A 72,089-nucleotide genomic window follows, 5' to 3' on the forward strand; every position below is an offset into this window, starting at 1 on the left:
TTATGAAACACTGATTGCTAGATAGTCGAACTTTTAAGCGCTGTATTAAAACTTTCGAAATGAAGGCGCTCTCCTGCTTGCAATTTTTGGGCACACGGTTAAAAGACATGAAATGTAAAGATAATGCAATTTGATTTGTTAGTCCAACTCTGCGATTTGAGACTTGATGTCCCCAAAGACCTGGCGAGCTTTTCGCCTTTATTTATTTTTATTAAAACATCAATCTACGCTGGAGCTGGGTGAACTCGGTTTCACCTGGAGAACATAAAACTCTCCATACCAGAGAAATAAGCACCTTTCATAAATCAGCGGTATTCCTGACACATCGATCAATTTTTGGTTGTTAATCCGAAAGGAGGAGTTTTAATTGCTTCCTGCGTTCTCGTCCAGGCATCTCGGCGTTTCGACCCCTCCCTCCTGCCCTCCAGGGATCTCACTTTGTATTGGGGGGAGGGGCGGGTATTGAAAAATCCCGGGTCGTTCCAGTAAATCCCAGAACCCCCAATCTCCGCCCGCGCCGAGGGCGCTCTGCACGCGCTCACCTCCCAGCAGCCCAGCCAGGAAGGCCTCGAGGAGAGGCCACCCGGAGCCCGCGAGGCCGCCCAGGCGTGCTCGCCAGCCGCCAAGACGCTGCCAGGGTCCGGCGCAAAAGTTCACTGCGAGGCCAGGCCCGAAGTGCCGCCCACGGTCCCGGGCTCCCGCGTCCCCAAGCCCCGCCGCGCTCCTTCGCCGCAGCCCCGACCCGCGCTCCCGCAGGCGAGGAGAGCGCACCCAGGCTCGGGGACCCCTCAGTGCGCGCAGCCCGGCCCCACCTCCGCCCAGCGCCCGGCCCGCGACGCGCGAAGTTCAACTTTGAGGGCCCGTGGCCTCCGGTGGGCCGCGGGCTGGGGCGGGGACCCCCCCCCCCGACGGGATCGCGAGCAGCCACCAGGCGCTTACCTGCGCCTCTCATTCGACGGGAGTCGCGGGGCGCCCTGGCCGCGAGGTGACAGCGGCGCCGGCTTTGGGCCGGGAGGGTGTGCTGCCCGGCGCCTGCCCACCTTCCCACCTCCCCACCTCCCGCCCTCCCTGGAGAGCCCACGGGCCGGGCCGCGAGCGCACCAGTGCGCACGCGCCGCGCCGTCTTCCAACGCGGGAGGCGGCGGCGTGGTGGGCGCGGTGGGCGCGGTGGGCGGGCGGGGGCGCGAGAAGGTATTCGCCGGCTGCGCCCCGCGCTGGCCGCCGGGGCGGGGGGGCGGAGGACCTGCGGGGCGTCCCCTGGCCGCACACGGGCTTCTCCGTGGGGAGGCCATTTTGCCAGGACCGGAGCCACGCTCCTTCCTCTGAGGGCCTGAGGGCGTTCGCAGCCTGCTTTGGACAAGAGAGCGCGCCAGGCCCCGGACGGGGCGGCACGGCCGGTACACCTGTCCGGAAGGGGGTCCCAGGCCCGGGAGGCCTGAAGCCGTCGGTGTGCATGCGTGCACCCTCGCAAGCGGAGGATGCCCCGCGCCTTTTTGGTAATGTTGGGGAGAGGGCCGCTTCCTTGGAGACTAGATGCTACTAAGCTAGTGAGAAACACTCTTCCGCCCGGAGGTCTCAGTGAAACGGGGGAGGCAAGAGATCTCCCACAAACGGGGAGAGGGACCAGGATTCTCCCCATAAAGCCACCTGGCCCGCTCCAAGCGGAGCTCTGCGCTCGGGGCGTCGTCAGCTGACGCGCCTCCGCAGCTCTTGGAGAACGAGGCCAGGCAGCCCTGCCCACGCTACCCCTGCCTTTGGTGTCACCTGGCAAACGGCCGGATGTGGAACCTTTGCCATAAACATCTGGAGCTGCTCTGTAGGAGAGTAAGGGCGTCAGGAGCTCTCGCATCCCGCACCCTCTGACTGACGCGGGGGCTGGGAGGAGCTGACCGGGCCTGCGCTCCCTACCCCATGTCTGCTCATTTTTCTAATACGTCCCTTTGACGAAAACCTGGGGCTATCGCCTACCGATTCTTATCTACTTGCTTCCTCAAAACCTAAGTGCGATGCAGATACCTAAACAAATACAACTTTCATATCGCCAAGGTTTGTTTCAGAAAGCACCAGTGTGTTGAAATGTGACCCTCACCCTCCACCGTCTTGGTTTTTCTCCCCTGTTTCTGGCTCCTAGACTTGTTCTGTACTCTTTATTTCAGCCTTTTACAGTGAAAGTTGAATGTGCTGAATCATGAAATCTTACTGGAAGGAAAAAGTTATTTTTGGCCATTTATTTAGTAAAAAGCACTCTAGAGAATGCAACCCAGAAATGTACTTTATTATGCTAGCTTAATGTAAGAAAAGAACTAAATAACGAATATTTCCCCCTTGTCATCTTCACTTGGGAATCATTTTTAATGTGAGCCAGCATGAAACTATTTAAGCAGTATGCAATATTTTAGGACATAAAATTACCCATGTTTTTAAAAGCAGCTCACATGCATTGGATGTTATGTGCCAGCACCCCAAGATAGGCACATGCACAGAAACGTCGGAGGACATGTTCTGGTCACACTGCCAGGAGGCTGCAACTCCAGCCCCAGCGCTGGACTCCAGAGCTCTGGTCCTTACAAGGTGCAGCCACGTGTGCCTTCAGAGGCAAAGGGGAAAGGGGGGGGGGTCCAATGTCTTGAAGTCACTTTGCATGCATGGAGCCTTGAAACTGCCTCTGCTCAGTTTGGCCAGGTTGGCTGTGGAATGACTGACTGGGGGGGCTGACGGGGGGCCTGAAGGGAGGGGTTCCATCATCTAATGATGGCTTGGTGACCCTTTGTTGTCCAACCTTCCTTCTTGCTGTTTAACCCCAAGTTCCCACACCACCCTCTGCAGTCTTGTCTGCTCCCCTGTCCCCCAAAGGCTGCTGTCGCCAGGGCTCCTTCTCCAAATGTGCCCATGAGCCTGTGCCGCCCTGCAGGTGCCTGCCCACTGCTCTGTCGCACCTCTCTCTTCCTGATCCGCAGCTCGACTAAGGAGCCTGGGCCCACCCTTGGTAGGTCCTCAAGGGAGATGTATATGTGCGTATATATATATATATATATATATATATACATGTACGTATATAGGAATATATATATACACGAATGAGGAATGGATGGAGAACATTTAGCCACGTAGGTAGTGATTCAGGGGTCAGGGGCCTGGGAGAGGAATGGTGTAGGACTGGTGGGTGCGTGAGGGAAATGACATGATCTGATGGGGTGCTTGGAGCAAACCCATCATTTTTATGGGAAAGAAACTCAGAGAGCGCAGCCGTTGAGAGGAGGCCCCCATGGCCTCATTTTTACACACCAGCATCGGCACAGAGGTATCCTTAAGTAGAAGCCATTGACTTTCTCTGTGCCTCGCTTACTGGATACAGGGACTGCTGCCCCTCCGCTGCCCTCCCTTCCCCCCAGCCCCGAACATTCACGTAGGCTGGGCTCAGCTGTGTGTGAGGTGTAGTGAGGAGGCCCTGCCCGCATGCAGCGGGAGATGTAGTGTCACAGCCATACAGGCAAAAGTAACAGGAAGCAGCTTGGTGATGTTTGCATTGGGAAAGGCTTCCACAGATCTCACGGGTTAAAACCAGTTCTCTCAGCCACATAAAAATCAGTGTCCATTTCATCTGTCATGGTCCACATCTGTGTGCTGTCATTGGCCACTGTACCTGGAAACATAAATTCACAAACATCAGTATTCAAACCTGTTTCAATATTTACTTTAATCTTTTCACCCGTAACAAGCACTGTGCCTAGTGGCCACTACTAACCAGCTAACAGTGCGAGTGTGAGGATTGCAAGGTGGGGACTTATCTGCCCCCAAATAGCACAGGCTAGTCCAAGGTGCTGGAGGCGCAGGGGCCCCGTCACGGAAACTTGGCCGAGGTGAAACTCGGCCACTGAACCCAGAAGTCAGAAGTTGATCGTGGGCATTTTCAGAGCACAAATAGTTTCAGGGATTGTTTGTTTTATTTGCAGGTCTCTCATTCTGGTGTGAAACGTGTCTCTACATGGATTTCTCCTACAAGAAACTCCTGGAGTCAGGACTGTCCCCGTCATCTGGTTTATTAGTTCTTAGCACACAGCTGGCCCAACAAGGGGGCTCAGCAAATACTTCCTGAGTTAATACAGATGTGATTCTGTTTTAGAGACTCTGTATCATGGGGAGATTCAAACACACCCACACCTTGATAGAATGGAAGATGGAAACCGCTGTCCTGCTCAGAACATTGTTGTTCGTCCGTCTCTCTTCCCGTCCTGCAGGGGAAAAAAAATATGTTAATTAAAACAGCACTTGACTTGGTCAAATATGCCATGATGCTTGGGGACACCTTTGCTCTTGCCTCCCACTGGGCGAGAGTAACAAAGAAAACAACCCACTGTCCACGTCGGACAGCCAGGAAAAGGGCCCCTTGTGGGAGGCGGGGGCGGGGGAAGTGAGGACCCTCAGGGTCGGGTCCCGCCTGGGAAGCAGTGAACAACCACCCACAGGGCTATAAGCCAGGCCAGGGATGAAAGGAACCGGCTTCCCAATGCCCTTCCTGCCTGGGATGTTGGTTTCACATTGAGACCCACTCCTCCAAATTGTGGAGATGGACTTTGGGCTCTCGGGGCAGAAGACTTGCTCAAGGGACTTGTGAACGGAGGCAATCAGATGCCCCTTCCCAAGACATCTGTGCCCCTGCCTGGCCCTCCACTGTCGGAGTCTAAAGGAACACGATGGACGCTTCTGTCTTAAAATCATTCCTGGGGAAATCCCAGGGGGGGAAGCCCTCTGGCCAGGAGGTGAAGTTTTCAGTGAAAGGTGTGAGGACGGCAGAGGGTTCCCTCATCAGCTGTCCCAACCCCGCAAGCTCTGGGGCCACCAGAAATGCAGCCGCGGGGTGAGAGGTCACACTCAGGGACAGAAAGTTGGAGCAAGGAAGTGGCAGCTGCCCTCCCAGGGACTGAGCAAGTCTGAATCACAGAATCCCGTCAAGCCCACAGAAGAGTGCCCTTTTGCCTTGTGGTGGAACAAAGGAATAGTGTACAAGTGCGAGGGCACCTGCCAGGTAGCTTGGGGCTGGCAGGGTGTTTCGGCTGGCCTTGGCCATGGGAGGTGGTAATTATAGTTTACAAGATATTGAGTAGAGTTCCCTGTGCTGTACAGTAGGTCCTTGTTGCTTATCTATTTTATATATAGTAGTGTATATCTGTTAATCTCAAACTCCTAATTTATCCCTCCCCTGCTTTCCCCTTTGGTAACCATAAGTTCATTTTCTGTATCTGTGAATCTGTTTCTGTTTTGTAAATAAGTTCATTTGTGTCATTTTTTAGATTCCACACATAAGTGATATCATGTGATATTTGTCTTTGACCTACTTCACTTGGTATGACAATCTCTAGGTGCATTCATGTTGCTGCAAATTGCATTATTTCACTCTTTTTTTATGGCTGAGTAATATTCCATAGTGTGTATATGTATGTATATACTATACATACATATACATACTAGTATGTGTGTGTATATATATATATATATATATACACACACATACATACTACATCTTCTTTATCCACTCATCTGTTGATGGACATTTAGGTTGCTTCCATGTCTTGGCTATTGTAAATAGTGCTGCAGTGAACATTGGGGTGCATGTATCTTTTCGAATTAGAGTTTTCATCTTTTCCAGGAGTGGGATTGCTGGGTCATATGGTAATTCTATTTTTAGTTTTTTAAGGAATGTCCATACTGTTCTCCATAGTGGCTGCGCCAATTTACATTCCCACCAGCAGTGTAAGAAGGTTCCCTTTTCTCCACACCCTCTCCAGCATTTACTAGAGAAGGCCTCTTAATAAAATCCAGGGTCTCCACTGTGCATATTCTAGGACAGGGCGACTGCCAAGGAGCAACATACAGGCAAGGAGACTCCGGAATGTGATCACAGCAGACATAAACCTGATAAAGAATATTTTCTATGCACACACTGTTTTGCCTGTCTACTAAGAGTTATCTCCTCAACCTGAAACAATGTATTTTCATACCGGAAATTCTACTAAAGAGAAAACAAGCCGTTTTTAAAAATGTAAATCATAACAGTTCTTTGCATTTAACTTTCAGAAGAGATTCCTAATGAATTCTTTCCAACCCTGCGTTCTAATCTCTGATCCAGTGCTGACAGGTGTGAGATAATACAGAAGTCCGTTCCTCAGGCAGCTGGCCATGGCACAGCCCTGGTGCAGGGCCAGAATTCTAAAGACGTCCCTGAGATTTCTGTCCTCCAGTTGTTCAATCAAACCATAATCCAGGTACTGCCGGGAAGGAACTTTGCAGATGGAATTAAGGTTACCAATCAGCCAACTTTAAAATAGGGAGATTATCCTGGACTCTCTGGACATGAGCCCTTAAGAGCAGATGAGGAAGGGAGAAGAGTCAGTGAGATGTAGCAGGAAAGTGAGCCAGAGGAGAGGCCAGAGAGAGTCAAAGCATGAGAGGAACTGGGCCTGCCATTGTCAGAGGGGCCACATGGAAAGCACAAGGAGGACATAGGCAGCCGCTATGAACAAAGACTGGACCCAGCTATCAGCCAGCAAGGAAACAGGACTTCAGTCCTACAACCACAGGAACCGAATTTAGCCAAAGATCAGAATCATCTTGGATGAGGACCCCAAGCTCCAGATGAGAACACAGCCAGGCTGACAGCTTGATTTCAGCCTTGCAAGACCCCCAGCAGAGGACCCAGTTGAGACCATCCAGGCAGCTGACCTACAGAACTATAAGACAGTAAATGGGTGCTGTTTTAAGCCACCAAATTTGTGGCAATTTGTTACCCCAACAACAGACAATGAAAACACCCACCTTTGAAGCCTGGAGGCAGATGCTCCTTGCTTACACTGTGTATCAGTCAGTTGTTGCCATGGTAATACTGCTAACAAACCTTCCCCAATGCAGAGGCTTAAACAACAGCCATGCCCCTCACACATGCCCCTGCAGGTCAGCTGGCACAGCTGTGCTGATCTCGGCCTGGTGGGTTGTGTCCGGCCAACTGTGGCTTCACTACACGAGGCAAGAGCTGTGGACTCTCCCAGCAACTCTGCGGACAGGCTGGCTTTTTCCCTGGGGCCCCCTGGCTCCAGGGTGACCACAGGCTGGAGCAGACCTGTTCTGAGGGGTGGAAGCCAGGTGGGCATCTCCAGTGCCTCGGAAGAAGGCTAACCCAGCCTCTGAGCCATAGAGTGTGGAGAAGATGCACATCAGTCCCATTGGGAAGCTATAGGTGATGGGGAGGAGGGTCAGGAGAAAAGAGCACATGGCACTCACCTCCCATCTGTCCCTCTTGTTGGATGGAGACCAGCTCCAACAGGCCTGTGGGTCTACCTCCCACCCCCCAGCACCTAGAACAGTGCTGTCAGCCTCCAACCATACAGTTTCAATTTACCAGCCCCTGCTTAACATAAAAACCCCAAGCAGAGCCCAGATTGATCTGGGTTGGATCACATACATGATCATCCATAAACCAAGTACGGTGGCCCCAGGAGGATGGGGTCCTTTGATAGGCAAGCATCCATCCCGAAACTGCCTATTGAGGAGTGGTCCCATATGAAAGAATGCAGGGTGACAAAATGCATCCAACACAGCAACCATAGAAGCCAGAATGAAAATGGCAAAAATTATTTTTAAGTGTTGAAAGAAAAGAACTGTCCATACAGAATCCTATATTCAGAAAAAAATGTCCTTCAGGAATAAAAGGGAGATCAAGCCATTCTCAGATGAAAGACAGCTAAGAGACTTTCCTGCTTGTATACCTACCCACAGAAAATGGCTAAAGGAAGTTCTTTAAACAATAAAGAAACAATAAGAGAAAGAACTTTGGAACATACAAAGAGATAAACATAGAAACACAATAGTTAACTCAAAATGGAATTCTAAAAAAAGTGTTTAAGTCTCAGCAAACAAAAGTCCAAATCCAGACAGCTTCACAGGTGAATTCTACAAAACATTTAAAGAAGAGTTAACACCGATCCTTTTTAAACTATCCCCAAAAAATTGAAGAGGAAGGAAAGCTTCTTAACACATTCTACGAGGCCAGCATCACCCTGATACCAAAACCAGACAAAGACACCACAAAAAAAGAAAATTACAGGCCAATATCACTGATGAACATAGACACAAAAATCCTCAACAAAATATTAGCAAACTGAATTCAAAAATACATTGAAAGGATCATACCCATGCTCAGGTAGGATTTGTCCTAGGGATGCAAAGGTGGTTCAGTATATCCACAAAGCAGTCAACGTGACACACCACATTCACAAGTTGAAGAATAAAATCATCTGATCATCTCAATAGATGCATAAAAAGCTTTAGACACCACAATTCAACATCCACTTATCATAAAAACTCTCAACAAAGTGGACGTAGAACATACCTCAACATAAAAAAGGCCACATATGACAAACCTACAGCCAACATCATACTCAACTGTGAAAATCTGAAAGCATTTCCTCTAAGATCAGGAACAAGACAAGTATGCCCACTCTCAACACTTTTATTTGACATAGCGTTGGAATTCCTAGCCACAGTAATCAGGCAAGAAAAGAAAAAAAAGAAGTACAAATTTGAAAAAAGCAAAACTGTCACTGTTTGCAGATGACATGATACTATATATAGAAAATTCTAAAGACACTACCAAAAAAATTTAGAATTAATAAATGAATTCAGAGAGATTAACCAAGATGGCGGAGTAGAAGGACGTGCTGTCACTCCCTCTTGCGAGAGCACCAGAATCACAACTGGCTGCTGGACAATCATTGACAGGAAGACCCTGGACTTCACCAAGGAGGATACCCCACGTCCAAGGACAGAGGAGAAGCCACAGTGAGACGGTAGGAGGGGCACAATCAGAGTAAAATCAAACCCCATAACTGCTGGGTGGGTGACTCACAGACTGGCGAACACTTATACCACAGAAGTCCACCCACTGGAGTAAAGGTTCTGAGCCCCACGTCAGGCTTCCCAACCTGGGGGTCAGGCAACGGGAGGAGGAATTCCTAGAGAATCAGACTTTGAAGCCTAGTGGGAATTGGATTGCAGGACTTTGACGGGACTGGGGGAAACAGAGACCCCACTCTTGGAGGGCACACACAAAGTAATGTGTGCATCAGGACCCAGGGGAAGGAGCAGTGAGCCTGGGGGAGACTGAACCAGACCTACCTGCTGGTGTTGGGGGGTCTCCTGCAGAGGCAAGTGGTGGCTCTGTTTCACCGTGGGGATAAGGACACTGGCAGCAGAGGTTCTGGGAAGTTCTCCTTGGCGTGAGCCCTCCCAGAGTCTGCCATTAACCCCACCAAAGAGCACGGGTAGGCTCCAGTGTTGGGTTGCCTCAGGCAAAACGGCCAACAGGGAGGGAACCCAGCCCCACCCATCAACAGTCAAGTGGATTAAGGTTTTACTGAGCTCTGACCGCCACAGCAACAGGGAGGGAACCCAGCCCCACCCATCAACAGTCAAGTGGATTAAGGTTTTACTGAGCTCTGACCGCCACAGCAACAGTCAGCTCTACCCACCACCAGAGCCTCCCATCAAGCCTCTTAGATAGCCTCAACCACCAGAGGGCAGACAACAGAAGCAAGAAAAACTATAATCCTGCAGCCTGTGGACCAAAAACCACAGTTACAGAAAGATAGAGAAGATGAAAAGGCAGAGGGCTATGTACCAGATGAAGGAACAAGAAAAAACCCCAGAAAAACAACTAAATGAAGTGGAGATAGGCAACCTTCCAGAAAAAGAATTCAGAATAATGATAGTGAAGATGATCCAGGACCTTGGAATAAGAATGGAGGCAAAGATTGAGAAGATGCAAGAAATGATTAACAAAGACCTAGAAGAATTAAAGAACAAACAAACAGAGATGACCAATACAATAACTGAAATGAAAACTACACTAGAAGGAATCAATAGCAGAATAACTGAGGCAGAAGAACGGATAAGTGACCTGGAAGACAGAATGATGGAATTCACTGCTGCGGAACAGACTAAAGAAAAAAGAATGAAAAGAAATGAAGACAGCCTAAGAGACCTCTGGGACAACATTAAACGCAACAACATTCGCATTATAGGGGTCCCAGAAGGAGAAGAGAGAGAGAAAGGACCAGAGAAAATATTTGAAGAGATTATAGTCGAAAACTTCCCTAACATGGGAAAGGAAATAGCCACCCAAGTCCAGGAAGCGCAGAGAGTCCCATACAGGATAAACCCAAGGAGAAACACGCCGAGACACATAGTAATCAAAGTGGCAAAAATTAAAGACAAAGAAAAATTATTGAAAGCAGCAAGGGAAAAACGACAAATGACATACAAGGGAACTCCCATAAGGTTAACAGCTGATTTCTCAGCAGAAACTCTGCAAGCCAGAAGGGAGTGGCATGATATACTTAAAGTGATGAAAGGGAAGAACCTACAACCAAGATTACTCTACCCGGCAAGGATCTCATTTAGATTTGATGGAGAAATCAAAAGCTTTACAGACAAGCAAAAGCTAAGAGAATTCAGCACCACCAAACCAGCTCTACAACAAATGCTAAAGGAACTTCTCTAAGTGGGAAACACAAGAGAAGAAAAGGACCTACAAAAACAAACCCAAAACAATTAAGAAAATGGTCATAGGAACATACATATCGATTATTACCTTAAACGTGAATGGATTAAATGCCCCAACCAAAAGACATAGACTGGCTGAATGGATACAAAAACAAGACCCATATATATGCTGTCTACAAGAGACCCACTTTAGACCTAGGGACACATACAGACTGAAAGTGAGGGGATGGAAAAAGATATTCCATGCAAATGGAAATCAAAAGAAAGCTGGAGTAGCTATACTCATATCAGATAAAATAGACTTTAAAATAAAGAATGTTACAAGAGACAAGGAAGGACACTACATAATGATCCAGGGATCAATCCAAGAAGAAGATATAACAATTATAAATATATATGCACCCAACATAGGAGCACCTCAATACATAAGGCAACTGCTAACAGCTATAAAAGAGGAAATCGACAGTAACACAATAATAGTGGGGGACTTTAACACCTCACTTACACCAATGGACAGATCATCCAAAATGAAAATAAATAAGGAAACAGAAGCTTTAAATGACACAATAGACCAGATAGATTTAATTGATATATATCGGACATTCCATCCAAAAACAGCAGATTACACGTTCTTCTCAAGTGCGCACGGAACATTCTCCAAGATAGATCACATCTTGGGTCACAAATCAAGCCTCAGTAAATTTAAGAAAATTGAAATCATATCAAGCATCTTTTCTGACCACAACGCTATGAGATTAGAAATGAATTACAGGGAAAAAAACGTAAAAAGGACAAACACATGGAGGCTAAACAATACGTTACTAAATAACCAAGAGATCACTGAAGAAATCAAAGAGGAAATCAAAAAATACCTAGAGACAAATGACAATGAAAACACGACGACCCAAAACCTATGGGATGCAGCAAAAGCAGTTCTAAGAGGGAAGTTTATAGCTATACAAGCCTACCTAAAGAAACAAGAAAAAGCTCAAGTAAACAATCTAACCTTACACTTAAAGAAACTAGAGAAAGAAGAACAAACAAAACCCAAAGTTAGCAGAAGGAAAGAAATCATAAAGATCAGAGCAGAAATAAATGAAATAGAAACAAAGAAAACAATAGCAAAGATCAATAAAACTAAAAGTTGGTTCTTTGAGAAGATAAACAAAATTGATAAGCCATTAGCCAGACTCATCAAGAAAAAGAGGGAGAGGACTCAAATCAATAAAATCAGAAATGAAAAAGGAGAAGTTACAACAGACACCACAGAAATACAAAGCATCCTAAGAGACTACTACAAGCAACTTTATGCCAATAAAATGGACAACCTGGAAGAAATGGACAAATTCTTAGAAAGGTATAACCTTCCAAGACTGAACCAGGAAGAAATAGAAAATATGAACAGACCAATCACAAGTAATGAAATTGAAACTGTGATTAAAAATCTTCCAACAAACAAAAGTCCAGGACCAGATGGCTTCACAGGTGAATTCTATCAAACATTTAGAGAAGAGCTAACACCCATCCTTCTCAAACTCTTCCAAAAAATTGCAGAGGAAGGAACACTCCCAAACTCATTCTATGAGGCCACCATCACCCTGATACCAAAACCAGACAAAGACACTACAAAAAAAGAAAATTACAGACCAATATCACTGATGAATATAGATGCAAAAATCCTCAACAAAATACTAGCAAACAGAATCCAACAACACATTAAAAGGATCATACACCACGATCAAGTGGGATTTATCCCAGGGATGCAAGGATTCTTCAATATACGCAAATCAATCAATGTGATACACCATATTAACAAATTGAAGAATAAAAACCATATGATCATCTCAGTAGATGCAGAAAAAGCTTTTGACAAAATTCAACACCCATTTCTGATAAAAACTCTCCAGAAAGTGGGCATAGAGGGAACCTACCTCAACATAATAAAGGCCATATATGACAAACCCACAGCAAACATCATTCTCAATGGTGAAAAACTGAAAGCATTTCCTCTAAGATCAGGAACGAGACAAGGATGTCCACTCTCACCACTATTATTCAACATAGTTTTGGAAGTCCTAGCCACGGCAATCAGAGAAGAAAAAGAAATAAAAGGAATACAAATTGGAAAAGAAGAAGTAAAACTGTCACTGTTTGCGGATGACATGATACTATACATAGAGAATCCTAAAACTGCCACCAGAAAACTGCTAGAGCTAATTAATGAATATGGTAAAGTTGCAGGATACAAAATTAATGCACAGAAATCTCTTGCATTCCTATACACTAATGATGAAAAATCTGAAAGAGAAATTATGGAAACACTCCCATTTACCATTGCAACAAAAAGAACAAAATACCTAGGAATAAACCTACCTAGGGAGACAAAAGACCTGTATGCAGAAAACTATAAGACACTGATGAAAGAAATTAAAGATGATACCAACAGATGGAGAGATATACCATGTTCTTGGATTGGAAGAATCAACATTGTGAAAATGAGTATACTACCCAAAGCAATCTACAGATTCAATGCAATCCCTATCAAATTACCAATGGCATTTTTTACGGAGCTAGAACAAATCATCTTAAAATTTGTATGGAGACACAAAAGACCCCGAATAGGCAAAGCAGTCTTGAGGCAAAAAAATGGAGCTGGAGGAATCAGACTCCCTGACTTCAGACTATACTACAAAGCTACAGTAATTAAGACAATATGGTACTGGCACAAAAACAGAAACATAGATCAATGGAACAAGATAGAAAGCCCAGACATTAACCCATGCACCTATGGTCAACTAATCTATGACAAAGGAGGCAAAGATATACAATGGAGAAAAGACAGTCTCTTCAATAAGTGGTGCTGGGAAAACTGGACAGCTACATGTAAAAGAATGAAATTAGAATACTCCCTAACACCATACACAAAAATAAACTGAAAATGGATTAGAGACCTAAATATAAGACTGGACACTATAAAACTCTTAGAGGAAAACATAGGAAGAACACTCTTTGACATAAATCACAGCAAGATCTTTTTTGATCCACCTCCTAGAGTAATGGAAATAAAAACAAAAATAAACAAGTGGGACCTAATGAAACTTCAAAGCTTTTGCACAGCAAAGGAAACCATAAACAAGACGAAAAGACAACCCTCAGAATGGGAGAAAATATTTGCAAATGAATCAATGGACAAAGGATTAATCTCCAAAATATATAAACAGCTCATTCAGCTCAATATCAAAGAAACAAACACCCCAATCCAAAAATGGGCAGAAGACCTAAATAGACATTTCTCCAAAGAAGACATACAGATGGCCACGAAGCACATGAAAAGATGCTCAGCATCACTAATTATTAGAGAAATGCAAATCAAAACTACAATGAGGTATCACCTCACCCCTGTTAGAATGGGCATCATCAGAAAATCTACAAACAACAAATGCTGGAGAGGGTGTGGTGAAAAGGGAACCCTCTTGCACTGTTGGTGGGAATGTAAATTGATACAGCCACTATGGAGAACAATATGGAGGTTCCTTAAAAAACTAAAAATAGAATTACCATATGACCCAGCAATCCCACTACTGGGCATATACCCAGAGAAAACCGTAATTCAAAAAGACACATGCACCCGAATGTTCATTGCAGCACTATTTACAATAGCCAGGTCATGGAAGCAACCTAAATGCCCATCAACAGACGAATGGATAAAGAAGTTGTGGTACATATATACAATGGAATATTACTCAGCCATAAAAAGGAACGAAATTGAGTCATTTGTTGAGACGTGGATGGATCTAGAGACTGTCATACAGAGTGAAGTAAGTCAGAAAGAGAAAAACAAATATCGTATGTTAATGCATGTATGCGGAACCTAGAAAAATGGTACAGATGAGCCAGTTTGCAGGGCAGAAGTTGAGACACAGATGTAGAGAATGGACATATGGACACCAAGGGGGGAAAACTGCGGTGGGGTGGGGATGGCGGGGTGCTGAATTGGGCGATTGGGATTGACATGTATACACTGATGTGTATAAAACTGATGCCTAATAAGAACCTGCAGTATAAAAAAACAAACAAAACAACTAATACTAAACTTTCATTGGGTTATTTGTATGGAAACATGTTAATATAAATGTTTCAGACATTACATGAAATTTCTAAAAATCTTATATTTGTATTTGTATGGAAATATGTATGGAAATATGTTAATATAAATGTTTCAGACATTACATGAAATTTCTAAAAATCATATTTGTATTTGTATGGAAATATGTATGGAAATATGTTAATATAAATGTTTCAGACATTACATGAAATTTCTAAAAATCTTATATTTGTACTTGTATGGAAATATGTATGGAAATATGTCAATATAAATGTTTCAGACATTACATGAAATTTCTAAAAATCTTATATGTTATGGTATAGTGTTATAAGTAATAATCCTAGTTATTACTTTAAAATGTATATCTCAGAAATAACTAATTTTCTTGTCAACTGCATTATTATGAACTGTCATCAAATCTTTAACCGTGGTCATTTTTAAGTCTTTTGTCATTTACAGACAGTTCTGGGTGTACTCTGATGATTTTGCAAATATGCTCCTATAAAAGGGTTTCATCTTCAAGAAATACATGGAAAAGACTCTGACAAGTACAGGTTTCTGGTAACGGACTGTACTGCTGAACTGAATGAATAAGCATTTTCAGAACTCTAATGAAAAACTGATGAACTCATAAAAGTGCTAACAAAAGATCAAGATGAAAAAAAAAATTAATTACATGGGACTGAGTGAACTGATGAGGATGAGTATAATTTTTGTGACTTTCTGTCTGAATTTAAAAAAAAAAAAAAAAATTCCACAAGGACTCAGAGGCAAAGAATATACAAATCAATTTTCACTGCAAAGTAAAGGAGCTGTTACAGTGGAGGATTACTGGACTGAATGTCAATACTATGACATAGTATGAGTGTGTTTCATGTTTGGTAATTGCAATCATTGTTGCTTTTGTTGTGGTCATCCATGTACAATGCTTGGTGTCAGTCGATTTATCTCTTGTAAAAATAAAATACAGTGTGTGTGTGTGAAAAAATAAAAAAAAAATAAAAAAAAAATAAATGAATTCAGCAAAGTTGCAGGATACAAAATTAATACACAGAAATTTGTTGCATTTTTATACACTAATAATGAACTATCAGAAAGAGAAATTAAGAAAAAATCTCATTTACATTTTCATCAAAAAAAATAAAATATGTCAGAGTAAATCTAACCAAAGAGGTAAAGGACTCTGAAAACTATAAGACACTGATGAAAGAAATTGAAGATGACACAAATGGAAAGATATACCATGCTCATGGATTGAAAGAATTAATATTGTTAAAATGACCACATTACCCAAGGCAATCTACAGATTCAAAGCAATCCCTATCAAAATACCAATGGCAATTTTCACAGAACTAGAACAAATAATTCTAAAATTTATGTGAAAACACAAAAGACCCCAAATAGCCAAAGCAATCTTGAGAAAGAAGAACAAAGCTGGAGGTATCATACTCCCTTCCTGATCTCAAACTATGCTACAAAGCTACAGTAATCAAAACTGTATAACCGGCACAAAAACAAACACATAGATCAATGGTACAGAATAGAGAGCCCAGAAATAAACCCACGCAATTATGGTCAATTAATCTACAACAAAGGAGGTAAAAATACACAGTGGAGAAAAGACAGTCTCTTCAATAAATGGCACCGGGAAAATCGGATAGCTACATGCAAAAGAATCAAACTGGACTACTTTCTCACACCATATACAAAAATAAACTCAAAATACATTAAAGACTTAAACGTAAGACCTAAAACCATAAAACTCCTAGAAGAAAACATAGGCAGTATGCTCTTTGACATGGATCTTAGCAATACTTTTTGGGATCTGTCTCTACAGGCAAGGGAACAAAATCAAAAATAAACAAATGGGACTAAACTAAAAAGCTTTTTCACAGGGAAGGAAACAACCAACAAAACAAAAAGGCAGCCCACTGAATGGGAGAAGATATTTGTAAACAATATATCCAATAAGGGGTTAATATACAAAATTACAAAGAACTCATACAACTAAACATCAAAAAACACAACCTGATTAAAAAATGGGCAGAGGATCTGAATAGACATTTTTCCAAAGAAGACATACAGATGGCCAACCAACACGTGAAAAGATGCTCAACATCTCTAATTATCAGGGAAATGCAAATCAAAACCACATTGTGATACCACCTCACACCTCTCAGAGTGGCTATTGTCAAAAACACAACAAATGGCAAGTGCTGGAGAGGATGTGGAGAAAAGGGAACCCTTGTGCACTGCTGGTGGAAATGTAAATTTGTGCAACCACTAGGGAAAACCGTAGGGAGTTTCCTCAAAAAATTAAAACTAGAACTTCCATGTGATCCAGCAATTTTACTACTGGGTATTTACCAGAAGAAAACAAAAACACTAATTCAAAAAGATATATGCACACCAATGTTCACTGCAGCATTATTTACAATAGCCAAGACATGAAAGCAACATAAGTGTCCTCTGATAGATGAATGGATAAAGAAGATGGAGTTTGTGTGTGTGTGTGTGTGTGTGTATACATACATATGTTTACACATACATATATATGTATACACACACACACACACACACACACACACAATGGAATATTGCTCCATCATAAAAAAATGAAATCTTGTCATTTGCAGCAACATGGATGGATTTAGAGGGTATTACGTTAAATGAAATAAGTCAGACAGAGAAAGAAAATTCCATAGGATCTCTTGTGTATGTGGAATCTAAAAAACAAACAAAACAAAATTAAAACAGACTCATAGATACAGAGAACAAAAAGGTGGTTGTCAGAGAGGAGAGAAGTGGGGAGGGCAAAATATATGAAAGAGGTACAAACTTCCAGTTATAAAATAAATAAGCCACAAGGATGTAATATACAGCATAAGTAATATGGTCAATAATATTGTAACAATTTTGTATGAGGACAGGCAGTTACTAGATTTACCATGGTGATCATTTCATAATGTATGCAAATGTCAAATCGCTATGTAGTACACCTGAAACTAACATAATATTGTACATCAACTGTATTTCAATAAAAAATAAAAATTAATTAACCTAATAATTTAAAGTGTTTAAGTAACCCACAGAAAGACAGGAAAAATAAAAAGCAGAGGGAATAAACTGAAAACAAAAATAAAATGGCAAACCTAAGCCCTAACATATCAAAAAACTACATTAAATGTAAATAGTCTAAATACTCCATTAAAAAGGCAGAGATTAGAAAACATGATTCAACAATATATTCAATATACTCAACAATATACTCAATATACCCAACAATATACAGTCTACAGGAAACTCACTTCAAATATAATGCTATAGGCAGGCTGAAAGCAAAGAGATGGAAAAAGATATATTGTGTGAACATTAATCATAAAGAAAGCAGTACTGCCTGTATTAATATCAAAGAAAATCACCAGAGACAGAGAATGACATTATATAATGATAAAAGAAGACATAGCTATTGATAAAAGAAGACACAGCAATGCTAAATGTGTTTGTAACACGGAAACAGCTGCAAAACATGTGAAGCAAAGACTGATAGAATTGAAAGAAGAAATAGACAAATCTATAATTACACGTGGAGTTTCTCAGTGATTGATAGAACACGTTTACAAAAAATCAGCAGACACAGAAGAGCTCAACCACACCATCAACCAACAACTCAATCCAATTAGGATCTAATTGACATTTATAGAACATTCCTCTCAACAACGGCATTATACACGTTCTTTCCAAGTAGCCATGAAACATATAACAGTATTGACCATATAACCTAGGACATAAGACAGATCTCAACAAATTTAAAAGAATCAAAATCATACAGAGTGTGTTGTCTGACCACAATGGAATAAAACTAATATTCAATAAGAAAAAAAATCTTCAAACACTTAGAAACTAAGCAAGGCACTTCTAAATAATCCCATGAGCCAAAGAAGAAGTCCTTAGTGAAATAAAAAAATAAATGCATTGAACTAAATAAAAAGACATATCAAAATGATGGAGCACAGCTAAAGCAGTGCTGAGGGAAAAATGTACAGCATTAAATGCATTCACTAGAAAAGATGCTGAACCAAGTAGACATTCACAGGCAAACGTGAACCTTCACCAAAGTCTCAAACCTTACACAAAGAGTAATTCAAAATGGATCATGGACTTAAAGTAAAATGAAAAATTACAAAACTTTGTGAAACAAACATGGGAGAAAATCTTGGGAATTTAGGGTAGTAAAATAGTTCTAAGACTTGTAACAAAAACACAAGCCAAAAATAGCAAAAAAAAAATGGATAAATTGGATTTAATCAAAATATGTTGGGATGAGCCTCTTAGATAGCCTCATCTGCCAGAGGGCAGACAGCAGAAGCAAGAAGAACTATAATCCTGAAGCCTGTGGAAGGAAAACCACAATCACAGAAAGATAGACAAAATGAAAAGGCAGAGGACTACGTCCCAGATGAAGGAACAAGGTGAAACCCCAGAAAAACAACTAAATGAAGTGCAGATAGGCAACCTTCCAGAAAAAGAATTCAGAAAAATGATAGTGAAGATGATCCAGGACCTTGGGAAAAGAATGGAGGCAAAGATCAAGAAGATGGAAGAGATGTTTAACAAAGACCTAGAAGAATTAAAGAACAAACACCTAGAAGAATTAAAGAACAAATAAACAGAGATGAACAATACAATAACTGAAATGAAAAATACACTAGAAGGAATCAATAGAATAACTGAGGCAGAAGAACAGATAAGTGACCTGGAAGACAGAATGGTGGAAATCACTGCCACAGAACAGAATAAGGAAAAAAGAATGAAAAGAAATGAAGACAGCCTCAGAGACCTCTGGGACAACATTAAACACATCAACATTCGCATTATAGGGGTCCCAGAAGGAGAAGAGAGAGAGAAAGGACCCAAGAAAATATTTGAAGAGATTATAGTCGAAAACTTCCCTAACATGGGAAAGGAAATAGCCACCCCAGTCCAGGAAGCGCAGAGAGTCCCATACAGAATAAACCCAAGGAGAAACACGCCGAGACACATAGTAATCAAAGTGGCAAAAATTAAAGACAAAGAAAAATTATTGAAAGCAACAAGGGAAAAATGACAAATAACATACAAGGGAACTCCCATAAGGTTAACAGCTGATTTCTCAGCAGAAACTCTACAAGCCAGAAGGGAGCGGCACAACATATTTAAAGTGATGAAAGGAATAACCTACAACCAAGATTACTCTACCCAGCAAGGATCTCATTCAGATTTGATAGAGAAATCAACAGCTTTACAAACAAGCAAAAGCTAAGAGAATTCACCACCACCAAACCAGCTCTACAACAAATGCTAAAGGAACTTCTCTAAGTGGAAAACACAAAAGAAGAAAACGACCTACAAAAACAAACCCAAAACAATTAAGAAAACGGTAATAGGAACATACATATCAATAATTACCTTAAATATGAATGGATTAAACACTCCAACCAAAAGACACAGACTGGCTGAATGGATACAAAAACAAGACCCATATATATGCTGTCTACAAGAGACCCACTTCAGACCTAGGGACACATACAGACTGATAGTGAAGGGATGGAAAAAGATATTCCATGCAAATGGAAATCAAAAGAAAGCTGGAGTAGCAATACTCGTATCAGATAAAACAGACTTTAAATTAAAGAATGTTGCAAGAGACAAGGAAGGACACTACATAATGATCAAGGGATCAATCCAAGAAGAAGATATAACAGTTGTAAATATATATGCACCCAACATAGGAGCACCTCAATACATAAGGCAAATGCTAACAGCTATAAAAGAGGAAACTGACAGTAACACAGTAATAGTGGGGGACTTTAACACCTCACTTTCACCAACCATCCAGACAGAAAATTAATAAAGAAACACAAGCTTTAAATGACACAATAGACCAGATAGATTTAACTGATATTTATAGGACACTCCATCCAAAAACAGATTATACTTTCTTCTCAAGTGCTCATGGAACATTCTCCAGGATAGATCACATCTTGGGTCACAAATCAAGCCTTGGTAAATTTAAGAAAATTGAAATCATATCAAGCATCTTTTCTGACCACAATGCTATGAGATTAGAAATCAATTACAGGAAAAAAAATGTAAAAAACACAAATACATGGAGGCTAAACAATGCGCTACTAAATAACCAAGAGATCACTGAAGAATCAAAGAGGAAATCAAAAAATACCTAGAGACAAATGACAATGAAAACACAACAATCCAAAAACTATGGGACACAGCAAAAGCAGTTCTAAGAGGGAAGTTTATAGCAATACAATCCTACCTCAAGAAAGAAGAAAAATCTCAAATAAACAATCTAAACTTACACCTAAAGGAACTAGAGAAAGAAGAACAAACAAAACCCAAAGTTAGTAGAAGGCAAGAAATCATAAAGATCAGAGCCAAAATAAATTAAATAGAAACAAAGAAAACAATAGCAAAGATAAAACTAAAACTAAATAAAACTAAAAGCTGGTTCTTTGAGAAGATAAACAAGATTGATAAACCTTTAGCCAGACTCATCAAGAAAAAGAGGGAGAGGACTCAAATCAATAAAATTAGAAATGAAAAAGGAGAAGTTTCAACAGACACCACAAAAATACAAAGCATCGTAAGAGACTACTATAAGCAACTGTATGCCAATAAAATGGACAACCTGGAAGAAATGGACAAATTCTTAGAAAGGTATAACCTTCCAAGACTGAACCAGGAAGAAATAGAAAATATGAACAGACCAATCACAAGTAATGAAATTGAAACTGTGATTAAAAATCTTCCAACAAACAAAAGTCCAGTACCAGATGGCTTCACAGGTGAATTCCATCAAACATTTAGAGAAGAGCTAACACCCATCCTTCTCAAACTCTTCAAAAAATTGCAGAGGAAGGAACACTCCCAAACTCATTCTACAAGGCCACCATCACCCTGATACCAAAGCCAGAAAAAGATACTACAAAAAAAAAGAAAATTAGAGACCAATATCACTGATGAATATAGATGCAAAAATCCTCAACAAAATACTAGCAAACAGAGCCCAACAACATATTAAACGGATCATATACCATGATGAAGTGGGATTTATCCCAGGGATGCAAGGATTCTTCAATATATGCAAATCAATCAGTGTGATACACCATATTAACAAATTGAAGAATGAAAACCATATGATCATCTCAATAGATGCAGAAAAAGCTTTTGAGAAAAGTAAACACCCATTTATATAAAAACTCTCCAGAAAGTGGGTATAGAGGGAACATACCTCAACATAATAAAGGCCATATACAACAAACCCACAGCAAACATCATTCTCAATGGTGAAAAAATGAAAGTATTTACTCTAAGATCAAGAACAAGACAAGGATGTCCACTCTCGCCACTATTATTCAACATAGTTTTGGAAGTCCCAGCCATGGCAAGCAGAGAAGAAAAAGAAATAAAAGGAATACAAATTGGAAAAGAAGAAGTAAAACTGTCACTGTTTGCAGATGACATGATACTATACATAGAAAATCCTAAAGATGCCACCAGAAAACTACTAGAGCTAATCAATGAGTCTGGTAAAGTTGCAGGATACAAAATTAATGCACAGAAATCTCTTGCATTCCTATACACTAACAATGAAAGATCAGAAAAAGAAATTAAGGAAACAATCCCATTCACCATTGCAACAAAAAGAATAAAATACCTAGGAATAAACCTACGTAAGGAGGTGAAAGAACTGTACTCAGAAAACTATAATACACTGATGAAAGAAATCAAAGATGACACAGATAAAGAGATATACCATGTTCTTGGATTGGAAAAATCAATATTGTGAAAATGACTATACTATCCAAAGCAATCTACAGATTCAATGCAATCCCTATCAAACTACCAGTGGCATTTTTTACAGAACTAGAACAAAAAATCTTAAAATTTGTATGGAGACACAAGAGACCCCAAACAGCCAAAGCAATCTTGAGAAAGAAAAAAAAAAAATGGAGCTGGAGGAATCAGACTTCGTGACTTCAGACTACACTGCAAAGCTACAATAATCAAGACAATATGGTATTGGCACAAAAACAGAAATATAGATCAATGGAACAGGATAGAAAGCCCAGAGATAAACCCATGCACGTATGGTCAACTAATCTATGACAAAGGAGGCAAGGATATACAATGGAGAAAAGACAGTCTCTTCAATAAGCAGTGCTGGGAAAACTGGACAGCTACTTGTAAAAGAATGAAATTAGAACAGCGCCTAACACCATACACAAAAATAAGCTCAAAATGGATTAAAGACCTAAATGTAAGACCGGACGCTATAAAACTCTTACAGGAAAACACAGGAAGAACACCCTTTGACATAAATCACAGCAAGATCTTTTTTTTTTTTTTTTCAGCAAGATTTTTTTTGACCCACCTCCTAGAGTAATGGAAATAAAAACAAAAATAAACAAATGGGACCTAATGAAACTTAAAAGCTTTTGCACAGCAAAGGAAACTATAAACAAGACAAAAAGACATTCCCTCAGAATGAGGGAAAATATTTGCAAACAAATCAACATACAAAGGATTAATCTCCAAAATATATAAACAGCACATGCAGCTCAATATCAAAAACACAAACAACCCAATCAAAAAATGGGCAGAAGATCTAAATAGACCTTTCTCCAAAGAAGACATACAGATGGCCAAGAGGCACATGAAAAGCTGCTCAGCATCACTAATTATCAGAGAAATGCAAATCAAAACTACAATGAGGTATCACCTCACAAGCTCTATTCATAATAGCCAAAATCGGGGAACAGCCCAGATGACCTTCAACGGGTGGATGCTTAAACCAGCTGCGGCCATGCACACCATACAAAACTACCCAGCCATGGAAAGGAGAGAAGATCCCAGAGTTCACACACCGTACGATTCCATGTATATGGCATTCTTGATGTGACAAAGTTATAGAATGAGGTGACATGTCAGTGGTTCCCAGGGGTAAGGAGGGGCGGGGGCAGGACAGAAGTGTGGCTCCCTGGGCTGGTGGGAACGCACTGTGCCCGGCCTCCATCGCCGCGGGTTTCCTGGCAGTGATGCTGCACCAGTTGTGTGAGACGTCGTCACGAGGAGAGACCAGGTAGAGCGGACACAGGGTCTCTCTGTACTGTTCTTTACAACTGCATGTGAACCTACACTGATCTCAACAGCAAGTTAACAGTCATAAGGATCAGTAATGTTTTCTGGGCACGTGCTGTGTGCCTTCCGGTCCCCATAGGAGCCCTGCAGGGTGGACGTTCTCCTTGTCCCATTTTAGATGAGGATACTGAGGCTGAACAAGGACAGACGGCTCCCCCAGGGTCACCAGCCAGCAGTGTGGAAGCTGGGATTCTGGCACAGGGAGCTGGCCCAGCTCTTAGTACCACCCCCCTCCACCGCCTCTGCAGGCCCTTCAGTCTGGGCCCCATGAGGGATGTACCCTCCCTCCCTCCCTGGCCGGGCTCCTGGGCCCTCTTTGTCTGAAAGGGCAGTGTCCACTGCACCCAGTGCCCCGTGCCCTCCTCCCACCCGGGCAGAGCCGTTCCTGCCCGCGCACATCTCAGCACTGCGTGGGCCAGCCCCCCAGATGACCTTGGCCACAGGCACCACCTGGCCTGCACGTGGGACAGACCAGAGGACCAACTCCCAGGAGGCAGCTTTGGCCAGTGGCAGTCTGCAGGGAGACGCCCGCTTCCTGTGCAGGTGTGAGCTCTGCGGCCCGGTGGTCATTGCACACTCAGGCCTCCTGTGCTGATGCCCTGCTGTTCCCGCCTGGCTTCCCCGTTCCCCTGTGCTGTATCCCAGGTGAACCCCTGTCCCCATCCATTCTCGGGAGACGCACCCTGAGATGTGCTCCCAGGAGAGTCTGTGCCTCATCCACGTCCAGCAGCCCCTAGTCTGGAAGGCTCCCGCATGAGTGTCCTGGGGCGGCTGCCATACATCACCACAAACCGGGTGGCTCAAAACAACAGGAATTTGTTCCCTTACAGTTTTGGAGGCCAGAAGTAGGAAATCAGTACCACCGGGCTGAAGTCAGGTGTCAGCAGGGCCGCGCTCCCTCTGGAATCTCGGGAAAATCCATTAGCGTTCCTCGCTTCTCCCAGCTCCTGGAGGCTGCCGGCTTCGCTGGCTCGTGGCCGCAACCCTCTAATCTCCGCAGGTGCAATCAGATGGCCTTCTCCTCTTCTGTCTGCAAAATATCTCCCTCCGCCTCCCTCCTATGAGGAGATGTGGCTGCAATTAAGGCTCACCTGGACAATCCAGGATAAGCTCCCCATTTCCAGATCGTTAATTTAAACCTGTGCAAACACACTTGTTCCTTATAAGGTACAATTACAGGATCCAGGGGTTGGGACCTGACATCTTTGGGGCAGCCATTAGTCAGCCTGACACACTCCCAATCCATAGCTCTGGCCAGACTTCCCCATCTCCTTTGGACATTTGTCCTGTCTTAATCTGAACTCATCTGTCCCATCCTAAACCGGAACCGCCATGGACATTTTGACCATGGCTGAACCACTGGTTCTGTCCTCCAGGCTAGGAATCGGGCACCGTCCTCACCCCACCTCTCCCTCCTCCATCTTCACCTGACATAGCCCCCAGGCCCATCCATCCTAGTCCAGAGACCCTGGTGCACTTGTGGGACGTGAGGTCAGTTGAGGTCATGCGTCCCCTCTGTTCACTGACCAAAAAGTGCCCAGTGCTGCTGTGGGTCATGTGTCCCCTCGGCCTCACTCCTGGGCTCCTTGGCTGCAAGTCCCTTCTCCCCCCAGAAATGCTAGCGGCCCCCATGCCTCCGTCCTTCAATCTCGCCTCACCCGCTTCTGTCCAGACAACTCCATTCATAGCCACCTCAAGGCACTCTCCTGTCCTCCAAGACTCGAACCCTGGCCCGGCGACCACTGCAGGCCCAGGGCCAAATTCTGAATGGACCAGAGGCCTTTCCCCCTGGATGTCCCTTGTCACCTGGGACAAGGTGTTAGGTGCCACCTGCACCCAACACCAAGTCTAACACCTCCATCCTCATCTCAGGCCTGCTTCTCCTTCTATGATTTTTAAAGCACCAAAAAACAGCCTCTTGCAGATGACAACCTGCCAGGCTGTTACAGCTCAGGTCCTTCTCTCCGTTTAGAGTTTGCCTATCTTCTCCACTGGACCATGTCCCACAACTGGGAGGCGGGGGACTCTGTGTCTTGGCCACCATGGTTGTCCCCAGTCTAATACGTTGCATGGCATGTAGTAGGCACTCAATAATATCCACTGACTGGCTTTTCCATTTAACGTTTTGTGGGCATTTTGATAATTAACATACCAATATTTTGATGTTCATCCAATGCTGTGTTACACGGACTTGCCCTGACCCGTATCAGTGGATGCACAGACTCTGTGTACTTATCTGCACCGCACACAAAGCTCCAAGGAGCTCTTTGTGTATGAGTCGCTGACTGGCTCTCTGCTGGTTTCCATGAGCTAGGTTTCTAGGAATGCCATTACCGGCCTGAAGCGCTTTTGGTTCAGATCAGGAGCAGCTTCTTCACCAGCTCAGCCCCGGGTGGGAAGAGCTGGCCACCTGGCTTAAGTCTCTGACCCATCCACCCTAGGCCTGCCCTTCCCTCCGACCGAGGTGCAGGTCTGTCCCAGCAGGAGGGATGAGGCTCCCCGGCTCCGCACCCCGCTCGGCCCGAGCAGCGCCCTGCAGCGCGCCCTCCTGGGGCATGTGTCCAGGGACCCTGCAGCTGGCCCCTGGGCCCGCACAAGGAGCTCAGGCCACGGCTTCGACGGTGAGCTCAGGCTTCCAGGTGGCCTGCAGGCCTGGACACTGGCTGCCCCCGAGGCTGCAGGACCCAGGTGTGCTGGCCACCTGGGCCCTCTCTGCAGGCCACTGCCCCTCCGTCACCCTCACACCCCGGTGTCCAGCAACCCTGAGGCCAGGTCCCTGTGGCCCTGAGACCTGTCCCCAGGCCCACAGCTAGGCCACTGAGCTTCTTTATAAATTGAGATAAAACCCACGTAACATAAAATTAACCATTTTAGCCATTTAAAGCACCCAGTTCAGTAGCGTTTAGTGCATGTTAGTGCATTCAGAGTTGTGCTCTATCCAGTTCTAGAGAATTTTCAAGCCCCCAAAGGAAACCCTGCACCCGTTAAGCATTGCTTCCCAGTCCCCTGTGACAGTAATTAAACAAGGAGGTCGTCAGACAGTGGCTCTGATGCCAGGTAGCCACAAAAGCCAACCGACGCCTAAGCCGAGTCACTGCACTCGAATCGGGGAAGATGAGACCTGAAAACACCAAACACAAACAGCTGGGGGGGTCTCTCCCAAATACGGCAGCTGCTTAAGCTGTGGCCAAATTTTCTTGCTCTCCGAGTCTTCTCTATAAAAACCCCTCCCCGCTCCTGTCGGGCGGGCCTGGGGGGGCTCCAATCAACCTCCAGTTTCAAATCGATGTTTGTTCAAATAGACTCTTGAAAAAATGTACCGTGCCTCAGTTTACCCAGCTCCCGCCAGCCCCTAGTCCTCGCCAGTCTGCTTTCTGCGTCTGTGGATCTGCCTGTTCTGGACGCTTCATACAAACGAGACCACGCGAGACGTGGCCGTCAGTGTCTGGCTCCTTTCCCTCTGCACCACGCTTTCGAGGTTCCTCCAGGCTGTGGCAGGATAGGTGTCCCCTCCCTTTGATGGCTGAGGACTATTCCAGGGTGTGGACTGGGACCCGGACCCGTGAGGGCCGTGCCCCGTCCCCCCTCCTGACCGCCCTCAGCTCAGGAGACAGCCCAGGCCCCGAAGCCCTCAGGCGGGCGCTGGCCCCAGCGCAGCTCACAGAGGTCTTGGGAGGATAGCGGGGAAGCTCATCCCATTCAGATCAAACAGCTGCCCAAGACACCCACGAACATGCACCCACGCAGCACACTGTCCCCAGCCTGCGGAGAAGTGGAGGTTATGGCCATTGTCCCAGAAACCATGAGCCTGCGTGTTTGTCCCCAAGGTGGGTCTGGGTCCCCTCCTGCCAGGGGCCCAGCCTCTCCCTGTGACCCTGAGCAGAGAGGCCGCCTTCACCTGGGCACGGTGGGGGAAAGGACCGGCTTTCCTCAAGAAGTGGTGGCAACAGGTCTGGGCCAAGACTCCCCCCGCAGCCCCTGGCCCGGCTGCGAGGTGGCACGTCTGTCCTCGGTGGAGAAGAGGCCGGTGCGGGAGTGGAGGCCAGCTGCCCAGGCCGTCCTGCCGGGCGAGCCAGGCTCTGCCAGCAGTGGGCTTGGGCTCTCTTCCCCAGGCTGGGTTCCGAGGCCAGGGCTGGCCCGCAGACACTTGCGGCAGGCACTCCCGAGCCAGTGGGTACAGCTGCCCGCAAAGACAGGGCCTGGCCACCCGCGAAGTGTGCGGGAATTTCCTCTCTGCCCTTCAGCCAGGCTGGGCTTCCACGGTGAGGCAAGGTGTCCAGCCCGCACCCAGGTCCCAGAGGGCAACCCAGACGGAGGGAGTGACACCGGGAGATGGGGGAGAGCAAAAATGGCACCCAGGTTTTAGTGGCCCGGGTGCCAGGGTCAGCGGTAGGCCCCTCTGAGCTGTTCCGGAGAGAGTGCCGTGCTGTTAGCCGATGCCCAGCAGCCCGCCGCAGACTGGGAGCTCCGTGCCCACGGGAGAGGGTGTGGAGAAAAGGGAACCCTCCTGCGCTCTTGGTGGGAATGTAAATTGGTGCAGTCACTACGGAGAACAGTATGGAGGGTCCTTAAAAAACTAAAAATGGAGCTACCATTGATCCAGCAATCCCACTCCTGGGCATATGTCTGGAGAAAACCGTAATTCGAAAAAATACATGCACCCCAATTTCATTGCAGCACTGTTTACAATAGCCAAGACATGGAAGCAACCTAAACGTCCATCAACAGATGAATGGATAAAGAGGAGGTGGTACATATACACAGTAGAATATTACTCAGCCATAAAAAAAAGAATGAAATAATGCCATTTGCAGCAACGTGGATGGACCTGGAGATTATCATACTAAGTGAAGTAAGTCAGACAGAGAAAGACAAATATCATATGATATTGCTTATATATGGAATCTAAAAAAAAATACAAATGAAATTATTTACAAAACATAAACAGACATGCAGACTTAGAGAACAAACTTGTGGTTTCCAGGGGGGAAGGGTGGAGGGGAGGGATAGACTGGGAGGTTGGGATTGACATATACACACTACTATATTTGAAATAGGTAACCAAAAAGGATATATATGTATAGCACAGGGAACTCTGCTCAATATTCTGTAATATCCTGAATGGAAAAGAACTTAAAAAAGAAGAGATACATGTATATGTATAACTGAATCACTTTGCTGTACACCTGAAACTAACACATTGTCAATCAACTATATTTCAATGTAAAATAAAAATTTAAAAAATAATAAATAAATGAAAAATAAGTAGCTCCTCCTCACCCCTCCTGGGAGCAGTTGTCCTATCAGCCACTCACACCTTAGTATGACTTTGTTCCCACTGCACCGACCCTCTCACAGTGTGGTAGCCATGGTAGCTGTACTCATGTTTCAGGGGCACCCAATCCCTGTGAGATTCTGATTCCTCTACCCAAAAGGAGACTTAGACTCCGTACCAGCCTTGTGGAATTTCAGGATATCAAGGGTAAAGGACAGATCTCTGGAGTATTTAGAGAGGGAAAGGAGAGGTTAACCACAGAGAAATGAGGATCCAATCAGCAACAGGCTTCTCATCAGTCCCAGTGGGTCCCAGAAAACAATGGAGTCAACCTTTAAAGTCAGGAGGTGGGTATTTTGAACTCAGAATCTATCCTCAGCCGAATCATCAATTACATTTGAATTTCCAGATATGCAAATGTGGGGGAAGTAATCTGTTAATTCTCCTTTTGTGCCCTTTCTGAGAAAAATTTTCTTGAGGATGTACTCTAACAAAGCCAACAACGACAAAAGGAATTCAAGAAAAAGAAAGAAATGGAATCCAAGAAAACAGTTGCATTAACCCAAGAGTGAAACATGAAAGTAAATTCTAGTCTGAGAGCCTAGAAAACAGCCAGTACAAAAACTAGCGCTCCAAAAGGGAAGCTGGCTGGCCTTCCTGATGTGGAAGCATGCTTGTTCCATCAATATGGAAAAAGAAAGGCAGTTAGCAATGCCAGGATAAAGAGTTACAGATGAGTGTCATGGGCCCAGATGAAGCACCCTGATGTGATTTGGAGCAATTGAATGAGAGTAAAAATTATACATCCATTTCAGCACGAGTCCTGGGTCATCCCCTTGCCAGAGGTCAGGCTCAGTGGTATAGGAAAGGAATAATATTTATAAAATCATAATATATTTTTACTAGCTTTAGAATTATAGACTCAACATAGTGGCAATTACAGGGGGAGACACAGTTAACTGATTGAGGACAGAGTAAGTGTTATAAATTCTCCCCTAGCCATTTATTAAATTGCAACCCCTCACCTCCCTCCCTCTTCTCCCAGCTTTAGTTTTCTCCACAGCTCTCATCACCACCTGATACCCTCTTGCACTGCTGGTGGGAAAGTAAATTAATATAACCACTATGGAGAACAGTATGGAGGTTCCTTAAAAAACTAAAAATAGAACTACCATATGACCCAGCAATCCCACTACTGGGCATATACCCTGAGAAAACCACAATTCAAAAAGAGTCATGTACCACAATGTTCATTGCAGCACTATTTACAATAGCCAGGACATGGAAGCAACCTAAGTGTCCATCGACAGATGAATGGATAAAGAAGATGTGGCACATATATACAATGGAATATTACTCAGCCATAAAAAGAAATGAAATTGAGTTATTTGTAGCGAGGTAGATGGACCTAGAGTCTGGCAGGTAGAGTGAAATAAGTCAGAAAGAGAAAAACAAATACCGCATGCTAACACATATATACGGAATCTAAACAACAACAACAAAAGGTTCTGAAGAACCTAGAGGCAGGACAGGAATAAAGACACAGACATAGAGAATGTACTTGAGGACATGGGGAGGGGGAAGGGTAAGCTGGACGAAGTGAGAGAGTGGCATGGACATATACACACTACCAAATGTAAAACAGATAGCTAGTGGGAAGCAGCCGCATAGCACAGGGAGATGAGCTCGGTGCTTTGTGACCACCTAGAGGGGTGGGATAGGGAGGGTGGGAGGGAGGGAGACGCAAGAAGGAAGAGATATGGGGATATATGTACACATATAGCTGATTCACTCTGTTATACAGCAGAAACTAACACAACATTGTAAAGCAATTATACTCCAATGTAAGTGACAGGGCATCACTGACACAAGTTGGGGGAACAGTGCAGAGAGAGGATTCCCCACTTCTTCGCCTGACACAGAAGGGAGACAGGAGAGTGTGTCCAAAGCTGGTCACGGAAGTGGAGGTCCATACACGGGATTCTACGCTATTCATGAAAACACGGAAGGGCTCAAAATAATACACCAAAATTAAGCGGGGAATGGATGAAGTTGAAATGACTTAAACTTCTCTTTCATACTGAGAAGTCAAATAGAAATTGTTTAAAATGGACAAATGCAGGGACAGAGTGGAAGCATTTTATTTAGAATTATGGCGGTAACAAGATCTGAAAACATAACGGTTAAAATTGTTCTCTCCTTAGAGGGGGAATGGGGTGGGAAATGTTTCTTTTTCATTTCATATCAGTCTACACTGCTTTAATATTTTTACTTTGTGCGTATTACTTTTATAATTTTTAAAAATGTGGGGGAAAAGCCATGGACACAGACGTCAATGTCCTTGTTTCCTGTAAAAATGTCTTCACTTGTTTGTGATTTAGTCTTATTCCCTTGGACTTTATAGAGGATCTATATTAAAAAACAGCCATCGAAGAGCACATCTGTAGGATTTGGAAACTGCAATGAAAGACATTCATGTCCATTATGTCACCTAACGTCCCCATATGAGGATTCATGCCACACACCTCTCCTAGAATTTCTCACCTAAAGAAAGTTTGCCTCAACCTGGGGAAAATATCTACAACAGATATGGAGGACAGAAGGGTTGACATTCTTAATAAAGAGAAACTTTCTCAAATTAACGAGAAAAATTCCTAAATATCTCAATAGAAAAAAAGAATAAAGGATATAAAGCATCTCACCAAAGGAGAAATGAAAAATTGTCAAATAAAACAGCAAATTAACTTTTTTACCCCTCAGCCTGGCAAAATTGAAAAAAGGAGGAGGAGGAGGAAGAGGAAGGGAAGGAGGAGAGCAAGGAGGGGGAGGGGTGAGGAAGAGCGGGAGGAGGAGGGGGAGAACAGCCAATGATGATGGGGGTGGGAGGTATGGGGAGCCTGGCCCCCTGGGCCCTGCAGTCAGAGGCACCATCCTGCGTGGGCCAATTGGAGGATGTGGCCAAAAGTCCAGCAGTTTTACTTCTAGGAATTGAGGCTAAGGAAATAATTGGCTAAGTGTGCAAAGATGTATATCAATCAATGACAGGTGTCAAAGACACCAGGACACACACAGAGGGAGAAAGGAGGCTGGGTGAGGAGAGAGGCAGAGATTGGAGTGACGGAGGAAGCCCAGGGACCACCTAGAACCACCAGCAACTAGGAGGAAGGCAGGCAGGATGCTCTCCTAGAGCCTCCAGAGGGAGCCTGGCCCCGCCCACACCTTGATTTTGGACTCTGGCCTCCTGAATTGTGAGACGATACATTTCTATCATTTTAAGCCACCAGCCTGTGGTACCTGGTCACATGTCCTGGGAAACTAAATGTTAATTCTTAACAGTGTAAGAATTAACGTTGGGCTGACAGTCTCAGGCTGGACAAGGGCGCCCAGCCTAGCGGGCTGACTCCCAAGTGGGGCCTCCATCTCTGGTCCATGGCAACTGCCACCAATGTCACTGTGTCAGCTGGAACTGACAGGGTTCTATTCCAAAAAGGAAGATGGGAGAAGAATCCAGGGGGTAGCTTGGGTCAGTTTCATTGCTCCCCTCACCCATGCAGTCAACTGTGGCCTGGAAGGTGCATCAGGTGAAACAGATGTGGCTCCTGGTGATCCCCTGGTAAGTGGCAGGCAGGTCCTCAAAGGATGGAGGGCTTCCCAGGTGAGCTAGACCCATGAAAGTAGGGCAAGCACAGCAGACAGAATGATGTTTAAGTGTTCAGTGTATCTTAAAACTGTAGGTCCCGTTTCTTCCTTTCTTTAAAAATAGGCCGTATAGACTGGGAGAAAATATTTGTAAATGATGCGACTGACAAGGGCTTAATTTCCAAAAAATATACACTAAGTCCCCTACATACAAACGAGTTCCATTCCGAGAGCACGTTTGTGAGTCCAATTTGTTCATAAGTGCAACAAAGTTAGCCTAGGTACCTAACTAACACAATCAGCTGTATAGTACTGTACTGTAATAGGTTTATAATACTTGTCACACAAATAACACATAAAATACAAACAAAAACAACAAATAAAACATTTTTAATCTTACAGTACAGTCCCTTGAAAAGGACAGCAGTGCAGTACAACAGCTGGCATACAGGGGCTGGCATCGAGGGAACAGGCAAAAAGAGTTACTGACTGGAGGAGGGAGAGGAGATGGGAGATGGTAGAGCTGAAGGATTGTCAGCAATAGGAGACGAAGGGCAAGCTGCAATTTCACTCACGCCTGACGTTGATGGCACAGGTTCTGGTTTCTTGCTGGATTCAATTCTATCTACCCTCCTGAAAAAACAATCCAGTTATGTCTGGGTAGTAGCTCTTTTTTCTCTTCATAGATGACACCATAGCGCTGGATTGCATTCTGAACGGCTGCTGCAATCTTCATCTATTGTTCTTCCTTTGGGTCTGTGCCTCAAAAACTAACAGTGCCTCCCAAATAAAGGAAATCCCCTTACCATTTCCTGTGTCATGAATCTCTTCGATTCTTCAGTTACTTTTTCTTCCTCTTGCCCCTCTTCGTCCTTTCTCTGGGCCTCCAATTCCATCAGGTCTTCATTAGTAAGCTCCTCGTGTTGCACAGCAAGGAGTTCAATGAAGTCATCCTCTTGCAGATCTAGCTCCAGCTTCTTGCTGAGGGCTACTAAGTTGCTGAAGACCTCTTTGGACTCCTCATCCACCTCTCAAATCCACGAAAATCATGAACAAACTGTGAAAAAAGTTTCTTCCAAACTCCATTCATGGTGAAGGCCATAACCTCACACACGTTGGCATCTTTCAAAGTTCGCAACTTGAAGTTTCGTGTAAGGGACTTACTGTAAACAGCTCATAAGACTCAACAACAACAACAACAAAACAAACAACCCAATCAAAAAATGGACAGAAGACCTAAACAGACAATTTTCCAAAGAAGACCTACAGATGGACAACAGGCACAAGAAAAGATGCTCAACATCACTAATCATTAGAGAAAATGCAAATCAAAACTACACCAAAGTACCACCTCACGCCAGTCAGAATGGCCATCATTTAAAAATCTACAAATAACAAATGCTGGAGAGGGTGTAGAGAAAAGGGACCCTGCCTACATTTTTAGTGGGAATGTAAATTGGTGCAGCCACTATCGAAAACAGTATGGAGTTTCCTCAAAAAACTAAAAATAGTTGCCATATGAAAAAACAACATTGTGAAAATGACTATAGTACCCAAAGCAATCTACAGATTCAATGCAATCCCTATCAAACTACCAAAGGCATTTTTCACAGAACTAGAACAAAAAATTTCACAATTTGTATGGAAACACAAGAGACCCCGAATAGCTGAAGCAATCTTGAGAAAGAAAAACGGAGCTGGAGGAATCAGGTTCCCGGACTTCAGACTATACTACAAAGCTACAGTAATCAAGACAGTATGGTACTGGCACAAAAACAGAAATATAGATCAATGGAACAGGATAGAAAGACCAGAGATAAACCCACCCACATGTGGTCACCTTATTTTTGATAAAGGAGGCAAGAACATACAAAGGAGAAAAGATAGCCTCTTCAATAAATGTGCTGGGAAAACTGGACAGCTACTTGTAAAAGAATGAAATTAGAACACTCCCTAACACCATACACAAAAATAAGCTCAAAATGGATTAAAGACCTAAATGTAAGGCCAGACACTATAAAACTCTTAGAGGAAAACATAGGCAGAACACTCTATGACGTAAATCATAGCAAGATCCTTTTTGACCCACCTCCTAGAGAAATGGAAATAAAAACAAAAATAAACAAATGGGACCTAATGAAACTTAAAAGCTTTTGCACAGCAAAGGAAAACATAAACAAGACGAAAAGACAACCCGCAGAATGGGAGAAATTATTTGCAAATGAAGCAATTGACAAAGGATTAATCTCCAAAATTTACAAGCAGCTCATGAAGCTCAATATCAAAAAAACAAACAACACAATCCAAAAATGGGCAGAAGAGCTAAATAGACATTTCTCCAAAGAAGATATACAGATTGCCAACAAACACATGAAAGATGCTCAACATCACTAATCATTAGAGAAATGCAAATCAAAACTACAACGAGGTATCACCTCACACCGGTCAGAATGGCCATCATCAAAAAATCTACAAACAGTAAATGCTGGAGAGGGTGTGGAGAAAAGGGAACTCTCTTGTACTGCTGGTGGGAATGTAAATTGACACAGCCACTATGGAGAACAGTATGGAGGCTCCTTAAAAAACTAAAAATAGAACTACCATATGACCCAGCGATCCCACTACTGGGCATATACCCTGAGAAAACCATAATTCAACAAGAGTCATGCACCACAATGTTCATTGCAGCTCTGTTTACAATAGCCAGGACATGGAAGCAACCTAAGTGTCCATCGACAGATGAATGGATAAAGAAGACATGGCATATATATACAATGGAATATTACTCAGCCATAAAAAGAAATGAAATTGAGTTATTTGTAGTGAAGTGGATGGACCTAGAGTCTGTCATACAGAGTGAAGTAAGTCAGAAAGAGAAAAACAAATACCACATGCTAACACATATATATGGAATTAAAAAAAAAAAAAAGGTTCTGAAGAACCTAGGGGAAGGACAGGAATAAAGACGCAGACGTAGAGAATGGACTTGAGGACACGGGGAGGGGGAAGGGTAAGCTGGGATGAAGTGAGAGAGTGGCATGGACATATACACACTACCAAATGTAAAACAGATAGCTAGTGGGAAGCAGCCGCATAGCACAGGGAGATGAGCTCGGTGCTTTGTGACCACCTAGAGGGGTGAGATAGGGCGGGTGGGAGGGAGACAAGAATATGGGGATATATGTATACATATAGCTGATTCACTTTGTTATAAAGCAGAAACTAACACAACATTGTAAAGCAATTATACTCCAATAATGATGTTAAAAAGAAAACAAAAAAAGGTACAGTCCAAACGGAAAGAAAGGGATGGGTAATATGTCATATGAAGAGGTGTGCTGATATATATGCATGTCTAGGAAAGGAGAAGGCTAACGTGTGATATCCTGTTTGTTAAGAGTAATAAAAATAGCAAAGTTTACACACACACAAAAAAAGTTGCCATATGATCCAGCAGTCCCAATCCTGGGCATATATCCAGAAAAAACTATAATTCAAAGAAATAAATGCACCGCTATGTTCATAGCAGCACTATTCGCAATAGTCAAGACATGGAAACAACCTAAATGTCCATTGACAGATGAATGGATAAAGAAGATGTGGTACATATATACAATGGAATACTACTTGGCAAAAAAAAAGAATGAAATAATGCCATTTGCAGCAACATGAATGGACCTAGAGATTATCATACTAAGTGAAGTAAGTCAGACAGAGAAAGACAAATATCATATGATATCACTTATATGTGGAATCTAAAATATGACACAAGTGAACTCATCTACAAAACACAACAGACTCACAGACATAGAGAACAGACTTGTGGTTGCCAAGGGGGAGTGGGAGTGAGGGAAGGAAGGATTAGGAGTTTGGGATTAGCAGATGCAAACTAGTATATATAGGATGGATAAACAACAAGGTCCTACTGTAGAGCACAGGGAACTATATTCAATATCCTATGATAAACCATAATGGAAAAGAATATGAAAAAGAATGTATACATATGTCAAACTGAATCACTTTGCTGTACAGTAGAAAGAAACAAAACAGGGCTTCCCTGGTGGCGCAGTGGTTGAGAATCTGCCTGCTAATGCAGGGCACACGGTTTCGAGCCCTGGTCTGGGAAGATCCCACATGCCGCGGAGCAACTAGGCCCGTGAGCCACAACTACTGAGCCTGCGCATCTGGAGCCTGTGCTCCGCAACGAGAGAGGCCACGATAGTGAGAGGCCCGCGCACCGCGATGAAGAGCTGCCCCCGCTTGCCACAACTAGAGAAAGCCCTCGCACAGAAACGAAGACCCAACACAGCCAAAAAAAATAAAATAAATAAATAAATTAATTTAAAAAAAAAAAAAGAAAGAAAGTAACACAACATTGTAAATCAACTATACTTCAACAAAATAATTATTTTTTAAAGGCCATATAGGAACTTGATACCATATTTGGAAAGTGATGCATTCCTTCTCAGCTCTGGTAAGAACGGGCTAAAAAATACAACAAACTAGTGACTATAACAGAAAAGAAGCAGACTCACAGATCTAGAGAACAAACTAGTGGTTATCAGTGGGGGTGGGGCAATAAAGGGGTCGAGGAGGAAGAGGTACAAACTGTGAGGTATAAAATAAACTACAAGGGTATATTGTACAACACGAGGAATATAGCCAATATGTTAAAAAACTATAAATGGAGTATAACCTTTAAAAATTATGAATAACTATATTGTACACCTGTAAGTTAGATAATATTGTATAGAAACTATACTTCAACTAAAAAAAAGAAAGGAAGGAAGGAAGGAAGAAAGAAAGAAAGAAAGAAAGAAAGAAAGAAAGAAAGAAAGAAAGAAAGAAAGACGGAAGGAAGGGAAGAAAGAAAGAAGGAAGGAAGGAAGGAAAGAGAGAGAGAGGAGAGGAAGAAAGAAAGAAAGAAAGAAAGAAAGAAAGAAAGAGAGAAAGAAAGAAAGGAAGAAGAGAGAGGAAAGAAAGAAAGGAAGGAAGGGAGGGAGGGAGGGAGGGAGGAAGGAAGGAAGGAAGGAAGGAAGGAAGGAGAGAGAGAGGAAAGAAAGAAAGGAAGGAAGGAAGGGAGGGAGGGAGGGAGGGAGGAAGGAAGGAAGGAAGGGAGGGAGGGAGGGAGGAAGGAAGGAAGGAAGGAAGGAAGGAAGGAAGGAAGAAGGGAAGAAAGGAAAAATAGAAGGAACCTGGCTGTGTCTAACCAGAGCCACCAAGCATGCCCAAGCCGGACGTCACCTTGGCCCAGCTGGTACCTGAGGAGTCCCAGGCACCACTCAGCCAACCTTCCAGGCTCAGATGTGGGCACGTCCCTTTGACATTTGCCATGGCCCCCTGAGGGTAAGTCACGTGTCACTTCCTGGAAACGTTTTAAAGGTCAAGTTCTAGCATCGGTCAGCATTTGCCTCCCCTTCTGGGTGGCTGAGGAGCCAGTTTAGAAGGAGATGGACCAGCCTGGGACCCTCTCAAGGGTCTGGGCCACCTGGACCCGAGCGTGAGCCAGAGATAACTTGGGTTATTTTAATCCACCATGGTTGGGGAGTCCTTTGTTATTACTTAGCTTATCCAAACAAACAACCTGAACATCCATCGGGAAAGGAGGACTTAAGTTAAGATTGCAACCCGTTCAGAGCCCAGCGCCACGTGGTGAGGGCACGCGGAGGGGCTGCCTCCCTTACTTATCCAAAAACGCCAGCTGATCGCCGAGCAGGCAGAGGGATACACACTGGTGGGCCAAACGTGGCACACAGGCCACCGGCTGGGACCTCGACTTCAAAGACATGAAGGTGTGTACCCAGGGGGAATGCCACACGGCCAGGAGAAACAGTGGGCTCCCCAAGCGTGCTGGCGGGCATGGAGTCCGTGGGCGGCAGGAACATAGACTCCTGTTGAAATGTACATACACAAGAAGAAATGTGGACATCTGCACAGTCACGAATGCACTAGCGAGATGTGATATAGCCATACAATGGGGTATTATTCAGCCATAATGAGGAATAAAATACTAACACATTCTTCACCACAGATGAACCTTGAAGACATTATACTGAGTGAAAGAAGCCAGACACAAAAGACCGTGCATCGTATGATTCCATGTACATGAAATGTCCAGAGCAGGGAAATCTATGGAGACAGAAAGTAGACAGAAAATAGGCTGCGTAGGGCTCGCGGGTGTTCAGCTTCTTTCTGAGGTGATGACAAGACGCTAAACTTGACTGTGGCGATGGGTGCACTTATCTGTGAATAAACACTTTGGGTGAGGTGTATGTTACGGGACTTGTATCGCAATAAACTACTTTTGAAAAAGAAATGTGCGTATCTGTACTTACACAGCCGAGACCTGCCAATGGCATTTGCTCCGGGGAGGGGACTAGGGCAGGAAGAGGACGGGAGCTTTTTGCTCTGAACTGTGAACTGTACCTCTGTTTCATTTCCAAATTGTAGGAAGTTCTGCAGTAAGCAGTTACTTTTGTCACTGGGGAGAAAAGGAGGAGGAGGCCCACAGCCCACGCCTGCCAGTCTGGTGTCCTGCAGATTCACCAACATCCTCTCCCTGCTTTTTAAGAAGGCCGAGTCCACGTGGGCTGTGCTGCGCTGAACGCCCTCCGTGTGCCCGTCTGGCTGGGAGCGTGCAGTCCTCGGAACCTGAGCAAGGGCTCGTGAACTTCTGGAAAAACACATGTACATTCTCCTGAGTAACGTCGGCCCAGTCTTCCCTGTTTCTGGATGGCGTCGCAGCCATTTACGGTAAAACTGACCTGGGTTCCACATCAACCCCTTTCTTGTTGAAAGGCTCTGGTTATAAACCACACCCTCAGAAGGATGAGTAAAAGATGGATTAGACAGGCCATCCTGCTTTCTTGGGGCAGATAACGTGGACGCAGGCCCGCAGCCGGTGAGAGCTCACCCAGTCGTCTCGCTGTGGCCATCATGACGTGCGGGTCTCGGCTGGTGTCTTAGGTAAGACGCACATGGCTGGGGTGAAAGTTACTATCACTGCACATGTATTCTGCACTGTTCACTTTTGACAAAACAGACTTTTAGTTCCAGAGGTGGCTTGGGTCTAGAATGGCTGTTGGATCCTTACGAACGAAGCTTTATTTCCACGGGCTCACCCCTGACATGGGCTTCGAGAAAAGCATGCAGACGCTAGCCAGAGGGGCACCGTGGAGTAACAGCGGGACCTCATGCACGAGCAGGGCAAGTCTGGCTTTGCAGTCGGGATGGGGCCTGCCTGGAGCCGGTCCCGCTTGGAGCCGGCCCGTCTGCCATCGCCTGGCCATCACCCCACTCCGTCTGGCACAGGTGTGTGCGCGGCTGCCCTGGGATCTGGATTCCCACATTCTGCTTTGTTCTTGCTGTGGAGTTCTGGAGGAAAACACCAGCCTGGCATATTTAGCCCTAAAATCCAGCCAAAGTGGAGGCAGGGCACGTTCAGGAGATCCGTGGGTCCTGCTCTGCTGCGGCCCTGTGAAGCCCATCAGGAGGACTTGTGGGATGAGTGGGGACCCAGAGGGCAGAGACAGGCCTAGAAGAGGGAGACCCACACTCTGACCTGCGACATTCTCTCCTGGGCAGTGGCTGCATCTCCCGGTGTCTCAGCCCCCAGCCCTCACGGGATCTGGGGAGTGTGCTCGGCCTGCCGCAGACCCCAGTGCCGTGGGGGCCTTGGCGCTGCTCCAGGGCAAGGCCGTGTCATTGTCTGTTTGATGTGTCTCTCTCGACTGGACAGCCGCACGGGGCACAGAGTGGCACCAGCGAGAGACAGTTCCCAGCACGCAGCAGGTATTTTAGATGGGGCTCTTCAGGTTGAAAAAAAAAAAGATAAATCTACTTTAACTCAAGCACAAAAGGTGTAGTGGTCCCAGCACTGCTCTCACGTGGAGGTTTGGTTCCAAGACTGACTCTGGCAGGCAACCTGACAGAGGCCGTTTATTGGTGGGTTGTCAGGAGCTCCCAGAATTGATGGGAGAAGGGGCACCGCAGATGTTCCAGGCATCTCAGGGCAGGAGGCAGACAGTCGTCTGGCTGGTGAGGCCTTGAGGGCTCTCCCATCATGCAAAGCTGGGTCCCAGGTGGTGTTGCTGGGGTACCACGTAGGCTGTGCAGTGGTCACTGCCCCATGAGGACAGAAGGCTTGGTGGCCGTGGGAGAGTGCCAGGCAGGTGGCATTGAGAGCTTCAGAGGGCAGTGGTGGCAGCTCCCACAGGCTACTGGGGCCCAGGGACAGGAGTGGGATCCCTGCCCCTCCGTCCAGTGCAGAGCTGGGGCTCAGAGCCAGACGGGGTGTGAGGATCGATGTCCCCATGGCTTCACTCCCGGACTGGAGGCAGGTCTCGTGCAGGCTGAACAACAGCCACCGTGGTGGCTGACCAGGAATCGAGCAGGATCTCATCCCCACTTTGCTCTGAGGGCCCCCCATGCCCTAATCACACTTTCTGTGGATGGGACCTCGCCCGGAAGACAAGAGACTATTACTTTCTATGACAAAAGATTCCGGTAAGGTTCTTGAGGGGAGGAGCTCATCCTGGGTTATCTGGGTGGCCCGAAATGCCATCAGGTGTCCTCCTAGAGGGACACAGAGGGAAGTTTGGTACAGATGCACAGGGGAGGTCATGTGAGGCTGGACGCAGAGACGGGAGTGAAGCACCACAGCAGCACGCAGGCCGAAAGAGGCGGGAAGCCACCCCCCTCCCCCCGAGCCTGCAGAGGGAGCGCAGCACCGTATGACACCTTGATTTTGAACTTCTGGCCTGCAGGACTGTGAGAGAATGCATTTCTGTTGATTTAAAATACGTTGAGATAAAATAAGCTTGTGGTGATGTGTTAGGTGGCCATGGGAAGCAGAGACAGGTGGATGTGGCTGTGCCCACCCCCGGCGAGGGTGTCCAGGTTCACGGACATCCGGCACCTTGCTGAGGCCGCAGAGCGGGGTCTCGGGGCCGGAGGGAGTGCCGGCCCAGGGACACTGGCACGTCGCTGCCCCGGCGGCCAGGGCCGCAAACCTCAGGCTGCTGACCAGCCGCGCGGGTGGAAAACAACAACGGTAATAACAACGGCTGATGCTCACTGCCACACAGCCAGAGCCAGGCCCTGCCATGTGATCTGTGGCACCCACGAGGGGCGGGGAGCCTAACCCCAGCCCTGTCCACACCGCAGAGGTGGAGGACAGAGTGTGAGCCGTCCGCCCCGTGCAGGGCCCGGCCGGGACACGTCCGAGGGCAAACTTGATGCAGAAGCTACTCTCTCAGCCTCCACCCTGCACTGCTTCCCCGAGGAAAGCTTATACTCATCAGAATAAGTGGTTCATTCAAAGGCTTATATTTTATACCCAGTTTCATGTTTTCCAGTGATGTGGTGTGTTCTTGGATGTGAATGAAAGCATCACTTCAGAGGGAAAAAGTATAAGGAAACCTTTTCTGTTTTCCCCTCAAGGGTGTTAATCTCACCCGGCTGCTGAGTTCGGGGCACAGTTCTGGGTGGGCCGGGGTTAGGAGGCTGGTGGGTCTGGGGGCTGCTCCTGCCCTCCCCCCCACCGCCAGGCTGTCGCCCCGATCCGTTCCTCCACCACCTGGCCCAGCGGTGGCCCCCTTCCTCTCTGTAGGTGCAATCGTCCTCACTCTGGTGTCCACTTTGAGTCTCTCACACTTATCGACAACCAAAGCAGCGCAGGGACCAGAAAGGCAGGAGGCCGTAGCCTTAATGGATCTGAGACTCGGAGGGGCAGGCGTGGGCGTGGAGCCAGGCGCTGTGTCCTGGGATGGCATCGTGCCCCGGACGGGGTTTGGGAGAGGTCGGCCCCCTTTGGTGAGGAGGGAGCCGTTTGAAACCGTCCGCCCCTTCCCTCTCATCTTTTCTCTTTCTGAAGGGGTTCCGGGTTGGAACCGTGGCTGGTGTCTATAAGATATATCTGGGGCTTTTCTGGGTGTTTTTGAAAAGGCAGAACAGGAGAGAGTTTAGGAACCAGACGGTTCTCGTAAAACAAAATAATGAATCCCTCCCAAGTATGAGATATTGATTTAGCATCACCTAAGAAGTCATCCTAACACTCTGTGAAGAATACGCTTTCAGTTCTAAAATCTTCTAATGGATACGTCAATTTTAACTGATTTTTCCCCATTAGGTCTAAATCTTTCCTTTGGATCGTGCCATGCGGCTGTCATGAGCGCTGATAACATGACAAATGGGGTTAGGATATGCATTTCCATTTTCCAAATGAGCCTTTCCGCTGAGGCTGCAGCTGGCCCGCCTCTTTCTAGGCGAATGAGCCCGAAGGCTTGGGCAGCGGGGTCCTCCGTGTGGGGTGTGCTCCAGCACACGCGCGGGGACGGGGCGGGGCCGGCCTCCCCCAGCAGCCTCTAGACCATGTGCCTGCCCTGCGGCCCAGCGTCATACTTAATTGCTTGGTGACACTGCTGGTATCATCTTCATTCTTCTTCCTCGTCTTTTGTCCGGAGATGAAGTGACTGGCCCTGTGAGGAGGCCGGCAGCAGTGGCACATTACCCCACGATGCTTGTTCTGTGCAGGCACTGCTCTGAGTGCTTCTCCACTATTAACCCACTTAACCCTCACAGCAGGTCACTGGGGGTTATCTGAGTTTTACAGATGAGGAAACCGAGGCACAGAGGGTTTGAGATGCGTCCGAGGCCACACAGCTGGGAAGCGGGCCTCGGGCTCCAGCCTCCAGTGACGAGAGGCGCAGACGGGACCCTTTCTTGGCAGAGGACTATCTGCAGCTCCTCCTGCCCCCTCCCCGGGGCAAGTCAGGCTGCCCAGCTGGGCTGCATGAGGCTCTTTACCTACCACCACTCACGGGCCCCACTGAGACCAGCGGCTGCCACCGGGAAGGTGGGGCCTGTCCTGCCGCGTGGCAAGGCCCTCGGCTGCCGTTGGCCTCCCTGGGCTGCGATCAGAGGCCCGGGTGGGAGGGGCCAGGTCTGTGCGGCCCCTGAGCAGACACAGCAACATCACAGAGCAGCCCTTCGTGTCCTTCATTGCATGTGCCAAGTGTTGCTTTGTTTCTTTATTGATTTTGCTGCCTTGCTTTGCAAGGTTTTCCCCAGGACTTTACCATAATAATGTTTTCTAGTCAGGCTGATGATGTCTCCCTTAAGAGGTATTAATATTGGAATAAATTGTTCTTAAGGTGCATCTACTTATGAAATAAACTGTAATAAGCACACTGCAGTGTTCCATGGGGCATAGTACACATCATAATATATAGAAAACTGTCGGGTATTCATAACTTTGTTTTAACTTCCTGAATCAGTCCGCAAGGGATGGGATGCCTTTCTAGAACAATCTCTGTCAGAGAGGAAAGCTCACCCAATGCTTCATCTGAAGGAGGTGGGGTGCTTGGCGGGAGCAGCCTGGGTGGTCACTGGGGAGGGAGGCGGCCCCGGGAACCCCTCTGCACAGGAAGAAGGTACAGAGCATCTTTGAGACCTTCGTCCCCCTCTGGCCCATTGGAGATTTCACTGCCTAGACCCCGAAACCACAGCTCCAGGAGGACTTCACTGCATTGGAAGTTCTCTTCTTTAATGGTAGGTGTCAAATGCATCGCCATATCTAAATATTCAATTCATTAAGTATTAAACATCCGTTCTAAATAGCACTGTGAAATGCAAATGAGAGCAGCTGTGTTATATCTTAACACAAAATTCATTAAATCTGTAGCCCCAAACTTTCCGACCTCATTACAAAGTTGTGTGCTCACCACTAGCCACCAAAGATGTGTCAGAGCTCGGCTGCCTCTTCTGGAAGCCAAAATGTCCAGGCGGCGGGCACGCAAGAAGGATGCCGGCGGATGGGGTGGGAATTGGCCACCGTCACCCGGGAGACATGGGAAATGAAGCTTTGCTTGTTTTGTGCATCCCCCAGAGAAACTACTGACTCAGTTCAAAGGACCCTCAGGCTTTGCCACCAAAGTAAGCCCACATGTGTCCATGCCTGAGACCACGGTAGCTCCCGCAGCACGGGCAGGGCAGGGTGGGCCACTGGCCCAGACCTATGGGCCGCCCATGGGGTTAGCACCCTGCAGGGTCCACTAGCTCTGTGCAGAGGGAACCAGCAGGCAGCAGGGCCCCCACCATCCTGGGCCACCGGGAGATGAGCCCCAGGGGACAACAAAGCAAAGAGGGCCCAGAGGCTGGCCAGAGTCTCAGAGCCGTCAATTCTAGTGCACAGACACTCAGAACCATCTCCACGGAACCTCTGCCAACCACGAGGAGCTTGGCATGGGGCAGGGGGCAGCCGGGCACACAGGGCAGCTGACTGGTTGGTTAGTTAACTGACCCACTAGGTGTTCTCTCCTCCCTCTTCACAGTGTTGCTTCTGCCTGGGCGTCTCTCTGGAAATGATCTCATCTTGTCGTGCCGCATCTCAAGTGATGCCACACTCCGCCCCCCACGCCAGCTGCCATGCCTGCAAAACACTCCCTGACTCCTGCTGCACTTTGGCTTCTCCTTCTCCCTGTCCCGAGGCTGCCCTCTGCTCCTCTGGCGCCAACTCATGCCTTGCATGTGGTGCCTGCTCCATAATCCTTCCTCAACTACTGAAAGAACAAACGAACATCCTGCATGGCCTATGAGAGAATTCACGAGCGTGGGCCCCGCAAGGCCCCATCCCACCTTCAGTGTTAAACATGAATGGCATTGCTTGACACATTTTCAACACAACCCACAGTAGGAAACGTGGCTTATGCTGGACCAATCCTCACATATTTATATCTCACGTGTGGTCTATTCTAACCTTTTAGCCTCTCTGAAATGCACTCTGTCTTACAGTCAAAGGCCCCGCCTTGCAATGAAACGCTGCCTGGCACCCTCCTCGACTCACTTGAGTTGTCCATCTTTTTGGTACCACGTGGGGTGAATTTCATTTTTGTTAAAATGTCTTCAAAGAGTGTCACTATGATTCAGCATTGAAATGAAAGGATTTTGAGTATGTAGAACAGTACCAAAGCAGGGCAGCTGATTCGAATTCGAATCAATACTGAATCAGAATTCAATATTAGGGAAGCAGGGCTTCCCTGGTGGCGCAGTGGTTGAGAAACCGCCTGCCAATGCAGGGGACACGGGTTCGAGCCCTGGTCCGGGAAGATCCCACATGCTGCGGAGCAACTAAGCCCGTGCGCCACAACTACTGAGCCTGCACTCTAGAGCCCGCAAGCCACAACTACTGAAGCCCACGTGCCACAACTACTGAAGCCCGCAGGCCTAGAGCCCGTGCTCCGCAACAAGAGAAGCCACTGCAATGAAAAGCCCACGCACCGCAACAAAGAGTAGCTCCTGCTCACCACAACTAGAGGAAGCCCGCACGCAGCAACAAAGACCCAACTCAGCCAAAAATAAATAAATAAATTAATTAATTTAAAAAAAAACATCAGGGAAGCAAATACGCATCATTGGGAGAATGACGGGGAGGCCACATGGTTTTCTGCAAAACAACACCCAATGCTTTATGAACCTGAAGGAGAGAAGAGGCCCATAAGTAGTTGAGGCTGGGCTGTGTTTGGTGACCAAGACACATGCAAAAGGACTGACTATACCACACCCAGCAATGCAGCCCGAGGCAGGATAAATGGCCAGGGCCTCACAGTAGACGAGGAACTCAAAGCACCAAGAAGCTGTTGGGACTGATTCTGGTGTTCCGAATGCCTGCCGTTTAATGCCTTTCATCATGGTTTAATTGGCTGTGTGTTTTCTTTCTTAGTTGTTCATAAAATTATAGTACAGTGGGCCCTCTATATCCATGGGTTTTGCATCTGTGGATTCAACCAAATGCAAATAGAATACTCAGCCATTTTATATAAGGGCCGTGAGCATCCTCGGATCTTGGTATCTGCAGAGGTTCTGGAGCCAATGCCCAGGGTCAACTGTACCTCTTACAACTTCTAGCACTTAGATCGATGAACTAAAAAACGCTTAACTTAAGAAGGTTTTGCAAACCAGTATCTTTAGTGTGCAATTCACTATAAATATTTTCTCTTTTATTCTATTTCATTGTTTAAAAATTCTGGCCATGACCTACTAAACTGGTTTCCTGGTCACTTGATAGGCTGTGACCTGCAATTTGAAAAGATGCTGGCAGCCACCTCCTCTACCACATGCAGGAACCCCACCCGGGAGGTGGGAGAGAGGCGTGGAGTCTGAACCAGCGTCATCCAATAAAAATGCAACAGGAGCCACAGACACAGTTGAAAATTTTACACTTTTCACGTAGCCACGTGAAAAGTGTAAAAAGAAGCAGGTGAAATTAATTTTGATACTATATTTCATTTAGCCCAACATATTAAAAGATACCACCTTAACACGCAAACAATATGCAAAATTTCTTAATGAGCTATTTTATACCCTTTTCTTCATATTAAGTCTTTGAAATCTTAGTTTACACTTAAGCCCATCTTAGTTCAGACTAGACAGGTTTCAAATGTCATAACGTGAGAGAGCACAGCTCCAGAGCCAGGGTGGGCAAACCTTTCGTGTAAAGGCCCAGGTAATAAATATCTTAGGCTCTGCCAGACGATGGTCTTTGGCACAACTGCTCAACGCTGCCACTGCTGTGTGAAAGCAGACACGGGTGACACTTAAATGCTTGTGCTCGTGTTCCCGTAACAACGCACTTACAAGAACAGCCGGCAGGACAGATGTGGCCCGAGGGCCAGAGTTTGCCGACCCCTGATGCGGGTCATTCCCCGCCCGAAACCGTCCCCGTCTCCGGACTCTCCAGCTCAAGCCAACAAACCCTCTTTTTACCGTTTGCTCAAGCGGTCATCAAAATTCCCAGGTAAGATCTACCGTCTCAAGCTCCCGCCCGCTGCGACAGCTGGGCAGCCCTCAGCGGTGCTCTGGGTCAGAGTTTCCTCCCAGCTTTCTGTTCACTCCTCAGCCTGTGTTGTTCCCGCCCCCTTCCATCCGCAGCTCTTCCTGAAAGCTTGGCATCACCTCTCCTCCCTCCCGCTCTCCCCATCTCCCTTTCTCTTCTAGGAGGCATCGGCTGGGCTCGCCTGCATTTGAAAAGCATGGGGGAACGTGAGGTTGACTTCATGACAGCACATTGCCGGCCCAGACCAGGGAGTAGGGAGACCAGTCCGGCTGGTTCAGGGAGAGCCGGCCAGACGGGCAGGAATGGCCCTCCGGCCCCCCAAGTGCACGGCCTGCGTCCGGGTCTACAGGAAAGCTCCCGCTGCGTCCCTGGTCCCTGCTGCCTGGAGGCCCCAGCACTGCAGCATCCCTCACGGCTTGGTGTTGGCCAAATGGCTCCAACGTCTGCTTTGAGCTCGCCCAGCCCTGCACAGGAAAGGCTTCCCAAGTGACACAGCTCGCCCAGCCCTGCACAGGGAAGGCTTCCCAAGTGACACAGCTCGCCCAGCCCTGCACAGGGAAGGCTTCCCAAGTGACACAGCTCGCCCAGCCCTGCACAGGAAACGCTTCCCAAGTGACACAGCTCGCCCAGCCCTGCACAGGAAACGCTTCCCAAGTGACACAGCTCGCCCAGCCCTGCACAGGAAACGCTTCCCAAGTGACACAGCTCGCCCAGCCCTGCACAGGAAACGCTTCCCAAGTGACACAGCTCGCCCAGCCCTGCACAGGAAACGCTTCCCAAGTGACACAGCTCGCCCAGCCCTGCACAGGAAACGCTTCCCAAGTGACACAGCTCGCCCAGCCCTGCACAGGAAACGCTTCCCAAGTGACACAGCTCGCCCAGCCCTGCACAGGAAACGCTTCCCAAGTGACACAGCTCGCCCAGCCCTGCACAGGAAACGCTTCCCAAGTGACACAGCTCGCCCAGCCCTGCACAGGAAACGCTTCCCAAGTGACACAGCTCGCCCAGCCCTGCACAGGAAACGCTTCCCAAGTGACACAGCTCGCCCAGCCCTGCACAGGAAACGCTTCCCAAGTGACACAGCTCGCCCAGCCCTGCACAGGAAACGCTTCCCAAGTGACACAGCTCGCCCAGCCCTGCACAGGAAACGCTTCCCAAGTGACACAGCTCGCCCAGCCCTGCACAGGAAACGCTTCCCAAGTGACACAGCTCGCCCAGCCCTGCACAGGAAACGCTTCCCAAGTGACACAGCTCGCCCAGCCCTGCACAGGAAACGCTTCCCAAGTGACACAGCTCGCCCAGCCCTGCACAGGAAACGCTTCCCAAGTGACACAGCTCGCCCAGCCCTGCACAGGAAACGCTTCCCAAGTGACACAGCTCGCCCAGCCCTGCACAGGAAACGCTTCCCAAGTGACACAGCTCGCCCAGCCCTGCACAGGAAACGCTTCCCAAGTGACACAGCTCGCCCAGCCCTGCACAGGAAACGCTTCCCAAGTGACACAGCTCGCCCAGCCCTGCACAGGAAACGCTTCCCAAGTGACATAGCTCGCCCAGCCCTGCACAGGAAATGCTTCCCAAGTGACAAACATTAGCCTGGTGGCCCCCAAATGCCGAAACAAGCGATCCCCAAGTGATGGCGGCAGGTAGCAGACCTCCCTGGGTTTCCCTGCCAGTCCCTCGCCTTTCCGTGGGCAATTCCTCGTCCCCCGCTGGCCTCCGATGCTGCGCGGGGCCGGGAGGGACCTGACCGATGAGTTGCTGCCCTGAGGTGTTTGGGCTTGGAGCTCTGTCGGCTGAGGCAGACCCACTTGGGGGCCGTTGGCAGCCACGTGGAGAAAGCTGATGCGCAGCGCAGGTGAAGGAAACCAAGTGCGGGGAGCGGGGAGGCAGCTGGAGGGGCCTGGGGGCATTCGTGGCCCTGGATGTCACATCCAGCCCTGGTTTGTTCTTGCTTTCCTAGGGGCTGAGTGGCTCTTAGAGACAGCTCCAAGTCCTTTCCATAAGCCCCTTGCTGCTTTAGCCAGCTCCCATTTTGTTCTGACCACTTGCAAGCAAATGAGTCCTATTAAGTCCTATTAAATGAGTGTGATCTAATGCAAGTGGTCAAAGCGCAGTGAACGCACTGAGGGGAGAAAGGGGCAGGGACGGCCTGGGGGCTGCAGCCTGTCTGAGGCCAGAGGCCCGGAGCCTCCCTTCTTACCCGTGGTCCCGCAGTCCTGGGCTTGGTTTAGCCTCCCCTGCCTGGGGAAGGAAGCACCTGCTCGTCTTCCATCCCTGGGGAGAGAAGCAAGAAAAGAAGCACTTCTCTTTAGAAAACACTTGTGACTTAGTTAATATCACACGCTGCTTTGGGGCATCACAGGGGCGAACTGGGGAGTGAGAAAGTCCCTCCAAGATGGGGCAAAGGGGGCTGCTCTTCACAACATACTCCCTGCACAGGGTTAAATCTTGTCCCTGCAGGTGCACGTCCACCCAGAACCTTGGAAGGTGACAATTAGCAATAGGTCTTTGCAGGTGTCATTAGTTAAAGATGAGGTCATTCTAGATTAGGGTGGGCCCCAAATCCAATGACTGGTGTCCTTGTAAGGAGAGGAGAGACACACACAAAGGAACAGAACACACAGGGACGACGGCCACGTGACGACGGAGGAGCTGCCATCCGAGGAACCCCAGCAAACGCCGTAAGCCAGGGAGGCAGGAAGGGTCCCCTGCAGCGTCCAGAGGGAGCGCGGCACTGCCACGACCTTGACCTCCGGCCTCCAGACCGTGAAAGAAGGGATTCTGCCGTTTTAAGTCGCCCACTTTGTGGTACTTGGTTACAGCAGCCCCAGGACACTAGTGTGGGGAGCAGCTCCTTAGTCAGGCCCCCTGCCAGGGCCCGGCGCCCACCTGGGCTTCTGGTTCTGAACTCTTAGCGGCCAGCGGCTCCCCCGACACACAGCCCTCACTCTGCTTCCTGCAGCTCTGCGGGCTCCTGGACCTCCTGAAGAATCCGCTCTGTCCTGGGAAGCACCCTGCCCGCACCTGGAGACCCCCAGTGCCCCTTTACCTGGCTTCCCTTTGCCCTGTGAAAAAGGCCACTTTGACGGTGACCTCAGAGGATGCCAGCGCCTGTGTCTGCATCCGCCTCCCTGCTCCTGGCGGGGACCCCAGCCACCCCCACGCATGGCCGGAGAGGACGCACCTAAGGAAGCACCAGTTGGGGCTTCGCCCGCAAAGCAGGGATTTGAGAAACAAGTGTTCCTGTTGATCACGGGCCTGCTGTATCTGTTCCAAACTCTTGCTGCCTGGATGGGGTCATTTCTCCTCATGATGTCTGACGGGGGTCACGCTCTGATCCCCATTTGGTGCGTGAGGTGACGGAGGCCTCGCACGTCCAAGTGGCCCCGGCACCCCTGCCAGGAGATGGGGCCTTCCAAGAGGTGACTGAGGTTACAGGAGGTCAGCAGGTCATCCGCCAGGACTGGTGTTCTTATGAGAAGAGACACTGGATACACGTGACCACAGAGGACAGACACATGAGGACACAGGGAAGAGGTGGCCGTCTACAGGGCAGGGAGAGAGGCCTCAGGAGAACCAACCCTGCCCACACCTCGATCTTGGACGTCCAGCCACCAGGACTGTGGGAAGATAAATTTCATCTTGTTTAAGCCCCCCAGCCCGTGGTACTTTGTTACAGCTGCCCTAGCAGACAAATACAGCAAAGCCTCCTTGATCTTATTTATTTGTCCTTAAAATTCAATTTTTAAAATCGATTCATTGGTCGATACTCTGCCATATTCCAAGATGGGGGTGTGTGTTTCAAAATCTACGTTGACAGGTCAAGGGTTCCCGTGAACATTGTTGGAAGCTCCCCCGCCCCCAGGGCTGCGAGAATGATGCTCTCACCTTTCCAGGCCTGTGGCTCAGGGGCTCACGTTCCACGTGGTGGTTTCACGGGTACCAGTTTGCAGCACTGATGATGGGTCACCGGTGGGAAGATGCCGTGACAGCACGTGGGCAGGTCACTGGTGTTGTGTCCAAAGCATTGTCAGTGTTTCCTCAGGTTTCACACCGCCTGCATGATACACAATAGAGGGTTCCGGCCTCTGAGCTCTTCAGATCCTTCTCCCACAAAATTTAGGAGGCGCCCACGTGCCCCTGCAGAGTATTCTCTGTCAGGCAATTTCAAGGGATGCTCACAGAGGAGCTTGTTCCTCTTTTGAAATGCACTTAGAAACGGTTGTGCTGGTGAGGATTCCAAGTGCTCCCAAGTACTGGAATGTTCTCCCTAATTTGAGATGTTTTCCCCTCAAGCTCCCAAGAATTCACGCAAGTGTGCCAAGTGTTCAGGTGTGAATCAGAGCTCCAGCGCTGGCTGCTGCAGCAGGGGGTAGAGAAGTCATTCAGGCGTTCTAGTAGGGTGATGAAAACCGCTGCGTGCACATTGAGACACAGAAAAGGAGCAGCTGAAACCATTTCCTTGTGGGGTCCCAGTGAGAACAGGCCTGTTAGTCCCATGGATGCACGGAGGGGGCCGGGCAGCGACATGCGTGGCAGGTGAGCGCACTGAGCCAGGGCCAGGTGCTGAGGTCCTCTGTGCTTCTCTCCTCCTCCAGCCGCGCTCCTGAGCGGGGAGGACTTGCCTGGGGACTTCTCCACACCTGTGGCTCGTCGGCCATAAAGGAGGTCCTATGAAGCCCCAGACCACCGAGTATAAACAAGTGCCCATGACCCGGACTCCAGGCCCGAGATCTGCCAGGGAGCATGGCTCTCTGCCGGCAGCCCCCAGCCAGTGAGAGACAGGAGTCAGGTTGCGGCGTGACATTGGCCAATGCCACAGGCTGTGCCTCAGCAGCGGGACCTGGGTGACACCCCGTGTCCTAACGGCTCACAGGGCTAAAGGGTCCAGAGTGAGGGGACACCCACACACCCTCCACCACGCTCACAGCCCCCAGGATTGTGAGATGAAAGCAGAATGGTGGTCTCGAGGGGCTGCAGGGCGAGGGAGAAACGGGGCATTTATTCATGGGTACGGAGTTTCGGTTTTGCAAGATGAACAGTTCCGGAGACTGATTGCACGACAGTGTGAATATACTTAGCACTACTGATCTATACACTTAAAAATGGTAAATTAGGGCTTCCCTGGTGGCGCAGTGGTTGAGAATCTGCCTGCCAATGCAGGGGACACGGGTTCGAGCCCTGGTCTGGGAAGATCCCACATGCCGCGGAGCAACTAGGCCCGTGAGCCACAACTACTGAGCCTGCGCGTCTGGAGCCTGTGCTCCGCAACAAGAGAGGCCGCGATAGTGAGAGGCCCGTGCACCGCGATGAAGAGTGGCCCCCGCTCGCCACAACTAGAGAAAGCCCTCGCACAGAAACGAAGACCCAACACAGCCAAAAATAAACAAACAAACAAACAAACAAATAAATAAAATGGTAAATTACACTGAAGATAGGGAATTTTTATGTTATGTGTATTTTACCACAATGAAAAAGAAATGAAAAAACAGCAAGTCCCAGCTGTAATAGTTAGCTTAAATAGGTTCCTTTAAAATCGTTACTTTAAAATGAAAACTCAGACAGGCTGAGCACAAATAGATGGGAAAAGACACACCCTGAAAGCAGGGAGCCTAAGAAAGCGAGGCTGGCTACCTTAACACCAGACAAAGCAGAGCTCAGAGAGCAGTGAAAGGAAGGAGGAGGACATCTCATGATGATTCAAAGGTCCGCTCATCGGGCCCATCAGGCATGTGGGCTCTGAGCCGGCACACGGGTCCCCTGACCACAGGTAGAGTCCCTGCTCTCCTTCCCTCTCTGGATCCCATGCCCCAGGTCAGGCGGTGTGGTGGGCTGTGCCCTGCCACCCCAGGAAGACAATCTCTGGCGAGGGCAGAATTGCCCAGAACTCACCTCTCGCTCGGGCCGCGTGTCCAGGTCAACGGCCTGCCCCTGGGCTCGGCCACCAGCCGTCCTGCACGGGCCCATGGCCCCCGCTCACAGACAGCATCCCAGGCTGCAGCCCAGAGCAGAGGCCGGAAGGGCTGGGGAGCGGCAGCCAGGCTTGCCCAAGGGAGGGCGTTCCTGGGAACTCTGCACTGGGAGGCACAGGGGAGCAGGGCAGAGGGGAGAGCCCCAGTCCTCAATCTGGGGTTTTCCTTCCTGACTTAGTCAAAGCAGGTAACGGCAGGTGAGGAGTGGACACAGCCCTGATGTGTCTGGACCTCAGGGCTCTGAGCATGCGGGAGGGTGTGTGGACGCCCCTCAGTACTCGGGCCTGTGACAGAAACATCTTTGTATAATGTCTTCAAGGTTCATCTATGTTGTAGCTTGTGTCAGGGTTTCCTTCTTTTTAAGGCTGAATAATACTTCCTTGTATGTATTTACCACATTTTGCTTACCCTTTCACCCACCGATGGACATAAAGGTGGCCACCCACTTTTGGCTACTGTGAATAATGCTGCTATGAACATGGCGTACAAATATCTGTTCAGGTCCTTGCTTTTCGTTCTTTTGGGTATATATGTAGAAGTGGAGTTGTCGGATCATATAGTAATTCTGTTTTTAGTTTTGAGTAATCACCATACTGTTTTACATAGCAGCTGTGCCATTGTACATTCCCACCAAAAGTGCACAAGGATGCCAATTTTTCCACATCCTTGCAACCTGTTATTTTCTGGGTTTTTCACTGTAGCATCCTAATGAGTATGAGGTGTGGGTCTTGCTTTTTAAAGTCCATTCTGACACCCTCTGCCTTTTAATTGGCATGCTCAGTTCACTAAAATTTAATGTAATTTTTGATGTGGCTGGATTTAGGTCTGCTAATTTAGTATTTGTTTTCTTTTTGTTCCCTCCGTTTTGTGTTCCTCTATTCCCCATTTTCTGCCTTCTTCTTGATTATTTGAATATTTTTAAAAAATCCATTTCAATTAACCTATTGTGTTTTAGCTATACCTCTGTACATTACACTACTAGTGGCTGCTTACAGATTAAAGTACACATAATATACATCCTTGACTTTTCAGTCTAGTTAGAGTTAATACTGTAGCACCATATGTAAAATGTAGAAACCTTATAATTGTATAGGTCCATATGTCCCCCCAGTCCTTTAATCTATAGTTGTCATGTGTATTGTATCCACGTACATAATAAAGCCCAGAAGAAAATGTTACAGCTTTTTGCTTTAAACAGTCTTATGTATTTTAAAGAAATTAAGATTTTAACATTCATTTATATTTACCCAGTTTTGATACTCTCCATTACTCCTCTAAAATCTGAATTACCAACTGGTATCATTTCCCTTCAAAGAACTTCTTTTAGTACTTCTCATAAATAGCAACAGATTCTCTGTTATTTAATCTGAAAACATTTTCCTTTTTGAAGGATATTGTCCCTGGTTACAGACTCCTAGGTTGACAGGTTTGTCTTTCAGCATCAAACACATCGTTCCACTGCCTTCTGGCCTCCATAGTTTTTGATGAGAAGTCTGCAGTCACTCCAATCATATTCTTCACGTACAATGTGTATAGTTTTTCCTTGGCTGCTTCAGAGACATCCTCTTTCTTTTGATTTTCAGCAGTTTGATTATGATGCTTAGATATGGTTTTATTTATATTTATCTTGTTTGGGGCTCACTGAACCTTTTGAAATTCAAATTTAGGTGTTTCACCAGATTTAGGAAATTTCTTGGCCACTGTAACTTTGAATACTTTTTTCTCCTACATTCTCTGCTTTCTCTCCTCTTGGGATTCAAATTGCATACGTGTTAGATGTTTTGGTATTGTCCCACAGGTTCCCAGGGCTCTCTTCATTATTTTCAACCTGCTTTCTTTCTCTTCTTCAGATTGGATGATTGATATTCATCTATATTGAAGTTCACTGACTCAGATTTTAATCTATTATCTCCATTCTGGTAATAAGCCAATCCCCTGAATTTTTTATTTCAAGTATTTTCCAATTATTTTTTTCAGTTCTAGAATTTCTTTTTGGTTCTGATCCTTATAATTTCTATTTCTTAGCTGAGATTTCTTATCTCTTCTTTCACTGCCAGCATATTTTTCTTTACTTAATTGCGTGTAGTTATAATATCTTCTTTAAAGTTGTTGTCCTCTAAATCCAGCATCTTGAGGGTCACCTCAGGATTGTCCTCAGCTGATTGACTTTTCTCTTGAGAGAAAGAGACTTTTCTCTTGAGTCACATTTTCCTGTTTTTTTGGTTTTTTTGTTTTTTTCATATGTCAAGCAATTTTAGACTGTATCTTGAATGTCATGTATTGGGAATGTTATGTTGCAGAGATTCTGGAGTCTATTCTAATCCTCCAGAGAATGTTGACTTTTTTGTTTTGGTAGGCAGTTAACATGACTGGACTTAAACTGCAAACTCTGTCTTTAGTATCAGCCCAAATCACAGTGCAGATCTTTTATTTTAGCTAAACTGCTTTGAGTCTACCTACAAGCATGTGCGGTTCAGATATCAGTCAGAGATTTGGGTAGAGTTTTTGCTTTTTGTGCAGAGTTTTTAGTTTTTATACGCAAGAGGGTTAGGTCCAGTAGGAGTTTACTTGGCTATACCCGTATGCTTGTTTCTAATGCACAGGTGTTTTGTTCACCTGTCACAAAGCTGGGAAGCCTCTGAGCAGATGACTCAGTGACAGGTAGAAACACCTTCAGAAGAGATTAAGGAATAAAAGGTTAACTCTCTCAAGGCTGAGGGCAGAGCCAGCTGAGGGCAAACCTGCCTGTATTAGTCTGCTCAGGCTGCTACCACTATGTGGCTCAAACAACAGAAATTCATGTTCTCACGGTTCTAGAGGCTGGAAGTCCAAAAGTAAGGTGTCAGCAGGTTTGATTTCTTTCTGAGGTCTCTCGCCTCGGCATGTAGATGGCTCTCTTCTCCCTGTGTGTCTGTGTTTTCCCTCTGTGTGTGTCTGTGTCTTAATCTCCTCTTCCTATAAGGACAACAGTCATATTGGATTGGGACCCACCCTAATAACCTCATTTTAACCTTAAATACCTTTAAAGACTCTTTCTCCAAATAGAGTCACATTCTGAGTTACTGGCAGTTAGGACTTCAATATATGAAGTTTGAGAAGGAAACAATTCATCTCATAACACTGCCCTTCCAAGGCTAAGGACTGCCCTCTCTTAAAAGACTGTAATTAATTCAGTTGATCCACCCAATGGCACCCATGTTATCCTTATATTCTGATGAGGAAACTGAGGCTCTGGAGGATGCAGTCATGGAGCTACTGAGTGGCACATCCGGTGACCACTTCCCACATCAGCCTGTCTAACCGGGAGCCCATTTTGGGTCTTGGGCTCTGGTCCTCCAAGCCCAGTAGGTCGTGGGCACCACCACACACCTCAGGACCTCCCAACACAGGACCAAAAGTACCAACTGGGGCAGAGCCCATGTTGGACAGAGGGGTCCAGATAGTTCTGTGGGCTCTGTCTGTGGCTCAGAATTGCCTCCTGGCAGCACCAACAGCCTGACCCAGAGGCAGGCAGCTCTCTCCCCAGGCCAACAGCACCAGGGCCGGAGCATTTCTAAAAGCCCTCACCTGAGAGGAGGGCTCCTCGCTCATCGGCAGCTGCCTTCCGGCGGTGTGGCGCTGTGGGCATCCAACGTCTCCGTGGTCTGTACCTGAGCGAGAAGCGACGAGGCTCCACGTGGGTGTGAGTCACTGCACAGTGTCTGAGTTCCCAGAGGACGCCCTGGCTACGCAGCCCACCTCAGGGACTGCTGCGGAAATGAAAGCTTCGAGAGATGTGTCCTCTACGCAACCGGGTTGGCTCTTCCGAGAAGCAGCTGGAGGGAAGAAGCGACACCTGGAATGAAGAGAATTGGAATGTTTTGGAAAACTTGGCTTCAATGTCATGTTAAAGTGCAGATGATATTGAAGAGCATGGCACAGCCCTGAGCCATGGACCAGCCTGGACCAGCCCTGAGCCACCTGAAAGTCTGCGTGGAGATGGTGGAGGGGAGGGAGGGTACAGGCAGGCAGAAAAGCTGCTGGCGTTACAGTTCTCCACAGCTATGTTGCTGGCTCATTTTACATGGCAAAGAACATTTTTAACCAAGCACTGCTGCTTTCCCCCAGCTTGATCCATGCAATCGTATTGATGCAGTGTGTTCATGCAATTTGCCTCAATTACACTGTCTGGGGAACAGCTTGGCAACCCATGAATCCGCTGGTAAAGTACTTGATAAACAAATTCAGAGAAGGATCACTCACAATCCTGAATTTCACCAGCTCCCTTTTTTTTGCAAAAGGAGTCTGGGTGCTTGACCTCCCAGGAGGAAGCGATCGGCTCTGTCCTGCGTCCTGAGAGCCTGCCCTCCCCACGGGGTGGCCGCTGCCAAGTCACACCCCACCGAGGAGGTGCCATGCACAATGCACGTGCATCCTGCCATCAGGTAACTCTAGCCCAACATGCTGCCCAGTGTAGGGTCACAACAGGAAGATATGCAATTAAAGGGACAAAGATACCCCAAGGAAATCAACACGGGACTTAGTAATATCAGACACATAGGTGACAACTGTCAGACAATCAGTCAACAAGGGGCCCCGTGTCTGTGTGATCCCGGCTAACCCATTATGATCTTTGTGAAGTGTCCTTCTGGGGGGTCCGGATCTGCAGATAGGAGGGGAAACCCCTTCCCTTTTATTAGCAGCTAAGCTCTTTATACTTCGACCATATTGCAGCAGGTTAGAAGTCTAAGCTTTATTGTCTTATGTTATTGAAAATCCAGATTCCGGCAGCCTTCTCCCTCAGGTCACGCTTTGTCTGCGAATACATTCTCATTTTTCCATGTACGGAGAGCGTCTGGAGAGAGGCAGGAAAGATTAGGGCTGTAATATACTTGAATCCAGTTTATTTGCCTAGCCAGAAACTTCCACCCTCCGCAATTGCTTCCCACCCAAGATGTTGTCTTTAATTCTTTCGTGACAGGGAGAAACACCGGCGCCGGCTCCCAGCAGGTCCAGGCAAAGAGGAAGGGCCTGGGCCCTGAGGTGTCCCTGCCAGTGGGGGACAGGGGTCCCGCCACAGACTGAAGTCTCTGGTTCTGAACTTCTCATTTGTTTATGAGGAATGCATCTTCAGTGGCATGTCATTCATCAGAAGAGAAACATGTTCATTAGAGAATGGCGGGTGCAGAAAAGCCCCCTGGCCCGCGATTCCTGTCGCGGCCGCTCCCTCGTGCTTGGCGTCCTCCGGGAGCATCTTGTCCCCTGGCTGCCGGCTACAGCCCAGGTGTTGGCCCCGACCAGGGTGGTCCCCACAGCCGCTGCTAAGGTCCACCTTAGCCTGTGTAACTGCCCCTCCAGACTTTGCCGCTGGACACACACAGGAAGCCTGGGAGGGAAATGATCTGGGGGGATTATTTTGTTAATTAGTTTGCTCAACTTAAACGATGGAACAGCAGGGTCCAGCTGCCTGGAGGGCGCCCTCCCCATCCCCAGCCTGGCAGAACAATGCCTGCCGTGGCCTTGGACTGCCCAGCCCCTGAACTTGGGACTGGGCTTTCCCCGATTATTATCTGTAGACCCTGCCTACAGTCAGTCCAGTGTGGCTCAGAGCACAACTACTGAGCACCGACTGTGTATGCTATTCCATGCCAGGCCTCAACAAAGGGAGGAAGCAGAGACGGCAGCCCAGAAAGAAGCGCTGAACTGGGGGCCTCTGAGCTCAGGGCAGGGAGCGGGGCATGGGGACAGGGTCCCAGCTGGCAGGGAGCACCCAGGGAGGCGCTTGGGAGATGTTGCATAGAGTGACCAACTGGGGCCGGTTTGCCTGGAACGTCCCTGTTAACACTGAGAGTCCTGTGTCCCAGGAAAACCTCGGGTGCAGACAAACCAGGACAGTTGGTCACCCTGGCAGCCAGAAACCCAGCTCAATGCTGATCTGTCCCATCCGGGTGACCCTGGAAGTCAGCTCACAACCCGGGCCTGTTTCCTCATCCATGCACCGTGGATGATAAGGATGCCTTTCACCTCTAGGAAACCTCGAGGCTCTTCATACACTGTTTTGTTTGGGTCCATGGTCTTCCCCAAGGCACTTTGGATGCCTTTAAGGAAGGCTACCATCAGTTTGCTGTCCCCAGGGAGCCAATGGGCATGATCCATTCAGAGACGCAGCAAGTCGCACGGCATCGATGGTGGAGAGCCTGGGATAAGAAACCGGCTCGTACGGGGAAGCGGCTCCACGGTCAGCAGGAGGAGGCCTGGAGGCTCCAGTCTCTCAACAACTCAGCCAGTCACGGTGCTCCAGGATGGGTGAGGGTGAGAGTGGACACATCGGTGGGGACACGAGGAGCTGGTGCTTGACCAGTCTGAGTCTGGGGGCTGCCTCTTTAAGGGAATGCCCGGGTCCCTGCACCCCGAGTCCCCAACCCCTTTTGGGCTAAAGGCACCCCTGTGCCAGGTAGCCTGTGCCAGGCCGTCCACAAAGAGCTACCATGACTGTGTCATACATCTGCCTGTCCCTGCGGTGCAAGGACCACGTGAGCATTTGGGTCTCTCCAAGGCGAAGGCCACGTCAAGGCTCCTTTGGCAAAACATCTCAGGAAGTGGGCCGTTTGGTTCATGGATATCAATTCTGTACTGGACTCAAATTCTTTCCCCTTATTTCCCCTGGAAATAAGGCAGCAATGAGCGTCCTCGGTGATTCTCCCCTGGCCTGGCCCACCCTGCCTGCCTCCCGTGGTAAAGCCCTTTACTCAAAAGAGCAGGAGGAGAAGAGACCGCAGGAGTGGAGCTGGAGGCCCAGTGAGCGGGGGCCCTGACGGCCATGGGGGGCTTGGGGAAACTGCACGGCCTCTTTGCCCAGGGCATCATTCCTGGACACGAGCCGCCATGCAAGGGGACGCTTGCATCCTGGTCAGGACCCACGCCCCACCCGGACCTCTGTGAGGCCTCCTAGGGTGGATGAGGGGTGCTGCACCATCCGAAACGCTATCGCCTCCTTCCCACCACCGGAGGGCAGAGTTGGGGAAATCTGTTCCGCTCTGAAGGAGACAAGGCTCCCAGTCTGACATCTTGCCAGGGAGACGCTGTGTCTGAGACCAGACATCCGCAGTACTGGCAGCCTCCACAAACCTAAACCTCCAGGTGCCCTGACAGATGTCACCGTCCCCACATAGGACGTTTGACCCCAGAAGGGAAAGAAGACAGTGGTCCCTTCCGTAGGCTCAGAACGCAGCTTTGGGCATAAATCTGTGGACAGAATCGATTCTTAGGAGGGTGACGAATTGAGCAACGAGCAGGGGCATTTGACACATTAAAAGATTTTGCCAAATGGTCTTCCAAAATGATTGTAGCACTCTTCATTGCTACCAACAGTGACTGAGTGCCTATTTTCCAACATCCTCACCAGCACCAAGTGTTATGCTTTTTAAAACTTCTTGCCAAATTGATGGTAAAATATCTAAGAGATTTGACTTGCATTTTTAAACTTAAAAGTTTTAGCAATTTTGGCTGTAGCAAAAATTCAAGAGCAACCCAAGTGTCTATCAAGAGGATACCAGCTGGGCTTCCCTGGTGGCACAGTGGTTGAGAATCTGCCTGCAAATGCAGGGGACACGGGTTCGAGCCCTGGTCTGGGAGGATCCCACATGCCGCGGAGCAACTGGGCCCGTGAGTCACAACTACTGAGCCTGTGAGCCACAACTACTGAGCCTGCGTGTCTGGAGCCTGTGCTCCGCAACAAGAGAGGCCGCGATAGTGAGAGGCCCACGCACCGCGATGAAGAGTGGCCCCCGTTCACCACAACTGGAGAAAGCCCTCGCACAGAAACGAAGACCCAACACAGCCAAATAAATAAATAAATATATATATAATTAAAAAAAAAAAAAGAGGATACCAGCAACATGAATTATTGTTCATATATTCAATGTAATAACACCCGGCTCTTCAAACAATGAGCCAGATCTGTGCTGATGAGTTATATTCACAGGAAAGACGCCCAGGACACAGTGCCAAGCGAAAATGAAAGTTGCAGGGGTTTTGTGTATAATTTTAATAGGCTCGACACACACACACGTGCACACACACGCATACACGTACACACACGCCCATGCGCGCACACCTGCACATTCATACACACACTGGCACACACATGCCCCAGGAGGAGGCATCAGTGGGCATCAGGGAGGAAGACGTGAGACGGAGCCCGCCCAGCCCATGCTCATCACGTGACTGCCTTCCCAAATCCCGACAATCGTGACTTGCTTCCAGCGAGCCAGGCTGTGCTGCCAGAACATTTGAGAACAGAAAGGGAAATCTACACGTGTCAAGCGTCTGACACTAGTAGGTAAGTGAAACGGCACGAGCCCGCACCCCGTGTGCGCCGACGACAGCGACAGCCCTCGTGCCCTCTGACATGGGACTCAGCATTTCTGCAGCCCTTCGGGCCCGGCATGGCTCACGTAGAAACCACGGCAGAGCATGGCTGCGAGCCGCGTTAAGACCTTTGTTCCAGAAACGTCTTTCTTCTGGGGAATGTTCATTCGAAGCAGAGGCTTCAAAAAACTGAATGCAGACAAGAAAGTCTGATTAGGCAGGCACGGCATGTCCAGTCACACCCACACGGACGGAGATGAAGTCACGACTCAGAAAGTCACATCCCGCCTGCGGCGTGGCTCGTGTCCGTCAGCAGCGGGGATCACCGAGGCAAACGCTGGCATCTCGTTTGCGAGGTGACCGTCCCCTAAACCTATCAAATGCTCTCCCGTATTCCCAGGCAGACTGATAAAGTAGTTTGATACCAATCACTTGTAGATTCGATTCTGCAAAGCACATTTTCCTAGGAAATCCAATTGCACCTGCGTTGGTTTCTGGGGCAGCATCCGTTATTTGGTGATGGTACATGAATTGTGCTTAGGCTGTTTGAGAAGAGAGGGTGTGATCCTTCATCTGACGGGGGCCAGATGAGACTGCACCGGGGGCTGTGGCAGCGGAGGGGCCGGAGTGGGCACCCTTGGGTCCCGTGCTGGCTGGGCAGCCCCGTCTGCCCCTCTGCTGGGCACCTCCCCGACCAGGACCTGCCCCAGGGGCCCAGCCTGCAGGCCATACATCCAAAGGCAGGCGTTTGGTGGTTCTCACCGCAATTTATTTTAATTACGTGTGACATAAAGATACCACCTACAAATGAGACAATGCTGCCATAAGAGTCTCAAGGTTACTGTAGGGAATACTTCATAACCGAAGTGTGTTTTCCCCAAGGAGTTATACTACCATTTGATTTAATTTTTAATTTTTACATTTTAATCAAAAATAGATCAAATGGTGGTGGTCTCTCTGGGGAAACATACTTCAGATAGGAAGCCGGCCATGCTCCTTTTAAATATGTAAAGCTGCCACCTTCCTATAAGTCACGGATGGCGCCTGCTGCCAGCTGCCCCTGCGATGGGCTGGGCGTGTTTCCCGGGCAGCGAGGCCGCCGCCGGCAGCTAAACCTGCTCCAATCCGTCAGGAGCCTTAAACAAAGGATGAGAGGTTCATTTAATCAAATGTCCTCCGCACCATGTGGGTCATTACATCTCCCCGGGGTGGGGCCGGTTCTGCCTCCCACGGGGAGTCCCCTTACCTCTCCCTGGTGGGTCGGTGGGCAGTGTGAATCACATCTCAGGGGGGTGTGTGTGTGTGTACACCTCTGCGTTCTAAACAACAGGCAATAAAACTTTTCAATTGCAAGGAAAAGCACGCACATTCTTATCCAGGTGGGTCTTCCACCTACAAGGGTCACCAGGTTTGTCACATCACCACCTTGAGGGTGACCCGGACTCCTGCTGATATCCAGGTGGGCTCCAAGAGCAGCCACTCAACCCACCACGGACCTCAGATGACACACACGTACCTTCTGCAGCTTCTCTGGACTTGACGTTCTCACCTGTAAAGTGGGGACGAAGCTGGGACGTGTGTCATTGTGGGGACCAAGCGTCCATCAGAGAACACGCTGGAGAAGTACTGGCCGCACACCGGAACTGCTCACGAACGTTATCTCGTTAGCGTCTTGCTACTGCCTGCGTAATAAAGGTAATGTGCTCATTCCCTCTCATCCTGAGTGTCGCCACAGGACACTGGAGGCTCTGTTCAAGGCTGGATGCCTGACGGGGAAACAGCCTGGACAATGGGGAAGACCCGGGGCCTCCAGCAGCCCTGCCCTTCCCGGGGGCTGCCTTAATGCCTCAGCAGCGCCCACAGCTCTGCAGCCGGCAGGGCTTTCTCAAGTGCCCGGATCTCCCTTCCGTGAGTAACCCAGACACACCCACACTCCAGGCTTCCAGCCTCCCCCGTTACAAAGCCGGCGGATCCCAGGAAGCTGGGAGGGGGTGGGGGAGGCATGTGGGGGAGGGGCACAGCCCACTTCCTCCAACTCCTGTCCCTGCCTCAGCTGAGATCAGCAACACTGTGGCCACACCAACCTGCCCCGGAGACACGCTTCCTCACGTTTCTGGATTCAACACATCCCTCCGGTGCCCCAACTCAGGGATGTTCCCCCACTCCCGCCAATGTCATTTACATAAAGATCCACTGGAAGTGTTCCTTCTCAATCAGCTCCAGGGAAATAACGCAGTTTCTCCTAAAGAACAGGTGTGCCTCCTTTCTTTGGGCCAGCAGTCTATACAGCAGACCATCTCCGTGCCCTAGAAGCCCAGAGAAAACGTTCACGCTCGCATCCGGCGGGCTGGCTCCTGGGCAGTTGTCCTCTGCTTTGGTGCCGAATCCGTCTTCCGCCTCCTTCTCTGTTGCTCGTCACAGACGTGCTTGGCACTGGCCTGCCCGGCCCCCTCTAGAAGCTGTAGGACAGCGGGGCAGTAAAGGCTGGTCTGGCTGCGTCCCCGCCCCGGTCCCACCCGCTAAGCCTGAGGGTGGAGCCTGGCTCTCTGGGCGCCCCTCCCACTGGCCAGGTGGGCAGGCCCCCCTTTCCCCGCCCGGGTCCAGCACCCCCTGCACCCTCCTCCACCCCGGTCACTGACGTGGCCCATGGCTTGGCTGGACAGACTAGGTCCCCAGTGCCCGCTTCTGGGGCCACCAGGGAGCTTTGGGACAGTGTTGTGGGCCCCCAACTCAGGACTCAGGGTGAGTGGGTTTGGCCGCTGTTCCAGACCCAGGGGGCCCAGGGGAGGTGAGGCCTGCAGGGACCTCAGTCGGCTTCGGGCCCTGAGGGCCACCCACTATCCCCACGGTTACACAGGTCCCGGCAGTTCAGCAAATTTTCTCACAGACCATGCACAAGCTGTGCATCACAGAGGAAGCTCACGAATGAAATAGAGAGCTGGGGAGACATGTTCTTAATAGACTTTATTACTAGTGCAGAGGCCCTGGAACGTACAGTGAGGCCCCTGGGACTGGGGGGCTCCAGCCCTCAGCACCGTCCCAGGTGTGTCCCCGAGGGTGGCCAGGGCGGGAACGAGGCCCGGCTTGGGCTCGCTCACTCATCCTTCACGTGTCTGATCCCAGCGCTTGGGGAAATCACGCGGCCGAGGGGATGGGGGATGAGCAGGCATCCTGGTGCCAGGCGGGGCTTGGACACTCCCACTGCTGAGACTGGGGAGGATGGCCATGCCACCCGGCGGGTGGAGGTCCAGCTCGGGCGGGTCCCCTTTCCTCCGCTGGGCTCGGTCTTCGTGTTAGAATCCGAGCTCCACACGGTGCCTTCCGGGGCACAGCGTGTCATCCGGGCAGGACAGCGACTCTCCAAGACACGGGGCAGGTCCAGGCCTCTCCACTCGGGGGCTGGGAAGCTGCCGAGGCGGCCCGGCTCACTCGCGGCCACCCAGGTGGTGTCCAACTTGACGGTCATTTTGTTCGTAGGGTTCGCTGCCAAAGTGACAATTCCTCCTGAAGCCACGTGGAAGAAGTGCCACTTCCAATCCTGGGAGGGAGAGCATTCTGCTGGCCGAGCCTGGGATTTTAGACTTGGAGTTCTTCTCATTTAGAGTTAGAAAGTCAGGGGAAATATTTAAAGTGTTAAATGAAGACTTCAAGATATTCTACTGCGTATTGTTGGGAATCAAAGCAGAGAAAGAGGAAATCCTGTCACATTTAGAAAGGGACTGTCCCTCGGTGATACACTAAGAGTGATTTTAACCTCATCGCCACGTGTTCTCTTTTCAGCCTTCCTGCAGTGCACACGCGTGGCTTTTCTACCCAGGAGAGAATCACCAGCAACAGGGCAGACACGCAGGGCTGGGGGCAGGGTCTGGAACGGGAAGCGGGTGGTGGACTCGGCTGGGAGGCCGGAGCCCTGCAGGCTGCGGGAGCGGGACCAGAAGCCGGGGGTCCTCGCTGGGCCCCCCCAGCCCTCCAGCCCCGCTGGCTGAGCACACTGCTGGCCTGGTGGTGGCTGGGCTCCTGAAGTTCATTAAAAATCGGTTCCAATCGACTCTGTGAACACTCACTGAACCCGCCTGGGTGCCAGGGAACCCTGCCCAGCTCTGGGGCACCGCCGAGTGATGCACCGTCCTCGACTCCACTCGGGCCCGAGGAAACCTCGCACCCTTGCCCTCCAAGGCCAGCCTCCCTCAGGGCTCGGGGAGGGGTGCCAGGTAGACAGGGATGGAGGGGCGCCCTGGGCCGGCGGCTGACGGCCGAGCCAGCGCGCCTGGATGGGGGACAATGGCACAGGGACCTGGCACCATCCATGACATACAAACATCACTAATGTACGGAATCCAGCCAAGCTGGAAGAGAAAACAAGGTGTAATCACAGCAAGACTTTAACGTATAAGATTTCTAAAAGAAATGTGACAATCTACGTGACGTTTTCTACCTCACATAAGACAGAGTCGTGTGAATTCATTTCACAAAAGCAGCAAAGAAACACCAAATCTGAATGCCACACTGAGGGTACAACGGACCATCTTACGCATTTATACCAATTGTGCCAATACGTCTTTTTTGTTAAGACCCACACTTCCTAAGAGTGACGCAGAGCTTGAGCGAATGTAAACAAAGCTGAGCTGCCGCAGGACCTCTGTAATCTGCTCGGCCCATCACTGTTGCTCACATGGTTTTTGGGGACAGAGTCAGATCTTCTGGGACAAACCTCTGTGCCTCTGTGTCTGAGGTGGCGTTTCCCAGAATAGGGCCCAGAGCATGTAGGGCCCTCACTGGACCGTGTCCACATGTGTCAGGGTTCTGGTATCGACCTTGACCGCGGAGGGACAGCTGGCCGGCTGTGGGATGTTCTGCAGTCCGGGTGGGCACAGCAGCCAGCGTGGGCTGCTCCAGAGCCTGGACTTGCGGACACGGGGTCTTGAGCGCATCTGTCAATTACCCCAGATGCCAGTGAAACTGCGGCCTAAGTGGAACCATCTGGAGGGACAAAGAGGCTTTGTGAAAAGTCTCCTCCTGCTCTGGTCAAGGAGAAACTGCTGACCACAGGGAGGGGGAGGAGAGGTCCTTCAGCGGTGACCCTCTGGGGGAGGAGCAGCACCCGAACCCAAGTGCAAAGTCCAAGAGTAAGTGCAGTCCTCCCTCCCAAGTGCCACTGCAGTCTTCTTAATTTTACTGTGGTAGAACACTTAACACAGGATCCAGCCTCTCTTGGGTTTTCAAGTGTGCAACACACAGCGTTGCTGACACAGGCACTGTCTCCCCGCACATCTGAAACTCCACCCACCCAGCAACACCCCCCGTGTGCCCCTCCCCCCAGCCTGGCAACTACGGTTCTGTCCCTTGCTTCTATGAGTCTGACTCTTTTAGATTCCCCACATAAGTGGAATCATGCAATATTTATTCTTCTCTGAATGGCTTGTTTCACTTAGCATAATGTCCTCCAGGTTCATCCATGTTTTCACATAATGTAGGATTTCCTTATCTTTAAAGGCTGAATAATATTCCATGGTGTGCATATACCACATTTTCTTTATCCATTTATCAGTCAACGGCCATTTAGATAGTTTCCGTATCTTGGCTATTGTGAATAGTGCTGCAATGACCATGGGAGTGCTAATATCACTTCAAGATCCTGATTTCGATTCCTTTGGCTATATTCCCAGAAGTGGAATTGCTGGATCATCTGGTGGCTCTATTTTTAATTTTCTGATGAACCTCCATGATACTATTTTCCATAACAGCTGCACCATTTTGCATTCCTACCAAGAGTGGACAAGGGTTCCGACTTCTCCACATCTTCATGAACACTTATCTTTTGCTTTTTTGGCAACAGCCATCCTAACGGGAGTGAGGTGTTGTCTCAATGTGGTTTTGATTTGCATCTCTATAATGATTAGGGATGTTGAGTGTCTCTTCATATGCCTGTTGAAGGCATCATATTTCCTGATTTCAAAATATACTGCAAAGCTATACTAATCAATAAAGTATGTTAACAGTATAAAGACGGACATATAGACCAATGGAACAGAATAAAGGGCTCAGAAGTAAATCCATGCATATATGGTCAAGTGATCTTCAACAAGTGTGCCAAGAATACACAATGGGGAAAAGATAGTCTCTTCTACAGATGGTGCTGGGAAAACTGGACATCCACACACAAAATAATGAAATTGGACCTTTATCTCATGCTATACATACAAATCAACTCAAAATGGATTAAAGATCTGAAACTGTAAAACTTCTAGAAGAAAACGTAGAGAAAAAGCTTCATAACATTGATCTCAGCAATGACATGATGTAACACCAAAAGCATAGGCAACAAAAGCAAAAATAGACAAGCTGGACTACATCAGACTAAAAAGCTTCTGCACAGCAAAGAAAACAATCAACAAAGTAAAAAGGCAACCTATGGGATGGAAGAAAACATTTGCAAACCATATATCTGAAAAAGGTTAATTTCTAAAATATGTAAGAAACTCCTATAACTCAATAGCAAAAAACCAAATAACTCATTTTTAAAAGGGACTAAGGACTTGAATAGCCATTTCTCCAAAGATGACACACAAATGACCACAGGACATTTTTGATGATCGGCAACTTTTAGGGATGGGAAAAAGCATTCATGACCCCTGAGGTTAAATTTCTTCTGCTAATTCAAATGAATTATGAAGAGGCTTGTCAAGAATGTTTGAAAACTTTAAGAGATTTAGATCATCATTCAACTGGCTTTCCTGAAACATGAATAAGTGGGCTTCACCTGAAGAGCGACCAAAAAGATCACTTTAAATGTCATATACATTTGTGGTTGACAGTTACGTCTTATAATTTTATTCTTTTTTTTTTTAAGATTTTTAGAAATTTCATGTAATGTCTGAAACATTTATATTAACATATTTCCATATAATTTTATTCTTAATAAAGGTCATAACTAAATGTGATTTAAGTTTGGATTAGTGTAATTATTTTCACCTAAGTAAATTTAGATGTCCGTAAAGGAATATTGTTTGTCCTGAATTGGGGCTAAAAAGTCACTATGTATTTAGTTAAAGCTCAATTAGCCCTTGCTGACCTGAGCAGGCCACTGGGAGGGCTTGGGCTCTCGTTCCAGAAGGAGGGGCTGCTCCCAGGCCTCCAAAGCCTCTGGCTCTCACCCTTACCATGAGTCCAGAAGTGGGAGTGCTTCTTGCAGACCAAGGAGAGTACCTGGAGAACCACACATGGGTGCAGAGGTAGCAGTTACCGCACGCCGAGCCATCACTACAGGCACACCGGGCGTTTCAGCTCAGGTGGCTGACAAGTGTCACAATGACTCTATAAGGAGACGCAGGCCCCAAAATACAGCGGAGGAAACGGATGGTCAGACAGAAACCCCAGATGAGTCCACGAGAGCCAGGAGACGCAAACCCACACTCTGCATTGTCCCCCTCAGCCACCGTGGGAACCAGTTACCGTCACCGGCCATGGGAGGCGCGCGGCCTCTCTTTACTGGACCACCCAGCCTTCCACCTGCTCGGAGCCGGCCCAGTAGATCAAACTGACATGCCCTCCTGGACCCACATCAAGCTGTTTGTCCTCAGAGCGACTGGAAACTAAGGAATCTCATTTTGAGGCTGACGCTGACCCGCCCCTACTGGAAGGTCATCTGGAGGGATTATTGCCGAGTTCTTGAGACAGATGGTTACTTCTGCTCCATAGAAGCTGTGGGGTAAGTGGGTCCCAGGCGAAAGATGTCAGGTGGCCGAGCAAGGCTCTGAGCAGAAATGTACTGTACAGCTCGAGCTTCAAACAGAGGAGGCTTCTTTCTCGTCATCCTCCTTTCTTTTCTTGCCCAGCTCGGCTGTCCCTGCGTGCAATGGAGGGAAAGGTCACGATCCATGCGGGTGCCGCTGTCTGTGACCCTCCCCTACAGCACTAAGTGACAGTTGCCACCCTGTGTCACCGTCCACAGCCTCTGCCCTCCAGCGATTACGGCGGGAGGCCCAGCAGCGCCAACAACTCCTCCAGGACACCTGAGCGTGGCCCAGAGGAAGGGACTCCGTCCAAACGCTTGTCCGGGCTGTGTCCCCAAACTGGGGACTGAAGGGTCATCCCCAGCTCTGCGTGACCATTTTCCCACAGAATCCAGGGCAGGGGGGCTTGTCTGAGCTCCTGAGTTATCCCAGGGTTTCCAGTGGCGGGAGGAGGAGGAAGAAGTGGAAAATGAGTGGTTGGATTTGGGTTGTCCACAGTCGGTGACTTACAGGAAGCAAGGAAAAGAAAGGGAAGCAGTGGGACTTCACTGGCGGTCCAGTGGTTAAGACTCGCGCTTCCACTGCGGGGGGCTCGGCTTTGATCCCTGGTCGGGGAACTAGAATCCCGCAGGCTCCGTGGTGCAGCCAACAAAAAAGAAAGGGAAGGACTGAGTCATTGTAAGTCTTGATTTGATTTTTTATTCTGGTAAAATACACAACAAAGAACTTACCATTTTAACCATTTTTAAGTGTACATTGCATCGGCATTCGATACATTCATATTGTTGTGCAACCATCACCCCCCCATCCATCTCCAGAACTTTTCCGTCCTCCCCAACAGAAGTTCTGTCCCCACTCCCGCTCTGAGCCCTGCTGTTTGCATTAGACAGCCCTGCCTTCCCACCGGGCTGCAGAAGTGACAGTGATCACGGGAGACGGACACCCAGGAATCCTCACCAAATAAGCACACATTTTGTAAGTAACTGATGGGCCAGAAGTTCCGAAAGGCTCTCTAAAATAAGCACAAAAATCAAGAATACTATCATGAGCTCAGGGGCCGTGGGCCGTGGTGATGAGGTCTGGGATGGTACTCGCCATGCGGCTCTGATTGCAAGGGAGGGGGCTTCACAACAGGGTCCGTGTCGGGGCAGAGAGAGCCCGCTTCAACCTCCTCTGTCGAGGCTGCCTGTGACCCTGTGCACTGGGCTGGGTGGCTCAAAGGCCCCACGCCAGTGGACCCCGTTCCAGCACCTCAAATACATCACTGCATCGGCCCCGCTGCAGCTTATTACAAGGTGGGCACTGTGGTTCCCATTTCACAGGCAGGAAACCGGGGCGCTGGGTTGGAGTGAGGACGCGGCAGGAGCCCCGGGCCCCCGACCCCTCAGATGTCGCCACTTCAGGTGCTGGACACCGAGACTAGGGACTTCCTAGGCTGTCCAGTTATTCCAGGAAAACGGAAACGCCTTCCACACTGGAGCCCGGAGACTGCCTGCACCTCCACGAAGGCCCCATGTCACAGGATCCTAAGTGACTCGGGGACACACCGGTTCTCAGAGTGTGGTCAATGGCACCTCCTGGGGCACCCTCCTGGAAGCCCCCCCCCAAGACCTGGAGACTCTGCCTTTTAAGCAGCCCCTCCCGCCCCCAGGATCCAGGAGCGCTTTGAGGAGAGCAGGCGGGTCTGGAGGGGCAGATGCTGGGGCCCAAGGAGCCCGGTTTGGACCCGCGGCCTGGCCGTGGATAAGTGACCTGGCCTCACTGATCCTCTATCCTTATTAGTACAGTGAGGATAATTCTCCCCCAAAGGGTTTTTGAGGGTTAGAAATGATAATTTAGTAAAACACCTGACACACAGTGTTGTTCACTCTCTAAAGAGCAGCTTCCTTCCCTTTGCTTTTGGGGAAAAAATGCACCAAAAACTGTTTGAGTTTTAAGCAGCAAATTTTCGGGAAATGATCTGGTATAACAGTTATAATCAGAAAATGTGATGGAAAAAAGATTATCTAGGACTGAGCTTAAAGTGTAAGACTGATACTAACAAAACAAAAACCAAAAATGAGGGGAAAGAAGGAAACTTTTAGCTACACACATAAGAAGTATTATCAGAGTAAAATGTGCTGTGTCTCCGGGTGACAAATCACAACAGCGTAAAGTCACTGCTTATCCCACAACTAATCGGTAAATTCAGCACAAATCCAATAAATATTTTATGTGGTTTTTACTTTTGATATTTGACAAAACGATCCTGAAGTTGATCTGGAAGAATGAGCACGTGAGGAGAGCCGGGAACATCTGACAAGTAACAGGGGGAGGTGCCGACGCAGCCGTCCACACAAGCACGTGCGCTGGGCCTGGACACTCCTTTTTCCCCTTTCCTGCTCATGTGTTATATTTTAACAAAAAGGCCCCCCCACACACACACACA

General features: G+C 47.8%; 1 long non-coding RNA gene across 3 annotated transcripts; it reads right to left on the reverse strand.

The window, feature by feature from the left end:
* Positions 1–2,254: 2,254 nt before the first annotated feature.
* On the reverse strand, positions 2,255–48,054 carry LOC309635768. 3 transcript variants are annotated; one of them, XR_014248999.1, is made up of 4 exons: positions 47,538–48,054; positions 24,543–24,918; positions 4,162–4,232; positions 2,255–3,643 (listed from the first exon to the last, which is right to left on the reverse strand). It is a non-coding gene; the product is annotated as an uncharacterized lncRNA (long non-coding RNA). The 3 variants fall into 3 exon arrangements; XR_014249000.1 differs by having other exon boundaries at positions 47,409–48,054; XR_014249001.1 differs by having other exon boundaries at positions 24,689–24,918; positions 47,409–48,053.
* Positions 48,055–72,089: the final 24,035 nt, after the last annotated feature.

The sequence above is a fragment of the Balaenoptera borealis genome, assembly GCF_965194805.1.
Source record: "Balaenoptera borealis genome assembly, chromosome: 10".
NCBI lineage: Eukaryota > Metazoa > Chordata > Mammalia > Artiodactyla > Balaenopteridae > Balaenoptera > Balaenoptera borealis.